The sequence below is a fragment of the Carettochelys insculpta genome, chromosome 1 (genome assembly GCF_033958435.1).
Source record: "Carettochelys insculpta isolate YL-2023 chromosome 1, ASM3395843v1, whole genome shotgun sequence".
Taxonomy (NCBI): domain Eukaryota; kingdom Metazoa; phylum Chordata; order Testudines; family Carettochelyidae; genus Carettochelys; species Carettochelys insculpta.
The window spans coordinates 170,411,131-170,482,763 of NC_134137.1; the positions used below are offsets into that span (position 1 = coordinate 170,411,131).

General features: G+C 47.0%; 1 protein-coding gene across 4 annotated transcripts; it reads right to left on the reverse strand.

Annotated features, from left to right (window-relative positions):
• Positions 1–2,524: 2,524 nt before the first annotated feature.
• DIPK2B (divergent protein kinase domain 2B) lies at positions 2,525–51,358 on the reverse strand. Of its 4 annotated transcripts, none has more exons than XM_074995238.1 (5): positions 50,989–51,358; positions 24,089–24,353; positions 11,207–11,380; positions 6,960–7,248; positions 2,525–4,777 (listed from the first exon to the last, which is right to left on the reverse strand). In XM_074995238.1, exons 1-5 carry the CDS (start codon positions 51,090–51,092, stop codon positions 4,437–4,439), a joined length of 1,173 nt encoding a protein of 390 aa, XP_074851339.1. In that variant the 5' UTR covers positions 51,093–51,358; the 3' UTR covers positions 2,525–4,436. The 4 variants fall into 4 exon arrangements, with proteins under 4 accessions (XP_074851339.1, XP_074851331.1, XP_074851321.1 ...); XM_074995230.1 differs by lacking the exon at positions 50,989–51,358 and adding an exon at positions 35,852–36,659 and having other exon boundaries at positions 24,089–24,299; XM_074995220.1 differs by lacking the exon at positions 50,989–51,358 and adding an exon at positions 35,852–36,659.
• Positions 51,359–71,633: the final 20,275 nt, after the last annotated feature.

Sequence of the window (71,633 nt, forward strand, 5' to 3'; positions counted from 1 at the left end):
TAAGATGCCACAAGACTTCTAGTTGTTCTCGAAGCTACAGACTAACACGGCTACCTCTCTGGCACCTGCCTTGGCAGGTGCCCCTTTGCTAGAGAAATTATTGCTGGTTATGTGAGGAGGGCAAAAGTATTGTGTTGTCTAGTTATCAAGTAAAATCACAGGCTGAAAAATTTTTAGATACAAATGGGTTAAAGACAAAGGGTGGGAAACCGATTGCTAATCACCTTGTGATCTAGGTGAACAGCACATTCTCCTTACTGGAACATGGCCCTGATGAAGAAATACACGGAAGTCATAGAAGAAGGCTGCAGCAACTGCTTTTACTGTATATTAAAACGTTTGTGCTGTGTGAACATCTGGGCCTACAGGTAAAATTGCCTTCAGTTTATTTTAAAATGTTTCCATCCCCCAAGAGTGAAAGGTACACTTGCTATTTAGTATCAGGCATGATCATGGGAAATAGAATTCAATGTCATGGGTCTGATTTTTTTTTTTACAAGGTCAGGCATGTAACTGAATATGTCAAAATAGGGGTCTATTTGCATGTTTAATTTATGCCTCATCTGTAATCATGGTATCTGCCCACACAATGGGAGGTTTGCAAACATTCTGGGAAGTTTGCAAACAAATTTCTGAATTGTGCAGATACTCGCGGTAACTTTTCATGCAAATTAGATGTGCAATGCACTCCCAGCTTTTGGTATATGTGTAGATGACTGGTCTTTTTCACACCTTGGCCGGAAGAGGAATGCTCTTGTGGTTAAGACGTTGAACTGGAAGTAGGAAGATATGTGGGCTCTGTTCCTGGTTCTGCCACACATGTCTTGCCACGGGCAACATGAAATTTTTCTCTCAAAATTGTTTCCCTGAAACATGCAGGTTTGGGTTGACTGAGGCCATGTTGTTTTGATCGAAACAAAATTATCTTTGTCTTCGGCAATGCCAGAACTGTTAGTTAGATTTTTTCAGGCTACATTCGGAAGGTGATTTTGTTCCCATTCACACGAGGTGAGGATGTGCTGATGCCAAGTGTTTAAGGCACTTAGCCAGGATGTGGGAAATGCAGGTTCAAATCCCTGTGGTGAAGCCAGAGGCTTGAACCGAGTCTCCCTCTTGAGGTTATGATCTGTTTTGGGATGAGTGTCTCATGCGCTCCCACCTTAATGCCCTGGCCAAAGAGAGCCGCCCATCCAGACCTCTCCTTCCCCCTCTTTGTTGCCCCCTGAAAGATTCCCAGCAAGTTCTACTGCTCATATTCGTGGCTTGTGCAGGTGCTCCGCTGCCCTTCCACTTACCAGTGGCCTGCATCTACCCCGCCTGCTGTGGGACCCGACGTGGGTCAAGGTTTCGGGTGATCCAACTGTGCTTACAGAATCGGGCCCCTTTACAGCCTAGGCAGCCTCTGCCTTGTTTGAGAATCCTGCCTTGGGGAAAGCCGGGCTGCAGGGAGGGCTCTGAGCAGCTCCCTGGCTGTGTGTGGGGTTACGCTGGGGGTAGGGGCAGCAGTGCTTACACGACTTTGCAACTGGTAAACACTTGGGCACCCACCGCCGCAGCACGTTTGAGATCATCAGTGGCGCCTAACTGAGGCGGATGCAGGTGCTCACCTGCTTTTGTGCATCTGGTCTTGACTCTCTAGAGCCGCGTCTACACGTGCACGCTACTTCGAAGTAGCGGCACTAACTTCGAAATAGCGCCCGTCACGGCTACACGCGTCGGGCGCTATTTCGAAGTTAACTTCGACGTTAGGCGGCGAGACGTTGAAGTCGCTAACCTCATGAGGGGATCGGAATAGCGCCCTACTTCGACGTTCAACGTCGAAGTAGGGACCGTGTAGCCATTGCGCGTCCCGCAACTTCGAAATAGCGGGGTCTGCCATGGTGGCCATCAGCTGAGGGGTTGAGAGACGCTCTCTCTCCAGCCCCTGCGGGGCTCTATGGTCACCGTGGGCAGCAGCCCTTAGCCCAGGGCTTCTGGCTGCTGCTGCTGCAGCTGGGGATCCATACTGCATGCACAGGGTCTCCAACCAGTTGTCGGCTCTGTGGATCTTGTGTTGTTTAGTGCAACTGTGTCTGGGAGGGGCCCTTTAAGGGAGCAGCTTGCTGTTGAGTCCGCCCTGTGATCCTGTCTGCAGCTGTGCCTGGCACCCTTATTTCGACGTGTGCTACTTTGGCGTGTAGACGTTCCCTCGCAGCGCCTATTTCGATGTGGTGCTGCGCAACGTCGAAGTTGAACATCGACGTTGCCAGCCCTGGAGGACGTGTAGACGTTATTCATCGAAATAGCCTATTTCGATGTTGCTACATCGAAATAAGCTACTTCGATGTAGGCTTCACGTGTAGACGTAGCCTAGATGCCTTGTTTCCCCTTTGGCAGTTTTGTGATCGTAACACTTCCTCACCACACAGGGGTGTTCTGAGGGTAAATTAATCATCTGTCAGTGCAACTGCCAAGGTACGTACGCCTTGGGTTAAGCCATAAATCCCAAAGGAAGAGAGACTCAAACAGGAGGGTTTAACCGAAATAAGGATTTACTTGAAGCCAGATGGTGTCTGCCTTCAGCAGAGTTGCAAATGAAATATAAGTATTTTGACTGTTCTGAAAATTGTCCTGGGATTGTACTGGGGGGAAAACAAGTGTTTGTTACAGGAACTATGTTAATGCAAACCCAGAGCCTTTTAATTTGCTCCAACAGGTAGAGGGCAAGTTTTTGGTGTCCCCTGCTATTCGCACCCTGGTAGTCTGCTCGACGGTGCAGTGTGGACTAGGCTTGCCAGGTGTCCTGTCTTCAACCAGAATGTCAGGTCACAGAGGGACCCTGGCAGCTTTGGTCGGCCCCACCAACCAGCTATTCAAAGTTCACTTGGTGGTATGGGAGGGCTGGAGCTAAGCCAGGCTGCCTACCTGCCCTGGCTCAGTGCAACCAGCTGCCAGATTCCTGAGGCCCTCAAATGCAGGGAGGCTCTTTGTGCTTCCCCCATCCCAAGCAGCTCCAGTTGGCCAGAACCTGCAACCAGTGGGAGCTGCAGAGGTGGCCCCTGTGGGTGTGGGTACAGCACACAGAGGCTCTTGGGCCACAGGGACCCAGCAGCTGCTTTCTGGGAGCTGCTCTAAGTACCACCAGAACCATGTTCTTCCTACACCCCAACCCCTGCTGCAGCCCAGAGCCCCTTCCCTCCCCGCCCCGCTGCACCCAGACTCTCTCTTAGGCCCACACACACCACAGCCTGCTGCCTCCTACACCCCAAACTCCTCATCCCCAGCTACATGCCTGAGTCCTTACCCCCATGAGAGCCCTCACACCCCTCCTACATACTAATCTCCTGCCCCAACCCAGTGTAGGTGAACGACTGTGGGGAAGAGCGAGCAATGGAGGGAGGGAGATGGAGTGAGTCGCAAGGGGGCATTTGCGATGGGGAGGGACAGGGACGGGGCCTCAGGGAAGGAAAGGAGCTGTGGTGTTTGGTTTTGTGCATTTAGAAAATTAGCAACTGTGGTACACAGCCCTACGCTCCCCTTGCCAACCAGCAACCCGTCAAAGCTCAGAAGGGGTGGTATGCAATTAGAAGCTAAGGTGTAAGGCTGGATATTAGGAAAAACTATTTCACCAAGAGGGTGGTGAAGCATTGGAATGCGTTGCCTAGCAAGGTGGTGGATTCTCCATCCCCCGAGGTTTTTGAATCCCAGATTGACAAGGTCCTGGCTGGCATGACTTAGTGGGGTTGATCCTGCTTGAAGCAGTGGGCTGGACGAGATGACCTCCTGAGGTCCTTTCCAGCCCTGTGAATCTGTGATTCTATGGAATAAAGGCATAAAACAAAAAGAAGCTTTCAGCTTTTTGATGCCACCTATTGCTTCGTCCATTCCATATAACATCACATTAACTGGCAATCATAAGAGTAATGTTTTCTAAAAAAGGTCACCTGTGACGGTTAATTATAGCAAACTGATCAGATAATTCAATTCAGGTAAGATAATTATATGGCATTAATATAGCCCCACAAGGGCAGTCTTAAATGTGTCCGTCCATCTCACATTCTTGGATAGTCTTTATCAGCAGGTTCTGGAGTATCTGCAATTTTGCTGTGCCACCTCCTACTGACCAAGATGGCAGTATTTAATTTTTTTTTTTACAGTTGCCATGGAAAAATCTTCTAACACCAAAAGGCATTAGTGAGTTTTACTAATACCTTAATGCAGATCATTCAAAAATGTTATAATGCTTAGTTAAAATTTCCCATCATACTGAACAAATGTGGTAAGTGTGTCTGTGTCAGACAGAACCTGGGGGCAGGGTGGGTGGGGGGCTCTCCCTTCATCATTCTCGGAAGCCGGACTTCTATGAATCCTCCTTTTCAGTTCCATCTTTGCCTTCTGTGCGACCTGAGCTGTCTGCACACCATCCCAGGTTTGCTGGAAGAGCTTTCTCTCAACTGTTAATATTTGTCACTATATTTGCAGTCAGGGTAGCGGTAAGCAAAATGGGAACTGCAAGACCGCAAAGGTTTCAGGAGTTCCACCAACTTTTCAGCAGCATCACTGATTTCCCAATCCACTCTGACGTTGTCTGCACAGAGCTGTAGGAGTGTGTCTATTTTCTCCTGAGCAGGTTGGGGGAATTTCTCCTTCAGGAGCTTAGGCAGAAGCTCTTGACACACCATGATGAGACTCTGCTTCTCTCTGACTGAATTACAGGAGGGGAATGCAGACTGGCAGTCCGAAACCAAACAGCTAAATATATCTTTATGCTCCTGTTGGCCATCAGTCATCTGGAGATCTAATAAAGTCAATAAAAACAATTTGTTGAGAAAATTGCAAATCTTTTATAATCATACATGTTTGTAGATTTGGTAAGAAAATGTCATTTAAAATCGTGTACACCTATGGTAATGAGAACTTGGGTTAATTTTGCAGCTTGTATCCCAAATCACTTTGCAAGTTGTATGCATGCCCTTCTGAAATGCATAAGTGTATCTGAAAGGTTGAGATGAAAAGCATTCAGTGCTACCCTGCAATGTTTTATAGACAGGAGGAGAAGAATAATGCATTTGATTAACATAGCAGAGAAACTCGAGTACAACGTTAATACAGAGCTGAAATGTGAACTTCCTATAGAAACCGCCACAAGTAAAGGCCTTGGTTTTCCATCTCCTCCAAAACCAGTAAGATTTAACAGGAGGTTACCTGGTTGGAGCTGAACCAATAATGCTAAAATAAATGGAACTGACTGTGTCACAGGGCTGGCAACAGACTTGCCTGGTCCCTGAGCAAGCTGGATGAGGTGGAGCTAGGGTCCAGTCTTACCCAGCCAGCCCTCAGTGCTGCCTGGGGCTCTGGGTGCTGCTGCTTCTGGGGGCTCCAGGCTCTTGATAATCACTGGACTGCAGGACACCTGCCCCCTTTGCACACATGCCCAACTCTGTCGTCAGCCCTGATATTTCACTAAGGGTGGGTCTACACAGCAAAATTATTTTTGAAATAGCATCTGTTCTTTAAAAAATAACTTTGACAGTGTCTGCACAATGCAACCACTATTTTGAAATAATTTTGAAATAGCGGCTGGCTTCTTTCGAAATAGATAATCCTCACTGCATGAGGAATAGTGCCTATTTTGAAATAGGGGCTGTTAAGACAGGGCCTACATCTACATGGGTTGCTGCTGCCATCAGGGTCATGCAAACTGAGGGCCCTCGACAATGCAAATGGCCATTTATTTGCATAGTCATAAGAGATCACTATCCTGGCAGAGGCTTCTGTCACAAAACAAGCCATGTAGACAGGGTTCTGTGGACCAACCCCTCCCTTGTTGACAGCCCCTTATTCCTTGTTTTTTTTAGGGGTAAGGGGTTGTCAAGAAGGCAGATGTTGGTCGACAGAATCCCATCTACGTGGCTTCTTTTGTGACAACAGAAGCCTCTGCCTGGACAGTGATCTCGCGTGACTATGCAAATGAGGCATGTAACTTTGCAAATGAGCGGCCATTTGCATTGTCACACGCCCTCATTTGCATGACCCTGCTGGCAGCGGCACTCCCCATGTAGAGGTTGCCAGTGAATAGAGCCCATTTTGATATAAGCCTTAGTGCATTCAAGGGCTCTATTTTGAAATAGGCTCTATTGTGTCTGGGTGCTCTATTTTGAAATAGCTATTTCGAATCCATTTTGCATGTAACAACATTATTTCAAAGTTAGCTATTCCAGAATAACTCTTCCAGAATAGCTTATTTCAAAATAGTGCAGCTGTGTAGACGTCCCCTGGAAGATTTTCACAAAATCTGTAGACACTTGTGAATACTTGAGAATTATTCAGATGCCTGCACAAGATAAAAGAATTTGTTAGGAAAAAAAGAAAAACGTGAAATATTCTGGCTCAGGTTTCGAGGGTGTATTACTGAGCAGTTTGGAGTAAAGCAGAGCTTGAACTCAGGCCACATTGAGAAAAGGGGGGTTTCCTTTGTTAATAATTCTAAAGCAAATGCGATAAGATAGCCTGAGAGGATCTAAAGGATTTGGCCATATATTTAACACTGAAGTAGGCCTGTAAAGTTTCTGTCTGCAAATTAATTTTGTGACCCCCGGTTTTAAAGAAAAGTGATTTAGGAAACTGTTAAATCTTCGCACTCAAATATTGCCATGGTGGCTACCATTACTAGTCACAGATATTACCAGTGTAGTTCTACAAAGACTATTCCAATGCTGTTTAACCATAGTGTTAGTCACAGTCCCCTTTACAGTACCAGTGAAAGTTATGTAACGTTCTGAATACAGCCCTAAGCACTGCAGGAGCTGGTTATGTTTTTACTGGCAGTAAATGTCTCCTCTTGAACTTTTAATTATCCAATTTACTGAGCAATGTTTGATGTTTTAAATAAAATTAGCATAGCAGGAGAAGGATTTTTTTTCCCTTGCCTTGCTAAATCCTCTCTTGACAGATGCTTATTCAAAGACCATACTGAGTACCTTCCTGTTTGTCAATGATGCCCAGGGTGCTGGCATCCCGGATGAACAGATGCCCATTGTTAAAAACGCCAAATGTGCCAGCATCAACATGGACAAAATAAAAGAAATAGTTCAAGTCATTGTTCCTCATGGAATTGACGACAGAGAGGAGCTGCAGAGCCAGATCGGCCGCCACCTCAGGAGGAGAGCTGTAGAACTCCTTTAAAGGCCTCGTGCTGGCAGTGACGATCAGCCGGCCACATGACCCCAAATACTTTGGAAACGGCCATCCTTCTGCTTCTGGGAAAATCTGTGAGACAAGAAGGCAAATAATGGATGTAGTCACCAAAAATACTGAGAGGCGTATATGCAGACTTGCACATACAGCGCCTGCATGAATAGATTTTCAGTAAAGTAAGCGTGCGTGTGTGCGTCTGTGTGAGAGACAGAGAGATTTTGTACGGTTTCAGGTGGGTGGTGTGGTGTGACAGAAACCAGCTCACGGAAAGCGAAAGTAGTTTTGGGTGTTGCATGGTCTGTTGCCAGTATAGGTTGAATTTTTCTAGGTCAGCACACTCTGGTCTGGCAACATCCTTAGTCCGGTGTGATTTCAGTTAGCCATTCATCATGGGTGGGGCCAAGTTTTCCACAGCCCATAAAGTTTGTTTACAGCCACCAGCCTGGGCTCTCAGCATTCTGTACTGTTATTTAGCTGTAATTTACCCCTAAATGTCTTCTAAGAGCTCAGTAAGCAGTGGAAGTGTTGGTAATGCTGCTGACAATGCTGGCCTCCTGTGGTCCGGCAAACACTCTTGTTGGGCACTGGTCAGGTCCCAAGGGTGCTGGATTAACAGGGTTCCAACCTGTACTACGTTAGCTGACTGTGCTGTGGGGAATTAAGGAATTCTTGGATGTTTTAAAAAACAATGCTCTAAATGCATGATTTTTTATCAGGAATCTAGTGATTGTGGGGCTTTTCTTAGCCTCCAACTGGTAGAATTGTGTTGCTCCTAAAAGTTGACTGAATTACAGAAGACAAATAAGAATAACCCTACATTTATTATTTTTTGAAATATCATAATTTGAAGACAATGTAGTGATTTTGGGGGGATTCTAATTCCTAATTTTTTGAACATTTGGTTTCATCTTTTTCATTTTGTCATCTTTTGTTACAATTGGTATTACTTCTTAAACCTCAGCTCCTGGCGTCATGACAATAGGTGAGTGCTTTGGCTGTCACTTTTTACAAATAGTTGCTAGCATTCAAAGTTTAATATAAGAGAATGAAAATATTACTCCAGTGCAATTTAAAGGACTAAGCACTGAGAATCAAATAATCAGAACCAAAAATATATTCTTTTTTTATTTGTGACTTTTGGGTCCTGACTCATGATGTTTGAATATGTGGAGTTCATGTGGCAAGACCAGATATGTTTGATGCTGCAAAATATACTCTGCGCTTAGCAATTGCAGCGCTACTTGATAAACAGTGGAAGCATGCAGTATAATTGTCATTCACCTGAGCCCATCTTACTTGACCTCTGCCTGCTAATCCATCTTCTACTCCCCAGATGACTTCCACCATTCCAAATCCCTGAGCTGCTTCAAACAGCTGTTCTTCTCTTAAATCAATCTGCTGCAATCTGTTTTTCTTCCGCTAGGCCACATCTACACTAGCCAGTTCTTTTGGAGAATCAGGCTCTTTTTCAAAAGAGCACACGGTGTGTCCACACACAAAATGTGCTCTTTCGGTACGAAATCCCACTCCCGGATTAGGAAGAACGCCTCCTTTTGAAAGCTTCTTCCAGAAAAAAGCATGTGTAGATGCTCCTTGCCCCCCACTCCCCTTTTTTGTTTTCAAAAGAGCAGTTCTCATGAGGCTGGATTTTTTGATCCCTGGCCCATTCTTTCAAAAAAAGTGGGGGCTGTGTGGCCACTTTCTATCAAAAGAGAGGCTCAACCTCCTTTCTCGTGTGGACACACTCTTTCTAAAGAAGATATTCCGGAAGATCATCTTTTGAAAGATTGCTGTAGCGTACACGTGGCCCTGGTGTGGAGTTACTCTCCTAAAATGACTTGGAACTGAGGGCCTGGGATGGGTTGGGACCAGCTGTGGTTTTCTGTCATGCATGTAAAGCCTGAAATCTCATAACCCAGATGTTTTATATTATTAGGAAAGGGGAACTTGGGGTTCTGTGGAAAGACTGAAACACTGATATGCTTTAAAGTCATGAAATTGTGAGGTATAGGATAGCTATTTTAGGTTATTTTTGTTGGCTCCTGCTGTGCCCAATGCAGTTTAAGCCATAGCCATTCAGGTGAGGTGGGAGCAGAAGGGCAGAAATAATTTATTCTTTTCAAAAAATACCGTAAATGCTTTATAAAGTATATCCCAGTGACATTACATGGCTGCATGATACAGCATAAAGATGCTTTCTGCATTCAAGAGGTCAGACTCATGGCTTGCAAGCAATGCAGTTATCCTACCAGATCACATCTAGAGGGAATCTTTCTTAACCTCCCAAATTTTAGTTGGTTTCTTTGGAAAAGTAATAATCCTGCTTTTGGGCTCCCCAGTGGTTCAGAAACAGGCACGGCGGAGATAGAACTTTTACTTTCGATTAAATGTATGTTCTGGTACGTCCAGTTCTGTTGTGGTCCTGAGCGTTATTGGCAGCTGTCATTCCCCTTTTCTAGGAAGATATTTACGCAATTAACTCTTTCCAGAAAGAATTATTTTTTCTTTTGTAAAATGATTTTTAGCCCCTTAGTTTTGGAGTGGACTAACAAATGTTGTCAAGGTAAAATTTCCCTTAAACACTTACATACATGAACATAATGACCTGGCAGGCTGAAGTACCCAGATCACTATGCTGACATAAGCAAAGGTTGCTGAGAACGGCAAGAAGATGATCTGAACATATGCCACCGGCAGAGTGAGGGATAAGGCAAGTGACTTTGCTAGTGACCAGGAGCCAGATTTTCCAAAGAACTTGGCACCCACACAACAGCTCCCAGGTAGTGAAAGAGTTTCAGAAGTGTCCGGTATCCAGCACAGCTCACTGAGAGCAATAGGAGCAGATGGCTACAGAGCATATTTGAAAATCTGGTCCTGGAGATAAGCCTCAAACCTGCAGTCTACCCAGATTCTAGAGGTCACTTCTGTGCATGAGTAAGGGGATGGGACAAAGCTGAAAAGGTGTATGGATCTGAGACAGCTGGCAGAGGAAGGGGAGTCAAACAATAGCCCATCCCTGAGGGTGCAATATAGGGATTATTATGAGCTGGCCAAGAGGAGGAGGAGAGAAATGGACAGTGGTGTGGAGAGGAATCAGAGGTTCCCACAGAAATGGCTCTTAGGAAGAGGAAATCGTAGACTCCGAGGGAGATTGAGTCCAGTCCCCTGCCTAAAGCAGGATCAACCCCAACTGAATCATCCCAGCCAGGATTTTGTCAAGCAGGGGCTTAAAAACCTCTAGGCATGGAGACTCCAACAGCTGTCTCAGTAACGTATTCCAGTGCTTCACCACCCTCCTGGTGAAATAGTTTTCCCTACTATCCAACTTACACCTTCTCCCCTGTAACCTGAGACCATTGCTCCTTGTTCTGCCATCTGTCCCCACTGAGAAGAGCCTCTCTCCATCCTCTCTAGAGCTCCCCTTCAGCAAGTTGAAGTTGCTATCAAATTGCCCCCACTCTTCCCTACTGCAAACTAAATATGTCCAAATCCCTGAGCCTCTCCTCGTAGGTCATGTGTTAATCCAATCATCCCAGCACTGAATTTTGGTTTAGTCCTAGTTTGTCTGATGCACATAAAAATGAATGGCAGTGCAGCATTAAGCCTGAGGAACTACATGGCCCAAACCCTCAGTCACAACTTTGACCCCTTCTGCTGATTGGTCAGTCCTGCTCTCTCTATGTAGACACCACACTTTTGGCAATTTAGTGCAATATAGTAACACCACAAGTGGAACATGGCCCACTGGAACGTTGTTCTTGCCCTGCATTCCAATCCACGTGGGTTCTGAGGTGCTGAGCCCCTGCAGCTCTCTCTGCCTTTCACAGAAGCTGCAAGTTGCCCCCCGCACTGATACAAGTAACATTGAAGCCTCAGTGAGGTCAAGGAAGAGGAACTCTCCATACAGCTTAGCATGATGGTGAAAAAACCTGCTGGGTGTCCTGAGCATCTAGAGACCACCATACTCACTCTCCACAGAAGGGCTTGAACTAGGTTTTGAGCTATGCTCCCCTCGGGAGAGGTGCTGTACCTGTAACAGGATGGGATGTGTGTTCACTGAAAGGGTGTAGAGGAGGCGTAGTTTGTCCCGGTCTGTGAGGTGATCCATGTAGACACTGCCAGCATCTGGCACCTCTGCGTAGCGGCGTACTATTCTGTCTAATAGCCGCTGTGAGGGACAGCGCAGCATTGGCGTACGTAGCCCCTGGCAGGAAAGAACAAAGACACTTGGTAGCTGGAAGAGCTGGTCTACACACTATATGAGAACCCTGCCAGCAGGTCTGTACATGTCCCCCTCACAGCTACCTTTAGAAAACATTCCTCTGAATTACTTTGCAGCTTAAAGCCCTTTAGAGAGATGCTGCAGTTGTATCTTCTTTAAACATGGAACTACCTTGGCTCCAGTCTCCTGTTTCAGACTTCACGTAAAATATACATTCAGGCAGGTATCTCCACATGGCACACTGTTTCTGAAACATCCACTCTGGAGGGCTCATGCCTATCTGCCTCTGTATCTGTATACCGAACCAATTCTTTTTTTCTATAGCTTGTGCCCCCCTCCGCAGCTCTCTAGCTGCGGCTCATCCACTTGTGTTCTCCATCTTTTTGGAGCCCTCTCTCCCCAGTGAGTCACTTCTTTTTTTCAAAGAGCATCTTCCAAGCACAGCCTAGTCACCTTAGCCTATGAATGATCTTTTTCTGTGACGCTGTTCACTAGGGAGGCTAACTAAAATTTTAAAACTCCTATATACATATTATATGTCGGTGCCTGTATAGGATGAATTCTGTCTTTGGTAAGTTTTATGGTAAATAATTTACATACAGATTTAATGTTTTGCCTATACCTTTCCTGCAGATACCGGCAAGCAAATGATTCTCAGGTTTATGGATTCATCAGATGGTATGTTGTATTGTCTGTATTTGAATATCTTAATTTTAAAAGCACATAAAACATCTGCAGCTGGTACAAATGGCTGCTTATTACATTGATGTACTTTGTAGCAGCTTATTTTTTAATTTAAGTGCATTTTACTTTATCAGTTATAGAAAAATGACGTGGAGAATTAACTCTATGAGAGCGTTTAAATGGTACATCCTCTTACATTTCTCTCTTCTAAAGCAGCATTAGCAAGAAGATATTTTTGTCCAACATAAAACCCTGCAGAAAAAGGCAATTCTGTCTTACAGTTCACTTAAACATGTTATTGCTGATTTTGTGTCACTTTTCTTTTGGAAGGGGAGTGAGAAAAAAAAAATAAGTCAAGCAGAATTGTGTTAAATGGTTGATAAATGGTGCCAAAATTCTCTTGCAGCTGTGAGTGTATGCAAATATTTGCAGCCAAAGTCAGAAAGCCCTGCTGCCTATAGGAGTTTGGAATGCAAATGTTGAGATGTAATTGCATAAGAACTGCCATACTGGGTCAGACCAAAGGTCCATCTAGCCCAGTATCTTGTCTTCCAACAGTGGCCAATGCCAGGTGCCCCAGAGGGAGTGAACACAACAGGCAGTCACCAAGTGATCCCTCCCCGTCTCTGGCTTCTGACAGAGACTAGAGACACCATACCTACCCATGCTGGATAAAAGCCATTGATGGACCTATCCTCCATGAATTTATCTAGCTCTTTTTTAAACCCTGCTATAGTCTTGGCCTTCACAACATCCTCTAGCAAGGAGTTCCACAGGTTGACTGTGCATTGTGTGAGCAAATATTTCCCTTTGTTTGTTTTAAGCTTTCTGCCTATCATTAATTTCATTTGGTGACCCTTAGTTCTTGTGTTATGAGAGGGAGTAAATAACTTCCTTATTCACTTTCACCATTATCAGTTATGATTTTATAGCCCTTGATCATATTCCTCCTTAGTGGACTCTCTTCCAAGTTGAAAAGTCCCAATCTTATTAATCTCTCCTCATACGGCAGCTGTTCCATATCCCTAAGCATTTGCGTCTCTTTTTTCAACCTTTGCCAATCCCGATATATCTTTTTGAGAGGAAGCGACCATATCAGCACACAGTATTCAAGATGTGCTGTGCCATGATGATATTTAGTTCTATGTGTCCCTTTTATAATGACCCCCAACATTCTGTTTGCCATAACTGCATGTGGTAGGAGCAGAAATGCTGATACTTTAATGCAATCAAAAAGTTAAATTTCCCACTTCATAGCTGATCTGATTATATGAGCCTAGTGAAGTGATCAAGTGGTTTGCTTTCCATGGAATTATTTTTGGGATTTCCTAATTAAAACAGTGACTGATGTTTTTTCCAGTACAAAGATCAGAATGCTACAGCTTTCTCATACACGCTGTTCAGCCTGGAGCACGTAAGTGAAGTCAGTGTGAACATGCAGGAGGTATCCAATGCATGTTTGTCATCAGTTTGGGAGCCAGAACATTCCCAGTTGAGTTAAATGACCTTCAGACTGGGCTCATTCATACTTTGACTTGAGGCCAGTGCTATTTGTGTCATGGAAACAGAATGAACAAGAATAAAGCTGGAAGCTGAACAGATCATAGAATCATAGAATGCTGGGACTGGAAGGGACCTTGAGAGGTCATCGAGTCCAGCCCCCTGCCCCCATGGCAGGACCAAGTACTGTCTAGACCACCCCGATAGACACTTATCTAACCTGTTCTTAAATATCTCCAGAGATGGAGATTCCACAACCTCTCTAGGCAACTTATTCCAAGGTTTGACCACCCTGACAGTGAGGAACTTTTTCCTAATGTTCAGCCTAAACCTCCCTTGCTGCAGTTTAAGCCCATTGCTTCTTGTTCTATCCTCAGAGGCCAAGAGGAACAAGTTTTCTCCCTCCTCCTTATGACACCCTTTCAGATACTTGAAAACCGCTATCATGTCCCCCACTTACTCTTCTTTTTTCCAAACTAAACAAGCCCAATTCTTTCAGCCTTTCTTCATAGGTCATGTTCTCTAGACCTTTATCATTCTTTTTGCTCTTTTCTGGACCTTTTCCAATTTCTCCACATCTTTCTTGAATACTCCAACTGAGGCCTAACCAGTGCAGAGTAAAACAGAAGAATGACTTCTCATGTCTTATTCACAACACACCTGTTAATACATCCCAGAATCATGTCTGCTTTTTTTTTTTTTTTTGCAACAGCATCACACTGTTGACTCATATTTAACTTGTGGTCCACTATAACCCCTAGATCCCTTTCTGACATACTCCTTCCTAGACAGTCACTTCCCATTGTGTATGTGTGAAACTGATTGTTCCTTCCTAAGTGGAGCACTTTGCATTTGTCTTTATTAAAGTTCATCCTGTTTACCTCAGACCATTTCTCCAATTTTGACCCTGTCCTCCAAAGCAGTTGCAACCCCTCCTAGCTTGGTATCGTCTGCAAACTTAATAAAGCTTACTGTCTATGCCAATATCTAAATCGTTGATGAAGATATTGAACAGAACCAGTCCCAATACAGACCCCTGCGGAGTCCCACTTGTTATACCTTTCCAGCAGGATTGAGAACCATGAATAACTACTCTCTGAGTACAGTTATCCAGCCAGTTTTGCACCCACCTTATAGTAGCCCCATCTAAGTTGTATTTGCCTAGTTTATTGATAAGAGTATCATGCAAGACCATATCAAATGCCTTACTAAAATCTAGGTATACCACATTCACCACTCTCCCATATCCACAAGGCCTGTTATCCCATCAAAGAAAGCTATCAGATTGGTTTGACATGATTTGTTCTTTGCAAATCCATGCTGGCTGTTCCCTATCAGCTTACCACCTTCCAAGATGGAAGATGATTTCCTTAATTACTTGTTCTATTATCTTTCATGGCACAGAAGTTAAACTGACTGGTCTGTAGTTTCCTGTGTTGTTCTTATTCCCCTTTTTATAGATAGGTGCTATGTTTGCCTTTTTCCAGTCTTCTGGAATCTCTCCCGTTTCCCATGATTTTCCAAAGATGATAGCTAAAGGCTCAGATACCTCTTCCATCAGCTCCTTGAGTATTCTAGGATGCATTTCATCAGGCCCCGGTGATTTGCAGACATCTAACTTTCCTCAGTGATTTTTAACTTGTTCTTTTTTTATTTCATCTTCTAAACCTACCCCTTTCCCACCAGCATTTACTATGTTAGGTGTTCCTTCTTCAGACTTCTCAGTGAAGACTGAAACAAAGACGTCATTAAGCATCTCTGCCATTTCCAAGTTTCCCATTTCTCCCTTCTCACTGAGCAATGGGCCTACCCTATCCTTGGTCTTCCTCTTGTGTTCAATGTATTTATAAAAAGACTTCTTGTTTCCCTTTATTCCTGTAGCTAATCTGAGCTGATTTTGTGCCTTTGCCTTTCTAATATTGCTCCTGCATTCTTATGTTGTTTGCCTATATTCATCCTTTGTCATTTGTCCTAGTTTCCATTTTTTATATGATTCCTTTTTAATTTTGAGATCACGCAGATCACCATGATCTGCTGGTTAAGTCAAGGAGGTCTTTTGCCATGTTTTCTATCTTTCCTACGCAGCGGGATAGCTTGCTTTTGGGCCCTAAATAATGTCCCTTTGAGAAACTGCCAACTCTCCTCTGTTGTTTTTCCCCTCCGTCTTGATTCCCATGGGACCCTACCTACCAGCTCTCTGAGTTTACCAAAATCTGCCTTCCTGAAGTCCATTGTCTCTATTTTGCTGTTCTCCCTTCTACCCTTCCTTAAAATTGTGAACTCTATGATTTCACGATCACTTTCACCCAAGCTGCCTTCCACTTTCAGATTCTCAATCAATTCTTCCCTCTTTGTTAAAATCATATGTAGGACAGCTTCCCACTTGGTAGGTTTTACAATCTTCTGAAATAAAAAGTTGTCTCCAATGCAGTCCAAGAACTTATTGGATAATCTGTGTGTCACTGTGTTAGTTTCCCAAAATATATCTGGATAGTTGAAGTCCCCCATTACTACCAAATCTTGGGCCCTGTATGATTTTGTTAGTTGTTTAAAAAAAAGCCTCATCCACCTCTTCCAGCTGGGTAGGTGGCCTGTAGTAGACTCCTAGCAGGACATCACCCTTGTTTGTTACCCCTTTTAGCTTAATCCAGAGGCTCTCAACACATCCGTTTCCTATGTCCATCTCCACCTTAGTCCATGTGTGTACATTTTTAATATATAAGGCAACACCTTCTCCCTTCTTCCCCTGTCTGTTCTTCCTGAGCAAGCTGTACCTTTCCATAGCGACATTCCAATCATGTGTATTATCCCACCAAGTTTCTGCGATGCCAACAATGTCATAGTTGTATTTATTTATTAGCACTTCCAGTTCTTCCTGCTTATTACTCATACTTGTGGCATTTGTATATAGGCATTTAAGATATTGATTTGATCTTGCCTCCCAGTTTTGCCCTGACCCTCCTTTTTCTCTGCCGTTATAGCCCATGCTCCCTCCCATTTCCAACCCATCTCCCAGGTCTCCATCTTCTCTACTTGCCTGTGGGCTTTGCTCCCCATCCCTGTCGAACCTAGTTTAAAGCCCTCCTCACTGATGAAATCCCTGTTTCCCACATTTATATCAATAATTAATACTATTTTTCTTAATATTTTAATTACTTGACAAAGGCTTGGGTCCAGCAAAGCTCTAGTCATGCAAATAAGCTCCATTGGCTTCACAAGCTTATAATTTAGCACATCTTAAGTGCTTCACTGGGGCGGGAGGGGGGTGGCAGCATTTTTAGGGAGAAAGAGCCATACTAGCTCTGCTGCTGAAAAGAGAGCCAATTGACAGTTTTAATTTTAAAGTTGTAAAATTGCTGGGCAAAATTCATTGATTGGACGCAAAGCTGAAGATCTTGTCATTCAAAGCACTAGAGATAATTGGCTTAATGACAGAATGTCTTACGTCCCTTGCATTGTCGTCTCACTCTGGATGTTAAGGCCATGCCTACACTACAGCCTACATCAGCAGAACTTGCGTTGATCGGGGTGTGACTGAACTACCCACACAAACACTAATGTCCACAGCACTGTGTTGGCAGGAGAGCTTCTCCCACTGACGTAGCTTCTGCTGCTCAGGGAGGTGGTTTTAGTATGCTGAAGTCAGAGCTCTCCTGTCAGCGTAGAGCACTGACATGAGATGCGCTAGAGTGCTGCAGTTGTATCAGTACAGCTGTGCTGCTACAGCTCTGTACATCTATAGTTCACAGTAAGGACTGACTGTGCCATATGTTATGTGACTTAATACAATTAGAAATTGGTCCAGGCTGCAAAAAAATTGAATCTGGGTTTCAAACCACCCAGAGGTTTTGGGTATTTGAATCTGTGATTTGGTTCAGCCTCCTACAGATATAAAGGTCTACTGCAAAAATCAGGTTCTTGTTCCAACTTCAGATTCCGGCATTATCTTTCACCACGTAAAATTCAGGTATGTTCAGACCTGGGAGCTTGGTTCAGGCTTATCTCTAGCACAAGGCAATAAATAAATAAAAAAATATTAGCCTGGAGATGTCCATGGAACAAAGATACTTCTGGTCCTTTCCCACAAAGGACCAGCCATCAGGTGAATGAACCTCTTGCTGATCTTTAACAAGCAAAGTGAAGCTGGCTGTAAAGGTTGCTCCTGAGGGGCCAGAAAACCAATGGAGAATTTATGTGGGGGGAGTTGGACAATGCAGCTGATTAGCAGCTTCAAATTGTGACTTGTGTGTCCAAAATGGGCAAGTTTAAAATTGTGAGGTTACTTTTTTTGCCTGGGCATTATTAACATTTTTTTGTGCCTTAAGTCTTTTAGTCAATCTTCCTCGTTAGGGTAAGAGATTTGCCCTGCAGGAGATGTAGGGCTGAAACCAGCCTACTTTTTTATTGTCCATTTCAAACAGAAAAAACAAGCTGTCAACTCTGACCCTTCAAACGATGAACTCTGGCTGTTGAAGCACTGACAAATAGCATGCCTACATGGCTACTGTACTGTCCTACTGTCCTGCTAAAACGGGCCATCCAGTGCTACACACGAACACAGAGTTAAATCAAGGTGGTCTCTGGAGCACACATGATTTCAGTACTGCAGCCTTTGGAGCTTGCAATGATGATTTTCACTGTGGCAGATGAAATAATCATTGTGGCAGGCAGCCCCGCTGATCGTGGGGTCAGGCAGGACAGGCAGTGAAAAGTGAAAAACATTATTTCATGCTCTGTCATTTTGATTCAAGTATGTTAAAGTTTGTCATAATTTTCTGTTCTATAGCAGAAGATTACTTGAGCCCAGTAGTTTCTGTCAGATCTCTTCTATATCCAGGAGAGGGAAGAGGTGCAGCCACCACTGGAGTGCCCACAGTTTTATGGGGAACGCTCCTCCCGTGACGGCACCGATGGAACCCCGAGTGTCACAAAGAATGCCAGTCACTGAACAGTTCTTGTGTTAATTGCAGTTATTTATCATATCACAAAATGAAGCATTTGATGCCCTCAGGCCTGCCGATGGGGGGCAGGGGCAGGTATATGGGGCAGCTGCTGCCAGACTCCTTTAAAACACCACAGAATGCTGTGTTGCTGCTCCATGCACAGTGGGGAGGGACCAGGACTCACTGCCTTAAATCCCACCTCTTCTGCCCTTGGCTCCACCCCCACTCAGGGCTAGGAGCTAGGACCCCCTCCCTCCTTGCCCCAGGCCCACAGAGGCTGTCAGCTGTGGGTGCCACTGTTTTCACTGACATATATTTGCACTGTCAATACGATACTACCGAAATTACAGCAGGCGGGGTGGGGGATATCTGTGGAGTTCTTGCTGTTGAAATTTCAGGAGGGGTATCGGAGGAATCTCCAGCCTCCCGAGGCTGAACAGGTCACAGCAATGCACTTCAAATTCCTGCGATTTATCTTACAATCAGACTAAACCAGAAAACCTGGCTCTGAATATCAAGAATCTCACATTTCAGGGATATATGTTTCCACGTTTTTGGTGCGGTTGTTATAAAGAGTAGCCATTTGAAATGTTTGGATCCGCATTTGGATTTTAGGGGTGATATTTGCAATCTGGGGCATTTGTTTGGGCCCAGCTTTACTGAACATTAAAAGTGAGGGGGAAACCAACTGCACTTGTAAATGGGACTGAGTTTATATTTCATTACAGCTAGTGGATATTGGATTATGCTACTCTGCTTGATTTTACAGAGCCAAAGAACATGAACCTGTGAAAGCTGCAATCCTAGATCAGTGCGCAAGGGGTGTTTTGTTGAGTGCAGACCACCAGGGCCTGCTTCGAGTGACAGGACTAGAAAGGTCTGAGAACTTGCTGTAAATCATAGAATCATAGAATTCTAGGGCTAGAAGGGACCTCAGGAGGTCATCAAGGCCAGCCCCTGCCTAAAACAGGATCAACCCTGACTAAATCATCAAATGCAACCAACCTCAGAATGGCCGTGTCTACACTAGCCCCAAACTTCGAAATGTCCACGCAAATGGCCATTTCAAAGTTTACTAATGAAGCGCTGAAATGCATATTCAGCGCTTCATTAGCATGCGGGCGGCCGCAGCACTTCGAAATTGATGCGCCTCGCCGCCGCGCGTCTCGTCCTGACGGGGCTCCTTTTCAAAAGGACCCCGCCTACTTCGAAGTCCCCTTATTACCATGAGCTGATGGGAATAAGGGGACTTCGAAGTAGGCGGGGTCTTTTCAAAAAGAAGCCCTGTTGGGAAGAGCCGCGTGGCGGCGAGGCGCGTCAATTTCGAAGTGCCGCGGCTGCCCGCATGCTAATGAAGTGCTGAATATGTATTTCAGCGCTTCATTAGTAAACTTTGAAATGGCCATTTGCATGACCATTTCGAAGTTTGGGGCTAGTGTAGATGTAGCCAATGTCTCTTTGAAGTATTGCCCTATAAGTATAATGCACTAACCCATTGCACCACTGGATTGTTCAGTGGATTTGTTCTTAAGTTTGAATGCTGCCCTGCTTTGGCAATTTGCCTTTGGGGCATGAGAGCACCTACATAAGTTTAGCATCCCCAAATGTGCACAGAGGAGATTCTGGCCTGTAGGAGAAATTAGGCTGCACTGGCTGGGGACACTCAAACAGAATCCATCATATGCTATGATGCTATGTGTGTGTGTGTGTGAGAGAGAGAGAGAGAGAGAGAGAGAGAGAGAGAGAGAGAGAGAGCAAGCAACCAGGCCAACTGAAACTGGGTTTCAGAGAAACTAAGGAGGTGTAGGAGGAGCCAAGAGACCTTATTGCCAAGAGCCTTTGATAAGACAGGATCCCATGCAGGGTGTAAGGTTTGGATAATTAAATTTCTAGTAGCCAGGTCTCTGCAAGAATGTCTCCATTTTGACACACACTGGATTCCTGCATTCAGTTGATAAATAGATATTTCAGGTGCTTCAGTTTTTTGGGCCCCTGATTTAAAGTCATTTGGTTGCAGTCTGAAGACACTGCCCAATTTATATGCAACCTCCCATGAAACGTGCTCACTGGATGGGTTTCACCAGCTTGCCCTGCTGTACTGTTGGCTTTCCCACCTCCCCACCAGTAAAACGCTCCACACTGCCATCTTGTGGGGCGAGAGTGTCCTCGTGCCCCTGGGAGACAATTCACTGCAGCATTTAAAGAGAGATTTGCATAATGTAGCTGATCAGAGATTTGCATAATGCAGCTGATCAGAACATGTGCATTTAGGTAAGTGATGTTTTTTGAACTCTTGTTGTAACCCCCAGTGCACTTTCCTTCTCTTTTATATAATTATTAGAGAAAGTAGAGCACATGGCCTTTCCCCAGAGAGATGCTCTGGTCTGTCCTGTCCCAGGTCCATTTCACCTTTCAGCTCAAATGTGCTCATTTTTCTAGCTGCTGGCTCTGAGACTCACACCAGACTCCTTCCACTATGCTGCTAGTAATAAAGATTCTGCCGGCCCAAGTAGCCCCTCAGTGACACCTGATAACTCTTGTGCTGTCTCTAGTTTGTAAGTACATGATTCGCAGGTTAGTCAACAGCCCTGTTACCGGCGATTCCTCTGGGTCTGCAGCTGACTCAGGGCAGGTGTACCTTACACCTAGTCAATCCTAGATGCATTGCATAGCTGGAATTGATGTATCTACAATCAGTTTATCTGGCTGTGCTCACTGAGGGACCTCAATGGGAGAAATTCTCCATCCGTCTCCCTTACTAGAATGAGGAGTACGGGTTCGACTGTTGACCCCGATCAATTTTGTTTGTCCACATTGGGCATACAAAATTGATCCCTGGGACATTGACCCTGACCAAGTTGCTTTCCTGGTAAGCGTGGATGTATCCTCAGCCACAAGTGCTCTTCAGGCTAGCAGGAGTATCAAGCAGAAGAAAACTCCTTATTTCTAGGAGCCAAGAGAGCTAAGTGAATGTGCCCAGAGGGCAGATCTGGGGGTTACAGGGTACTGTTTTTACAAGGTTCCTTCCCCGGTAGGTCTTCACTTTAGAGAGTGACTCTTTGTAGCACAAAAAACTTAGCTGAAAGATCCCCCTGCAGTCCCACCTACCAGCCCACTTCTTTCCCTCCTTTGCTAGCAGTCACACGCTACAACTCTTCTTAGCGGTGGTGTCGGTCCTTGACAGAAAGTCATCCTCAATAAAAGGCAGCAGCCTGCCCTGGGTCCAGAGTGGGAACCGATCCTTCCTGTGTCACTGTGCAGCAGATGCTCAGTGCTTCTCCAGCGGTGCTTTGTTTAACACCTGTTCCTGCATTTGTTTTTTCCCCCTTGAGCTGCCTGCTTATCAGCTTGCACCGCATACCTTTTATCTCTGTGGTCTTCAGCCTCGCGCTAGTGGCAGTAACCCCAGCGGCTTCCCTTAGGCTGGGGCTGTGACTGACATGCCTGTCTCGCCTTGCTTACCCTGTGACATGCAAGGATTCTATTAAAAAGGCCAGCAAACTTCCTCTGGCATGACGCATGTTGCTATAGACAGCTTAGAGATTAAGAAATAGAAATCCTAGTCTGGGGGCTCTGGCTCCTTCCAAGCCTCTGGAGCGAGCTGGCCAGTGCCCTGGGGATAGGACATGTGTTCTGCCTCTGAGGGATGCCTCTGAGGGAAGTGGTGCTTCCATTTCTTGCACCCAGAGCACCACGCAGTGGGCTCAGCTGAGGAAGGAAGTGTTCTCTCGTCCTTTGGGTGGGAGTTAGTCAGTGGGGGTGATGGAGAAAAGGGATCAAAGTAAAAAATAACGAGGCTGTCCTTGCCGGGGCGGCTGTGTGCGCTACATCCCCTCTCCAGGGGCAGGGGGAAGGCTGATCTGTCACAGGAAGCAACTGAAACATGCGCAGGTTTTTTAAAACACAGTGACAAAAGGGGAGCTAATGAGTAACGGGGTCCAGTGTTGGCAACTTTCTTAACACCCCAGCTCCGTGAGCCACAGTGTTCAATACATTGTCCACTTGCCACGTGTGGCTCACAGGATGCCGTGGTGTGGCAAATAAGGCTCTGGAGCTGCATGTGGCTCTTGCAGCCTTTAAATGCGGCTCCTCAGGGCCACACATGTGGCGTGTCCTCTGCACATGTACCCAACCACCTGTGGTTTCTGCGGCACCAGCTTCTGAGGCGGTTCCAGGGGTGGCAGCTCTGGTGGGTCGCCGGTATATTCAATTAGCGTGTGGTGGGGTGCCTGGCTCTGGAGGTGCCTGGCCCTGGGGGAGGGCATTCAGGCAGAGTGAGGGGAGGAACGGGGGCTTCCTGGCTCTTGGGGAGTGGGGCAGGGGCCTGTGGTAGATATGCAAGGACGACAACTACAAGTGTGGTGATCCTTTAATTGCTTGAGACTCCACTGCCCTAGAGTCAGAGGATTATATGAGCATCACCACTGTCATTATCGAAAATGTTTCTAGCCCCCATGGTCGCACAGGGAAGTTTACAAATGTGCCCCTCGAGGGGAGTGTATGTGCGTGGGGGGGATTAAAACCTATTTTTAAATAATTTGACTTATTTTTTAATCTCAGGATTTCGGGGGGGGCTTGACTCATGATTTTGAATGGAGGAGGTTTGCCACATTGTGATGTTCAACAAGCAGATGGTTCTGACAGGAACTCAGATCATGCATTAAGCTTATTTCAGGAAGGAGTAAAAGCCCCCTGGCCAGTGCGAAGAGTCAGCTTCTGAGCACTTGCAGTTAGGCAGGCAGGAGGGAAGCATGAGCCTCTACCAATCAGCTTAAATCTAACCGGCCCTTAGCTAAAATTGTAGGGCAAACCCACCCGTCTCTCACAGGGGTTTCAGTGCCTCTTGGTTGCATATATTTGGACCCGGACTTTCAATTCCGGTCCTCTGTGGGCCAAGGCCCAGCCTGGAGAATCGAGACACGTTTCTTAAAAGTGTATTGCACAGCTCTGTTTCCTGCTGGCTTTTTATAGGCCCGGTGGTGTCCCTGCCCTGCTTTGCTTTAAAAACTGTGCTCCTTTTAAAGTCTTGCTTGGCTTCTTTTGCTGCTTGTCCCTGATGCTCATCCTTGTTCTCTCCAGCTCTTCTCAACCCGCACTGCCTGGCCGTGGTTTCCCACAGGATGCTGCCTCAGGGGCTGACAGATCAGCAGTGATCAGCCAGGAAGGCTGACTGGAACAGAACGAGCTTTGTAAAGAGCAGCCAGTTCTAATCTTGGTAATTATGGAAGAAAGTTAATGTAGACTGGTTTGGGTGTTAACCTCTGACTCCCCTTTACGTGGGAATCGGTCATGTGACATTGAAAAGCTTGAAGGTGCTTCCCTCCACCCAACTTGGGTCCCCAACACAGCACTCTGAAGGCTTCAAAACCCTATTTTTCGTGGATCCCTGCAAATGTAGAGCTTAGGGAGCTCCATTGAGTCACAGTCCTTGGTTCTTTATGAAGCTTGCAAAATAAACAAAGCCAAGATTCCCGCCCTCACCCCTACCCTTGACTGTGCTATAGGAAATAACTCCAGTAGCTACCAAATGGGTGTGGTCATTAACAGGTCCCCACCAACTCACCTGCACGAGGTCTGGTGTGAGGCGTTTTGCTTTCAGCCACTTTTGGAATCTCTCCGTCTTGCGCAAGACGTGCTCGATGCTGCAGCTTTTTGTCTTGGAAAGGGAAGCACAGATTCTCTTGTCAGCTTGGTCATGCTGGTATTTGGTGGTTAACCTGGAGATCTCCACCACTCGCCAGCTTTTGGCATCATCTGTGTAGTTCCCGGAGTAACTGGGAAGGTAGTCAGGAGGCAGTTTTAAATGCGAAGAGAGCCAGTTGTCAAACCTGCCAAAGCAAACCAAGTTCCTGGTGGAGACTTTAAGCTGCATGACGCTGGACAATGCAAGTGCAATTTCCAGTTTTCTTACTGAAGTTTCCCATGGCTAGAAAAAGGACTGGGTCATTCTAAAAAGGTTTTAAATTGCCGAGGGGGTTAGTGAAAATGACATGAACACATTTAGTTTTATGAGTTTTCCTCTCTCCCCATTCCCCAACCCTGCTGGAAAAACTTACATTAAGAATATGTGTGTGTGATGTGTTACAACAAAAACTCAGCACTGTAGCCTTGTAATTATGAGCAGCCCCACGCTAACAAAAATGGACATGTTCAATAGAGGAAAGACACTTGACAACTAAACAGAATTTCATTTCATGCTTATAGCTGGTTGCTACAAAAAGAGAGGAAAATGAGAGTTGTGATTGTGCTAGGATTTGGGTAGTCACTCTTTAGATAGTTTTGGAGCACCCGTGTAGTCAGCCTGTCCTCTGTTTCAGAAGCCACCAGATCCACGCCAGAGTAGCAGTGGAGATATGTAGGTAGGCCTGGTATGGTTATGTATAGTTAGTAAACACTGTTGTTCAGAACCATGCTGGGTCCCTATGGTTTCCTCATCTCATAATTCTGTGCAGAGAATGTAGATGCTACAGTTATAAATGATTAAAAGGATTAAAGCCCATATTACCACAGTGTATGGTGCTGCTGTTAGAAACAAAAGCAAAATTCAAAGATATCTGTGGAAGAACACACAGTTCTGCAAGTCTGTGTCACTGTGCAGTAGCATTGGTCCCAAGATATGAGAGAGACACAAGCTGGGTGAGGTAACATCTGTTGCATGACACACAGCTTTTCTGCAGGTCTGGCCCACCTCTGCAGAAGAGCTGTGTTAGCTCCAAAGCTTTTGTCTCTCACCAACAGAAGTTGGCACAGTAACAGAGAGAACCTCATCCACTTTGTGTCTGTCCTATCCTTGTAGCTATTCTGATTGAAAATCACTTTTTCTTCACTTAGCCAGTGTCTACACTTAGAGAAATCTTTGAAATAGCCATGCTAATGGCCATTTCGAAGAATACTAATGAGACACTGAAATGCATATTCAGCGTCTCATTAGCATGCCACTAGCCACGGCACTTTGAAATTGACACGTTTCACTCCCGCGTGGCTCATCCACATGGGGGTTCTTTTTCCAATCTGCTGGAATAAGGGGATTTCAAAGTTGGCGGGGTCCTTTGAAAAAGGGCCCCATCTGGATGAGCTGCGCGTCAGCGAAAAGTGGTAATTTCGAAGTGCTGCAGCCGGCGGCATGCTAATGAGGCGCTGAATATGCATTTCAGTGTCTCATTAGTATTCTTCAAAATGGCCATTAGCATGGCTATATTGAAGATTTCTCTAAGTGTAGACGTAGCCTTAGTGCAATATATCTTAGGGTTATAGTAATGCTGAGGAGTCGCTACTATACATACAGCCAGTAAGACAAAACTGAGCTCCAAAAGTAGGACTAGTTTAGAAGGAGCAGCTTAACATTTAAGTTTATAAAGCGTTTTCCATATTCATGCTATTGCCAAGCATTTTACAGGACAGAGTTAAATACTGGCAGTGGGGTGAGTACAAGGGGCTATGTGGCAACTCTGGGAAGCTGAATGATCATGGTCACAAGGCACCTCTGTTATCCCCTTTGTTAAAACTGTGCTACAGGAGCACTAATTTGCACTGAAAAGGTAGCATGGACTTTTCCTTAATATGTCATTTGAAGAATTCCATGTACCAGCTCCTGATTGTATTGCACTTTGAGCCCAAACTTTCACAGATGTGCACACCAGTGATATGGGTGAGTCATCTGTTGCACACAGCCATGTGGCCCCTAGATGAGTGGAAAGTGCATACGTATACACAAGTGTCTGGTTTACATGTCCCATTATGTGATGTTCACTCTTAAGCTCTGCATATCTTTGACAGAAGACTGGGGTATGAACCCAAATCTCAGTTTAGGTTGTGATCATGTGTCTGGGAATCGGAAGGGTTGCCAGTTAAGCTCTCTTTCGTGAATTTCCAGCGTGATCACTGCATCACCAGTGCCTCATTTTTCCTTTCATCGTTACAGTTCCTAGTGGAGTAGTGGTTGTCAGTGCTGGTGGCAGAATGGGCATGTACCCACTCCATTCCAGGTACTCCTACTGTTGGGATACCATGCTGCACTGGGTGGTGATTTTGTGAAGTGAACGCACTGAGGACTGAATTGTGGGGTTTTTTTCTACATGCATTCAAAACAAATGCATTGAACAGCACTAATTAGTCCCTATGTGAATTGCTAATCACCTTTGTTTCTGCCTCTGCTTTTTCTTTCCTTACAAACCAGTGTGGTGGTTCATGCAAAAATTGATAGCGCAGAGGATTCCCTGGCAACCTGGATCCATGCTGTGCAGAGTGGAGGGCACAGAACCTGCAGCAGATGCTACGGTGAAGACCTCTTGATGGGGAAGAGGACAATAGGGCAGAGCTGGTCAAAATTCAGATTTTATTCCATGGGAAATTCTGACACTTTGACCCTTCTATTCATCCTGCAGTGGAAAGAGAAGCCACATTTCCCACGGGAAAACATTCTGAAATTTTGGGTTGGAAATAAGAAATGTCATTATTAAAATCACACCACACATGCCTGATCACGTCGCATCACTTGTCACTTAGGCATGGTTGGAGGATTTCATTTTTATTATTCTTCTGTGGGTTTTTTTTTCCCCTCAATGTTGTCCAACAGAAACACTGTTCCACCGAAAAATTCCAACCAGCTCTACTTTACAGGATGTCTCCTGTTCTGGGGGCCTGTTTTGTAAATGGCCTGGCTTCCTCCCCACCCTTGAAGGAGGGAAACTTCCTGAAAAGTTGCTGTTGCTTGGGAGAAAATTAACACATACTGGGCTTATCTACACTCGCTCCCTTTGAGGAGTAAAGGCACTTCAAAGTACCGGCGGGTGAGCTGCAGCTGGACGTGAGCCAGCAATTTGAAGTTTAAAACTTCAACGTTGCCGCAGGGGGGAATTTGCTTAATGAAGTGCTGCATATGCACGGCAGCACTTCATTAGTAAACTCCCAGCACCCTACTTACCATGCTCCCTTCGAAGTAGGGAGCTAATGTAGACAAGCCCACTGCGTCCCAGGAGTCCTTTCCACTGCATTACGGGGCACAGCTGGAGTCTGGCAGCCAGTGACTGTATGGCTTCTGCGCCTGCTGTGCTCTTGTGGCTAGGATGAGGTACCTCACAGGAGCACAGAGATGGGCAGGAGCTGGGAGACTGGGTGCCTGAACTACCTGCTTCTTGGGGGGCAGGGAAGCTGGGCGTTCCGGGGGGGGGAATGTTCTGGGCATTCAGCAGCATCTGGGTAGCCATGGAGATTTTCCACTCTTGCGTTCCCATCCACACAATATTGCTCAGGAGGGGAGCATATGGGCCATGTAATTAGATTCTGAAGATTTTTCTTCAATCGGCCCCCTCAACCCGGCCCACACACACACATTTCGTATGTAGTAATTTAGGGGCACAGCTGAGTAGCTTGCAAGTAACGCGCTTGAATAATGTGGCGAGAACTCTAACCTTTTGCTACCCTAACGTCAAACTTGTGGTGCCCATAAAAAAACCAAAACACAAAACCCTAATTATAATCACCCCTGAGAGCACAGGAAAGCATTTCTTAATTGCATCTCACCACAAATTAATGTTAACAGACTGAAGCTAAAAGAGGGTCAGCAAGGGACGCCATTGGGTGAATAGATGAAATGACGTTAACAAAACAAAGTGGCTATGTCTACACTAGCACAGTACATTGAAGTAGTCTATTTCAAAGTAACAACATCGAAATAGGCTACTTGGACGCATATCATCCACACATTCTCCAGAGCTGCTGCCATCGATGTTCAACATCAAAGTAGCAACGGGGAACGTCAAAAGGAGCCACCCGGGAAGGAAACACGGAGCGTCCACACACACACAAGCGCTCCCCGTCAAAATAAAGGGCCAGGAAAGCCCACAGACGGGGTCACAGGCTGGAGGAGCCTGGGGTGCTTGTGTTCCCTCCCCACAGGTGGTCCGTGCACTCAATGCCATGCTGCTGCAGAGGGTCATCCGAGTTGGGGACCTGGACGCAGCCATCACCAGATTTGCCACCATGGGGTTCCCAAACTGCTTTGGGGCCCTGGACGGGACCCACATCCCATCTGTGCCCTGGACCACAGCGGGTGAAAATACATCAACCGGACAGGCTACCACTCCATGGTCCTGCTGGCCATGGTGGACAGCCGGGGCCGCTTCCAGGATGTCTACGTGGGCTGGCCCGGCTGTACACACGACACCCACATTTTTAGGATCTCGGGCCTGTGCCGCTGGCTGGAGGCAGGGATCTACATCCCCCAGAGGGATCTCCCTCTGGGGGACACCACCATGCCCCTCTGCCTCATGGCTGATGCAACCTACCCCCTCCAGCCCTGGCTCATGCACCCATACACCAGCCACCTCAGTGCCAGCCAGGAGAGGTTCAACATCCAACTGAACCACACCTGCCAGGTGGTGGAAAGGACCTTCAGCCACCTGAAGGGCCTCTGGTGGTGTCTTGTTGTCTGCCTGGACGTCGGCCTCCAGAACATCCCCCAGGTTGTGGGTGCATGCTGCATGCTCCACAACAATGTTAAGAGCAAGGGGGAGGCCTTCATCCAGGGGTGGGCAGTCGACGCTGGCATGGGCTTCCCCCAGATGGCCTCCGCACCCAGTCGCCAGGCCCACTGTGAGGGGGTATGGGTCTGCGAGGCCCTGTGGGCCCATTTTGAGTAGGGAGACCCCTGAGCACCTCCCTGGCCTTCCCCAGAGGGCCTCCCGCACACTGCCCTCATCCCCCCAACAAGCACACATAGAATCAGAATCATAGAACAACAGAGCTGGAAGAGACCTAAGAAGCCATCAAGTCCAGCCCCCTACCCAAGGGAGGACCAAACCCATCAGATCAGCCCAGCCAGGGCTTTGTCGAGCCGAGACTTAAACACCTCCAGGGATGGAGACTCCACTACTTCCCTGGGTAGACCGTTCCAATGCTTCACCACCCTCCTAGTGAAGAAGTTTTTCCTAATGTTCAATCTGGACCTCAGGTTCTTTAGAAAATAAAACTGTGGATTATTGAAAACTGGTAAACTGTCTTATGTGCACAACAAAAACTGGAACCCATATATGTAAAGGGGATAACTATATACAAATGGGGGGGGGCAGCGGATGGCTCGGCTGTTGGACCATCTGGGGTGGGTGTAGATGGACGTGACCCCTGCTGGGTTTGGGTTGTGGCCCCCCCTTGTCCTCAGTCCACAGAGAGGCTGGCTGGAGGCCAGGAGGACTGGCATGTACGGCTGGGATGCCTCCACCAGCCGGTCTTCAGCCCTAGTGGGCTGTGGCCCTATGGGGCTGGCAGGCAGGGCAGTAGGTGGCGTGGCAGGTGGGGTGGTGGGAGGGGCAGTGGGTGGAGCGGCGAGGAGGGTGGCAGGGGAGCCAGCACAGGGCAGGAGCTGGGCGACAGCCTCCTGGAGACACCCAGCTATGTCCCAGAAGACGCCCATGAATTCCTCTCATGCTGCCCAGCACCAGGTGGACTCCTTCCGGTCAAAGTGGAGCCTCTCCTCAGACACCTCTGCCTGCCGCTGGAGAGCCACCAGGAGCTGGGGGTCCATGGGGGCCAGCCCCTGGGTCTGGCGGTGGCATGCCCATCCTGGCCTTGGTGGTGTCCCAGGGCACTAGTAGTGCCTGACCTCCTGTGGGCTCTCGGGAACTCTGGAGGGTGCCTGGGGCCTCGGATGGTGCAGATGCAGGGAGGGAGGGAGGGAGGGAGGGGAAGGCTGTTAGTACTGTGCCCTGGCCTGCGGCCCATTCCCCGCCCCGTCCCTGTTGGGTGCTGGGTCTCCGTCCCCATCGGTGGGTGTGGTGTCCCCATTGGGTACTGCATGGTCCCCCTGCTCCTGAGGTTAGGGCACAGTGCTGTCCATGGGTGTGGGTGCTGATGGGCGCTGATGGCCATGCCGCCATCTTGGACTGTGTTGTGGCTGGGTCTACTGGGGGTGTGTGGGGCTCCCGGTATTGTCTGGTGCCCCCACCCTGTGGCCTGGGGTGTGTACCCTGTGGGGTACGTACCTGACTGTTCACTGCTGTGGTTGGGGGAACCCATGTGGGTGGATGCCTGGCTGGTGCTCTGGGAGGGGAGCTCTATGAGGATTCCCCCTCTCCTTGCTGCTAGGACCCCTCCTCTGCAGTCCCAAGGGGTGGCTCCTTGGGTGGGCCCTGGGGTGCAGGGCTGGCCTCTGGCCTGGACTCTGGTTTTGAGGCCTGCTGGGACTCCTCAGCTGTGGTGTCCAATGTGGCCTGGGGGGAGGAGGTGGCCTGGGGGCCCAGGATGGCCCTGAGCTCCCTGTAATAGGGGCAAGTGGTGGGGGCAGCTCCAGACCAGTTGGCCAAGTCCTGGACCCAGTCGTAACCCTGCTGCAACTCCTTCATCTTGCTACATGTGTGAACCGGAGTGCAGGCAGGGTGACCCCAGGTGGCCAGGTCCTTGGCCAGTTGGACAAATGCGTCCACGTTCTGCTGCTTGCTCGCCATTGTGTGGAGCACCTCCTCCTCACCCCAGAGCCCCAGGAGGCCTAAGAGCTCAGCCTCCAACCAGGAGGGGCCCTGTCCCTTTTTGGTCCCTTGTTTGGCTGCCGGGGGTGCGTGGGTCCCCTCGGGGGTGGGGAGCCCTGGGGGCTGGCTGGATGCCATGGCGCTGGTTGAAGGGGTCAGGGGTCTGTGGAGGGCATGCAGGGCTGTCACGTGCGTGTGCTGCTGCCTGCACGCTCTTAGCTTCCTGCCACAGGAAATCCGCATCCGTGGTGCTTTAAGTGCTGCTGCGCATGGGAACCATAGTGCCCTGCAGGAGGTGGACAGAGCGTCTCAACCCCTCAGCTGATTGCCGCCATGGAGGACTCCACTATTTCGAAGTAGCGTGATGCAGACCTTCTCCACATGCCTTACTTTGACGTTGAACGTTGAAGTAGGGCACTATTCCCATCTTCGGATAGGAATAGCGATTTTGACGTCTTGCTGCCTAATGTCAATTTCAATGTCGAAATAGCACATGGTCTGTGTAGACGCGACGTGTGCTATTTTGACGTTGTGCTGGCTACTTCGAATCAACTGGCTAGTGTAGATGCACCCAGTATGTTTGAAAGCTACAGCAGAAACCTCTGACTTTCAGTCAGGAAAACAGCACTGAGAGAGGATGAGGGAATTAATTAGATTGTCTCTATTCTAGGATCCTATTTCAGTGTTAGTATATTTAATCTGTTCCTGGCTGGTGATTTTTAGAGCTAAGAGAAGAATTTGTTGCACAAAGAACTACACCAGAACATTTATCTTTTTTTCTCCAGTTAAAATTCCCTTATTTTTACTTGTTTCAAGCAGTGTCATTCCTCCCTCCATGCACCCCCACCTCACAGAGTAAAGACTTGCGTCCAGTCTCCTGCTGCTACTGGCCTACAATCATGGCCATCAAGCTTTGCTTTTGAACTGCTTAATTTGGAGCTTCTGAATGCTCAGAAAGCAAAGCCCCACTCACCAGGGTTTGGGAATTGCTACTAAGGTTGGAAGCTTTTAGCCCTGACCCTTATACATGTTCACTTTGAGTGCATTGGCGCTGTATCGTAGAACCATAGGGTTAGATGGGGCCTCCAGGACCATCTAATCTAACCTCCTCTCAAGGTACAGAATCAGTTGTATCTAAGCCATCCAAGACCGAGGGCAATCCAGCCTCCTTTGGAAAACCTCCAGTGAAGGAGTTTCCACAGCCTTCCTAGGCAGGCTATTCTGTCCTACAGTTCTTACTGTTAAGAGATTTCTCCTGAGTTTCAATCTAAATCTGCTACGCTGGTGTTTGAACCCATTACCTCTTGTCCCCTCCTCTATGGCAAGAGATAACAACTTTTCCCTATCTTTTTGTGGCAACCTTTGAACTATTTAAAGATGGCTATTGTATCACCCTTCAATCTCCTCTTCTCCAAGCCAAACATCCCCGGTTCCTTCAGCCTTTGCTCACGTGGCTTGTGGGATGATGTCCCTCGTATCATCTTTGTGGCTCACCTCTGGATCCTCTCCAGCTTTGCTATGTCCCTTCTGTAAACTAGGGAACGAAACTGGACACAGTGCTCCCACTGAGGCCTAACCAGAGCCAAGTAGAGCAGTACTATTGCTTTCCACGACTTGTGTGCCCAAATGGCACTTGCTTTCTTTTGCAACAGTATCACATTGCTGACTCAAGATCCACCCCACCTCCCACATCCTTCCACAAGTCAGTTATCCCCCATTCAGTACTTGTACGTTTGGTTTTTTCTTCCCCAAGGGTAGCACTTTGCATTTGTCTGAGTTGACCTTTGTTTTGTTTTCTGTAACCCAGTTCTCCCCTTATCAGCACCCCCTCTAAAACGTAGCTTTATCCTCCAAAGGCTTGGCAACCCCCACTACAGGCCCCCACGGCTTCTTCAGATTTGTTCAGTGAGTTCTCTGTTCCGACATCCGAGTTGTTAATAAAGAAGCTAAATGACACTGGACCCAGCACACGTCCCTACAAGGCCTTGCTTGAGACCTCTCTCCAATATGACATCATTCCATTAATAATAACTCTTTGCATGTAGTTGTTTAACCAGTTGTCTAGCCTCTTAAGTGTAGTTCCTCTGAGCCTGCATTTCTCCAGCTTACCTATCAGAATGTCATGTGGGCTTGTGTCAAAAGTCCTGCTGAAGTTCAGGTAAATTATGTTTATTGCTTGCCCTCAATCCACAGAACCAATTACCCTGTTGAAGGAGGAAATCAAGCTGATTTGGCTTGATTTGTTCTAAGTGAATCCATGCTAGCTGCCAGGGATTACCTCTTTGTCTTCCAAGTACTTGCAAACACTGTATCTTATACATTGTTCTAGGAGCTTCCTGGGAGTTGAAATCTGACTGACTAATTTGTGTACTTCCTGGCTCTTCCTCCCTGCCCACTTTAAAGATGGCCATAACTTTAGCCCTTCTCTAGTCTTCTGAGACCCACTCTGTCATCCATCCCTAAGGGGGTGAGGGTTCTGGCTGGAGGTGTGGTCTCTGGGGTAGAGCTGGGATGAGAACCATGAGGAACAGGCTGCTCTGGGGAGAGAGGACTGCCCCAAGCCCTCTTTCACTACGGCACTTAGGGACCAGGGGAGAGGCATCTCTCTGTGGTGACGGCAGCTCCAGTGGGACTAGGCCGGGGAACAGGCACCACTCTATGGCAATGGCAAGTCTGGGCTAGACTGGGTGGAGACTGTGGGAGGGGCACCTGTCCCCTGTGACCAGCAGGGCCATACTGGGGCTGGATTGGATCTGAGACAGCTCTCCCCCATCTGGGACAAGTCTGGACTGTGGCCAGCAGAGAGAGGTGCTAGTCCCCACTGCAGCAGGTCCATGCTGGGGAAGAGGCATCTTTCCCTCTCATAGCCTTGAGCCCCTGTGTGGGGTTAAATACCAGCTGAGAAGGGACTTAGATCCTGATCCACAGGTTGAGAACCACTGAACTAGATGGTCTGGTGGTCCCTTCTGGCTTTAAACTCCCTGGGAGCTGTATGTGTGGAAGAGGCAGAGCAGTCTCCATGCCATAGGCTAACTTTTTTGGCTGTACTTCATTTGTCAACTGCCTACCACTATGGGGCTGATTCTTGTTGATGCACTCTGCCCGACCATAGTGCAAAGGGGGGAGGGATAGCTCAGTGGTTTGAGCAATGGCCTGCTAAGCCCAGGCTTGTGAGCTCAGTCCCTGAGGGGGCCATTTAGGCATCTGGGGCAGGCAGGCAGGCAGACAGACATCTTTCAAAAAAAAAAAAAAGGGAGAGGAAGGAGGGTGCTTAGTCTTGCCGAGAGGCCAGGGGACTGGACCCAAGGCCCTCTCCAGGTCCATGAGATGTGTATCTCCATACATCTTATTATTTTTTAAAATAATTGGACCGTGTCTGCTTTCTTAAACTGAGTAGGACTGTATTCTGCTCCTGGTCCCATTTAACATACTGAGATAGGTGGTAATCAATGTAGGAACACCAGATTGATTAGGATTGTAAACTCTCCAGGGCAGGGATCCTCTTTTTTGTTAGGTGTTCGAACAGCTCCTTTCAAAGAGGCACCTTTCACCATCACCACAGGACAAATAATAATGATTGACAATACTGTAATATTCTTAAACCTGTCTGAGAAAAAGCCTTATGATTTGACTATAGCATATTTTACATGATATCTTAAAGATAAAAATGGTAATTTTTCTAACATTACTACACTTATATTAGTGTTTTAAAACTACAACTTTACTACAGTAATTTCCTCCATGCCTGCGGCTCTTAGATCTGTAAGAGAGTGAGTGCTTACAAATCATCATGAAAACAATCAGCCTTTCCCCTGTAAATCTCTTTTGTCTGCTGCTGGACCATTGTAACATTTCCTCTAGTTTCATATGGTGTGTTCGGCTTTTGAGCCTGAAAATTCTCAGCTCAAGCTGATAACTACTCAAGTGCATGTTTAATTCATGTAAAATTATGTGGAGTAGCTGCACTTGTCCTCAACGTCTGAATGAAACCTCCACATGCAAATTGCCTTTTGGATCTGATGTGCAAAAGAACATATTGTTTTTGTGCTTGCAGATTTATATCTTGGTTGAACTTAAAAAACAAATGCGTGAAATTCTATATATTTTACGTGATACATAGGGTGATCACATTTCGAAAATGTAGCTCTTAATATTTAGGCTATATTTGCAGTCACTCAATACAATCTATTAGTAGCTAATAATCACAATGAGAAATTCTCTTTGGTCACTTGCTAAGGAGAAAATAATTCCACCAATATCTAAGCAAACCGTTTCTCCCCCCCACCCCCACTCTCTTGAATTGAGTCAACACTAACTTATCAGAAAGTTAACTGACTAGACTTTTTAAAATAATATTTAGAGCTCAGATCTGATGGTGATTGTCCCCTTAAAAATAGGGTAAACTCTTTCATATCCAGCAGCTGTGGCACTGGGAGGTTTCTGGATATTTAAATATTCTGGATAGTGGAGGGGTATACCTAGCAATGCATAACACAAAAGAAAAACAAGATTAGATATTAAGAAATTAAAAAAAAATGTAAGCAGAGTACTTTATTTACCAACAGTAGTACTGTACACTGTAACCTTACACTGTATTTGCTTAATTTCTTTGTATTTACTTTCACGGTATTGTACTTATGGAAAACATAACTAAAATCTACTTACGGTTAAAATGCCCAGTTATTTGAGGGTTCTGGATAATAAAATGCCACATGTGAAAGAGTTTACTGTACATTTACAATAAGCTGATACTGTAATTGAAACCTGGGACTAAGTTACGTTTTGAGTTGTTTTTTCAATAAACGTTAAGTCAGTTTTCATGTTACAAGAGAGAGTTTTCAAAATTATTGTGCTGAGTTTCTGACCTTATTTCTTCTTTAAAGAATTTCTTGCAAATCGATGTTCCGATGCAGGCATTACATTTATCGAGTCCCAGGAAAGTCCGGCCAAAATTGTAGCTGGGTTTGACATGGGGCATGGCAGAAGGAAAAATTGTTGCTTCTAAGAAAGGACTCCAGTTCAGGGTCAAAAACTGAATCAGTTGCAATAAACCTAGAACTTTAAAGCAAAAGAAATACATCCAGCACCCCATCTACGGTTTTTGTGATCCTACCCTGTGCTCTCTGAGCTTTAGGTGATCTCAGTTTGTAATTGTGAATCCCTAAACTAGAGAGAGGATTTTGGTTCACAAGAGCCAGAAACTGTTCCCATCCTGCCAGCTGGTTGGCGGCTCTATAGGTTTGCATTCTGGGCGTGTGTTATGTCGGAGGGGCAAGGGTATGAGGAAATGCATGGAGGATGCAGATAACTTGGGTTACCATAGTTACCTTTCCTCTGCTTCATGCAGCTGTTTCAGGCCCTGTTGACCCCACCCATCATCACACTTGGAAAACAACAAGAAGTCCTCATCTGTACTATCTGCAGACAAATGTTGCTGCTGTAGCCCAGGGCATACAGAGGACACTTACATCAGCACCACCTCCACTGGGACAACAGTGCAACAAAGGCATGAATTTTTAACTGGAGCTAAAAATTTCATATTTTTTTTGTTTGTTTGTATGCCTGGGGAAAGCACGCTTCAAAGGCCTTTGCTGAGCTCCAGCATGTGTAGTTTCTTATAACTCCAGTCTGCTCACCTTCTAACAGGGGAACTTGGCTGTGGTTTAACAGCAGAATTGCTCTTCTCTTGTTTTTCAGTCACTGTGTAGTTGAAAAGATTTGTTGCACTGTCCTAGGAGTGAATGTGTTGTGGTCAGTGGGACAGGTGGTTCGGAAAATGTTTCCCGTTTTTTAATGGCCCAGAATCTCAAAGGTATTTAGGTGCCTAACTCCTATTGATTTTGAAAATGGGCATTAGATAGGTCTACAGTGCCGTCCCGCATCAGCTGATTCAGGCTTGTGGACTCAGGGTGTGGAGCAATGAAATTGCAGTGTAGACATTTGGGATTTGGCTGGAGCCCAAGCACTGGGACCCTACGAGGGGGGAGGTTCCCAGAGCCCAGTCTGCAGCACAAGATCAAACCTCAACGTTACAATGTTATGCCCCTCCCCGCCGCCCAATTAGCTGACACAGGCTAGACACCACTGTTTAATTGCAGTGCAGGCATAACCCGTAACTATCAGTAAGACTTAGGCTCCTAAGTGCCAAATTCAGTTAGGTGACTTTGGAAATTTTACCTATAGTCCCACCCAAAATGGAGAAAGCAATGGGGAGATGTTGGAAGCTTGCAATGGCAGTTAAATGCAGTTATACTGAATACTCCCTTGTATCCAAAACCGTAATATCCAAACCTGTGCATCAGTGGAATCTCTGGTTTGTTCTCCAGCATGAGATACTGCCCTCTACAGCATGAACTTCCTGCTGGGCACCAGCCAGGGATTCAAATAAAGTGGAGGTTTGGAGCACAGAACAGAGGGTGCCCCCTGGCTGGCACAGCAAGGCGGAAGATGAGGTCCCAATGGAAGGGGAGGACATTCTACTATTGAACAGCTCCTGCACCTCCAGAGTAGCCAAAATCCTGACTATCCAAATAAAATCCATCTCCTGCCTGCTATTCTAATGATTGGGCAGACACTGTAGTTCATACTAACAACAGAACGCTAGGTTAAAACAATAGTGCCATTGAGGATGTAAAGTCAAACACTTGGAAGCTGGAGAAATGCCAGGATGCAGCCTTTTTTCAGCCCTCTTGTGCAACTGCATTATGATCCGTCCTTTAATTGTGTGATATCACACTTTCCCTCCCCCATGCCCCCCCCCCCGTTCCATTCACAGGACGGATCTGCTCTGAGGGGTGAATTAGGCTTGTGTACGAAGGAGGCTATTTGTGGGATCCTTCCCAGGTTGGGAAGATTGGCCTGGTCTAGTAAACAGGGCACTGGCCTGGAGTGCAAAAGACCTGCTTTAGTTCCCTGCTCAGCTTCAGGCGTGTGGCATGACCTTGGTCAAATAATTTTCTAGTACTTGGAAGAGCAAAAATGTCAAAGCAAATGATATGTGGAGCAGTGACACTTGCTTTTGTGCATTATGATTAGGGTTTGAAGCTTGAATTTGCAGCCCAGATGTCTACAGATTGAACCTCTTTAATGCGGCACCCTCAGGACCTGACTGGTGCTGGGTGAGAGAATTTGCCAGACCACAGGAGGTCAATATTGTTTAGCACGTTACCAACACTGCCACTGCTTATTGTGCTCTTAGAAGACATTCAGGGGCCGATTACGACTAAATAACAGCACAGAACGCTGAGAGCCAGGACTGGTGGATGGAAACAAACTTTATGGGACTGCAGGAAACTTGTCCACTCTTATAATAAGAGGCTGCCTGGCTAACTAAAATCATGACAGATTACAGATGTTGCTGGATGAGGGAATTACAGATTAGAGAAGTTCAACCAGTACCACTTCAGCTATGGGACTAACGCTGGTAGGTTGAAGGAGAAGGCCATTGGGTCCTGGCTGTGGATAGGAGACCCCCAGCCTGACACCTTTTTTTTTTCCCCTTTCCTCACACAGAGAGGTAGGGAGGGAACCTTCCCCATCTGATTCTGCTGGGCATGGGAATGGGCCACTGGGGCTGAGCGCTAGACATGGAGGGGAGAGTTATTGTGGAGGCCATGGCCCCATTCTCTCGCCTCACCTCTGAGAGGCTGCCTGAACCCATGGCACCTGTTGATGTTGGAGATGCTGTGGCTGCTTGGTTGGTGGCGTGAGCCCAACCCTTTGGGATGCTTGTCGCATACAGTGACTATATTGCTAGTTAGGAGACCAAAATTCTATTCCCAGCTTTGCCACTGCCCTGCCTGTGAGCTTGGCCAAGTCACTTCATCTCCCTGGACTTCCGGTTCTCCATTGGTCAAATGGAGATAATGACTTTTTACCCCCCTTTATAAAGATCTTTGAAATCAACTGATGAAAGGGGCCATCTGACTGAAGAGATGCATCTGTGCCAGGCCATTTACTAGTTTTCCACCTACAGAAAACAGTAGCTTTCACTCCTTCAGCCCCTGCCTCTGCAGTGAAAGAGTGACAGCACCTCCCCTTAACCAGCTTTTCCCCAGGCTATAGACATTAAATTCCCTCAGGCTGTTTGTCTCCCATCTTCTAGTTCCTTTTATCATTTTAGTGGCTTGTTTTTGAACCATATTTTAGACTCCTTTTGACAATTGAGATTCAAAATTCTTCACTCCCAGACCTGTGCTTTAACCTTGAAATCAGATAGTCTGTGGGAAGAGAGAGGCCTTCGTTCCTCCGAGCTGTCAGTTTGGTCTTTTCTGCAAGCACTGTGTTCATTTGTATTGATTGAGTTAAAAATATATATCTGTACACCAATGATGTTTCTCTTCTGTGGCAAACTACAGTAACAATCATTGGTTTTGCACTATTGTTTGAGTTAAGAATACAGAGCAAAGACTGTTTTTGCAAAGTACAGTACTATTCCATGTATGAATTCTTTCTTATTATGGTATAGTAGTTGCATCACTTTGTAGTGGAGTAAAAGCATGAAGTTTTGGATTGTGGGAATGGGAAGAATACACCTTCCAGCTTGCTGCTGCCATTTTGCATTTAATTCTTCAGTTTGAGCTTAGGTAGCTTTAAAATTTCCACAGGGCTTTTTGTTTAGACTCATGCCATAATTGAATGCAGACAAAGCAAATAGGCACCATTAAATTATGCTTACAAAAGTGCAAAGGAAGCTTTGTAAATTCAGGCTTACTCAGAGTGGCTGTAGAATGTCAGCTATGAATCTCTACAGCCCCAAATTTCCCAGAAGGGAAAATGTTTTTAAAGCAAACGTGCCCTTTTTAAAGCTGCCTGCACTGTAGGCAATGATGTCAAACATACTCTTTCCAGTAACTGATTACTTTAGGCATTGTAATACAGCTTCAACCTCTCTAGTCCAGCACCTGACAGGTGCCGAAAGAGAGAATTTGCTGGACCACAGGAGGTCAATATTGCCTAGCACTTTACCAACACTTCACAGCTTACTGGACTCTTAGAAGACATTTAGAGGTAAATTGCAGCTAAATAACAGCACAGAACACTGAGAGCCAGGACTGGTGGCTGGAAACAAACTTTATGGGACCGCGGGAATCTTGGCCACACCCACGATAAGTGGCCGTCCAGCTGACAAAAATCATGCCAGTCAATAGATGCTGCTGGACAAGAGAGTGCTGCATGACAGAAGTTTAACCTATATATCGATTTAAAATCAGTGTCCAGCGTGTGTTTTTAAATGGTACACGTTAGGCTGGATTGTCAAGAGGCCCTGTGCATGCTCATCTCCCACTGACTTCTGTTGCAGTTCCAGGTGCCCAATTCTTAGGAAGATCTGGCCTAGGAAATTTTACATCGCCTTCACGCAGCCTTGCAAGACATTTTACATCAGAAAATTAACTGAAGAAGTACAACACCTCCACTGAGTCAGTGACCCAAACAGAAAAGTATAACTAGATGAAACATAACCAGTCCAAATGCCTGTGTGATGGTATCAAAGTCGTGCTGAAATAAGGCGGGAGGACAGGCTTTCTTGGAAAGGTTTCTAATGCAGGGTTTCCTCCAACCGAGATGGGAGAATTGTCAGTCATGTGTTGCCAAGGAAGCAGAAACCTCTCCTAACTCCCTCACTGGGAACAACTGGTCTGGCATGGAGGAATCCTCCCAGAGTCAGCAGAACAGCTCCTGTGCTGCCCTGTGGTCAGGAGAGGGAGAAATGTTGTGGGTGATGAGGGGTGCCTCTGGAGCACAGCATAATCTAGCAGTCCCAGGGCTGCTCTAAGTTGTGCTGTGGCAGAGCATCATTGAACTCTAACTGGGTCCTGATCAACTGCTTGGTACAAACTGGGTGTAGCAGAGAAGTCGTCCCCCAGTGCTTTGTCTTCCCTTTAGCAGTGGGCAAGAAAGGGGTGAAACAGAGTGGTGGTGAATGCTTTTGTGTGCCTCTTAGCACTGACAAGTTCCATTTGCTTTTAGTGGGGTACCTGGTCCAGCAGTTCTCAGGTGTTTCAAGCAGCAGCGACTGCAGTGTGAGGCCAATTCTCTAGGGACCGTGAATGGTGACTGTGCTGCATTTTCCATGTGTTCCTTACTGAATGCTGAAGCAGGTACAGTTCACTAGCGTGATGCTTTCCTCAGCGGCTGTCAGCAGGCATGGCAGCAGTTGGTGGGCTAATCATTAAGGTACATTTTGTACAGGAGATTCCATCTTCCAAGTCCACAAACACTAATTTATCTCCGCACTAGTGGAATACAAGCAACTGTTCCTCCAGACCCTTACCCTTCCCAAATGCCAAGAAATTAAACAGCAGCAGCAACAAGAACAAGTCCCCCCCACCTTGCTCCTCCTGCCACACACACAGGTGTCCTACGGACCACCCTCAACAGATTCAGGCAGTTTTGAACTGAGATGTGGCCTGTAGTGAAGGGGAATTCATGGTGCCATGTACCCCGTGTCTGTCATGGCGAAGTGACACTGGTTTGAGTATCATTTGACCCATGGCTTTCGGTGGCTCAAGATTTGTGGCAGATTAATGTTCTAAACTTTACCTGTGAGTTGGAAGTGCATATATGCAGCAGGAAATAGAAACATCCCCACCCGTTCTCCATAAACAGCTTATGGGGAAGGATGGATGAAACAGGTGCAGAGAAATGAAGGAAGCTGCCTTACCAGACCACAATCTCTCTCCTCCAAACAGAAGCAAACACCTCATTCTTGGCTTGGCCAATAGACCATTTTTCCAGGGCGCCTGCTAGCCCAGTATCTCAGTGCCAGGTTACCTGGTTTTGAGGCAAGCTCCTAGAGTTCTCTTCCAAGACCAAAACTTTCTAAAATAACTCTGTGGTATCAGTAGAGGGCTGGGTTGCTGGGTGACGGAACGGTGATATGGTGGGCTTCAAGGTTGCTGCATCACCTGCAACATTCGTGTACCAATAAAATAAAATAAGCTGAAGTGTTTCTGTTGGTTAGTGAGGTGCTGCTCTTGGCCTGCGGTCCCGACTTGTGCCTGCTCTTGCCTTACTGCCACGGCCTTTCACCCTGAATGGCCAATGCGAGGCCTTGGGAGATGAAAGGGGAAACAGATTGCACAAGGTGTAGGTCAACTCCAGGTTTGCCAACGGCTCCTTATTACACGAGACGGGCCTTATTTTTTCATCTCTGTACAGCAAGATTGAGGGTTGGTCAGTGCTGCAAAAAAGCAGCAAGAAATACCTCTTGTGAATGTAGGTGAATACTACCTATTGATCCTGATGCTGATGATGATAAGAAGAGGAGGGGTGCAGTGGGGAGCTACGTCTACATGTGAAGCCTACATTGAAAGAGCTGATTTCGATGTAGCAACATCGAAATAGGCTATTTCGATGAATAACATCTACACGTCCTCCAGGGCTGGCAACGTCGATGTTCAACTTTGACATTGGGCAGCACCACATCGAAATAGGAGCAGCGAGGGAACATCTCCACACCAAAGTAGCACACATCGAAATAGGGATGCCAGGCACAGCTGCAGACAGGGTCACAGGGCGGACTAGCGCTTCCGGGGCAACAGCTAGCCTCTCCCTTAAAGGGCCCCTCCCAGACACACTCAGCCTGCACAGCACGCGATCTGCAGAGCCATAGGCACACAGACCCCGGGCGACGCAGTTATCGACCAGCAGCAGCAGCAGCAGCAGCCAGAGGTCCACCCAGCCCTCCCGGCAGGAGCAGGGCTTGCCCTGATCCATGCCATGCGGGAGGCAGCTGAGTACCTCCTTGCTACACCGGAGGAGGAGCTGCCCCGAGGGCAGCAGGGCTCAACCCCCAACCCTGCAGCACCCCGCCCCCCCCGCCTCACACGCCACCGCCTGTGGAGCCACCCCACCAGCACCGACTGGTGGGAGCAGCTGGTGCTTGAGGAGTGGGACGACGACCGCTGGCTCAGGAACTTCAGGATGAGCCGGCAGACATTTATGGAGCTGTGCCAGTGGCTCACCCCCGCACTCAGGCACCAGGACACCGCCATGCGGCGTGCCCTCACAGTGGAGAAACGGGTCGGCATCGCTGTCTGGAAGCTGGCCACTCCCGACAGCTACCGATCCATGGGACAGCAGTTTGGTGTTGGCAAGGCCACCGTCGGGGCTGTCCTCATGGAGGTAAGAGAACACACGTGGGGAGGGCAGGGCAGAGGAGGGCAGAGGAGAGCAGGGCAGGGCCACGCACACCCTGCTCACCCCTCATTGGTGCTGTCCCATGTGCTTTCTCTGCAGGTTGTGTGTGCCATCAACGCCATGCTCCTGCACAGGCTCGTGAGGCTGGGGGACCCAGATGCCACCATCGCGGCCTTTGCCACCCTGGGCTTCCCCAATTCCTTCGGGGCTCTGGATGGGACTCTCATCCCCATCCGCGTCCCGCACCACAGTGGAGGACGCTACATCAATCGCAAGGGCTACCATTCTGTGGTCCTCCAGGCCTTGGTGGACAGCCGGGGCCGTTTCCAGGACATTTATGTGGGCTGGCCTGGCAGCACCCACGACGCCCGGGTTTTCCGGAACTCGGGCCTGTGCCGCCGGCTGGAGGCGGGGACCTACATCCCCCAGTGGGAGATCCCTGTGGGGGACACCACCATGCCCCTCTGCGTCATCGCAGATGCGGCATACACCCTCCGGCCCTGGCTCATGCACCCGTACACGGGCCATCTCTCCGCTAGCCAGGAGCGCTTCAACCAGCGCCTGAACCACGCGCGCCAGGTGGTGGAGCGCTCATTTGGCCGCCTGAAAGGACGCTGGAGATGTCTCCTGACCCGCCTGGATGCGGGACCCAACAACATCCCCCTGATTGTGGGTGCCTGCTGCGCCCTGCACAATTTGGTGGAAAGCAAGGGGGAGGCCTTTTTCCAGGGCTGGGCTGTGGAGGCCGGCAGGGCTGATGTGCAGCCACCCGCTGCCCCCAGTCGGCAGGTGGACCCTGAAGGGACCCGGGTCCAGGAGGCCCTGCGGGCCCACTTCGATGATGAGGCCGCGGGGTGAACTCTGCCAGGCCCCCCACTGCCCACCCCTTCCTCCACCACACTCCCTGCCCCAACGCCCACACCATGGAGCACGCAACCGCACCCCCCTCCCACTTTTCCTGGACAAATGACAGCACGCACTTGTGGCTGACCTTAAACTGCTTTTTCTTTAAGAACTTTTTTTTTAACTATAAATAAAACAAGAACAAACTATATACAACATGTGTGGAACCAAAGTAATATGTACAAATAAAACAATAGTAATAAAAAAGTGTGTTCAGTAATAAAAAGAAAACCAGGGATGATAAAGGGGAGAACTATTTACATGGGGGGGACGGGGCAAACGGGGGGCACAAAATAATAAGTCCCAACTATATACAAGGTGGGGGCCACATCCCGGGCCCCTCGCCCCTAAAGTCCGGCACTGGGCGTGGGCGGCCGGGAGCCCCGCCGCGGCCGCAGCCCTGTCTGGGGCTGGCTGGGGGTGGGGCGGACCGGAAGATATGCCCGGCAAGTCTCAGGTGGCTCCAGGGGTCCCTCGGCGCTCCGGCCCTCGGCGGTGGGTGGTGGGGCAATGGCAGACGGGACGGCGACGTGCGGAGCAGCTGGTGGTGCGGCGGGTGGAGCAGGCAGGGCGGACGCTGTGGCGGCCGGCGCGGCATGAGGGGCCAGGTAGTCCACCAGACGGTTGAAAGTCTCCATGTAGGCCCCCCATGCCTCTTGGCGCCAGGCCAGCGCCCGCTTCTGCAGGTGCAGGTGCTGCTCCGCGACCTCCAGCTGCCGACGGTGGATGGCCAGCAGCTGGGGGTCCGTCGCTGTCTGCTGGTGGTGGCGCGGGGTCCGCTGTCTAGCCCGCCGTGGGGCCGGTCGGTCCTTGGCCGAGGGGCTTGCCTGGAGCGATGGCCCCGGAGGGGTCGCCGGGACCACTGATGCCTCGCCGGCGCTCTCTTCCGGTCCTTCCGATGGTGCAGGTGCGGGACACAGGAGAGGAGGGGGGGGAAGAAGAATGGAGACAGGCGTTAGTGTGGGCCCTGAGCCGTGGCCTTTGTCCCCCCAGCCCTGTGCTGCAGGTTCCCCATCCCCGTCCCCGGGAGATGCTGCTGTGATGGATGGGGTTCAGGGATCCCCCTGCCCTGCACCCCGTCCCCTGGTGGGAGCGACTCTCACTTCACTCCGCAGAGTCTGACAGGAGAGGTTTCTTAGGCCACAGATGCCCAGTTTCTCCCAGGAGTGACAGCACCAGCTGTCAGAAGAGACAGTCCTTCCAACCCGTCGTGGGGAGAAGACCCCAAGGGGTGCCCCTCTGGGATGCAGCTTTCCCCCTCCTCAGGCTGGCTGCCTTCCAGCTCTCCCTTCCCCTAGCCTCTACCTGTGGCCCCTGCCCTCCCCCCTCAATTCCAAGCCAGCTCGGCTCCTCCCTCCTCTTTGTTCAGGGTAGAGGTGTCACCTGCCAGCTGTAGCCCCACGATCATCCTTTGCCCCTGGGAGCTATTCAGCTCTTGTTGCTCATATGTAGCCTGAGTCTCCCTTTGGCACTCCCCCCACTCCATCACATGCTGCTGCTGCGGGGTGTCCCACCCGCTCCTCCCGGGGGCCCCTTGAGGTTCCGCTCCCCCCTGCCCCGGGGATGGGGCATGGCACTGTCGTGCTGGGTGGCGGGGGGAGCAGGGGCTGATGCACTGCTGTGAGGGACATGGCCCTGCTGTCCTTGGGGCCATGGCCATGTGAGCATGTGGGGGGCCCTGGACACATATCTATTACCCCCCGCCCCTCAAGCCCAGGGGTGTACACCAGAGGGGGGTACATACCTGTCGGTCCACTCCCACAGTCCGGAGATCCCCGGGGGGCGGAGGTCCGGCTGCTGCTCCGGGATGGCGGGAGGAGGATCTGCAGCCCGGATTCTGCGGAGGAGGAGCCCCCCTCCTCCTCCTCCTCCTGCCGCGATGGCCCAGGGGTGGGCTCCGGGGGGGGCCCCCGGGGTGCGGGGCTTACCTCCGGGGCGGACTCTGGCTGAAGGGCCTGCTGGGGCTCGTCGGCCGAAGTGTCAAGGGTGGCCGGAGGGGAGGAGGTGTGCCGGGGGCCCAGGATGTCCCTGAGCTCCCTGTAAAAGGGGCAAGTGACGGGGGTGGCCCCAGATTGGCTGGCCGCATCCCGGGCCCGGGAGTAACCCTGCCGCAGCTCCTTGACCTTACTCCTGACGTGATCAGGAGTGCGGGCAGGGTGACCCCGGGCAGCCAGGCCCTCGGCCAGCCGAGCGAACGCATCCGCGTTCTGCCTCTTGCTCCCCATTACCTGGAGCACCTCCTCCTCGCTCCAGAGCCCCAGCAGGTCCCGCAGCTCGGCCTCCATCCAGGAGGGGCCCCGCTGCCACTTGCCAGCCTGGCTGCCCGCCTGGCTGGGCTGGCTGCCCTGGCTCCCCTTGGGGGGGGGGTCCCCTGGGGGCGCTGGGGGGGCTGCCGGGCGGCCATTGAGGGTCCTGTGGCTGCTGAGGGACGTGCAGGCTGGCCACGTGTCTGGGCTGCTGCCTGAACGCGCTCTCAGCTTCCTGCACAGGAAGGGAGGGGGAGGGGACCTTTAAGGGGCCGCTCCATGCGGCCACCATTGAGCTGAGGGGCTGCAGAGAGCGTCTCTCAACCCCTCAGCTGATGGCTGCCATGGAGGACCCCGCAATTTCGACGTTGCGGGACGCGTAACGACTACACGGTCCCTACTTCGAACGTCGCTATTCCTATCCCCTCATGGGGATAACTTCGATAACGCGTGTAGCCGTAACGGGCGCTATTTCGAAGTTAGTGCCGCTACTTCGAAGTAGCGTGCACGTGTAGATACGGCTGGGGTGTGAAGAAAACAGACCCTTATGTTTGAAATATGAAGTTGGCAGTTGTAGGGTCTGGCATGACATGATGATGCTAAAAATGGGTTCAGTAATAATCAGCTTCCACATAGCAAAGTGCTACCAAGTGACCAGTACAGACTCGACAGCGCACTGCTTTGCACTTCAGTCCTGATGAAGGCATGGTGCATGGCTTCATAATTAGAGCTTCTTGGCAGTCATAGTGAGTTTGTCGGTGAAAATGGATTTCTGAATGCTCTGAAAATCAGAACATTTTGAATGATAGAAACATTTTAATGAAAATTTTCTTCGGAATTTTCTGTTTTTTTTTTTTTTTGGACTGAGTCTAAATGAAAGCATTTGAATCAATTTGAAGCACAATCCACTGGCTCTAATTTGCATTGAAATAAAAAGATCTGTTTTATACTTTGTCTCTTTCCCTTCCACCCCGATGGTCCTTTGAACCTTTTCCCCCATAAAGGGAGAGGGGAGATGAAAGGGGAAGTGAGGAGAGACAAACAAACCCAAAAGGAAATGAGAACGAGATGAAAGGAAGTGCAGGGAAAATTGAAAGCTGAACAATATGCAATTCTGTGAAATTCGGAACAATTTGATTTCATTTTGAATCCCTGAGTGGGAAAATCAGATGAATAAAGGACAAATTTCCAAAAGAACAAAAATTCTTCATTTTTGTTTGAAATTCTTTGCAGGAAACGTTTCCTGTTGTTTGGCCAGCCTTCTACACAATTCCTCAAGGATATTAATAACCTGAGGGAAACAAAATTACAATAGTTGCAGTTCTGTGTCTCTGGGGGGCTTGACATATCATAACCCGTCTTTCCTTTTTCAGCTTATCTTGACACCCAGCTGCTACTGCTGCTAAAGGAGATACCTGCTGTTCTGAGATCCCCTGACACTCTGCTAGAAAGCAGCTAAAGAGAAAAGTTGAATGGTGCTGGCATTGTGGCCACTGAAGGTCAATTTTAGTCTACAAGAGACAGAAAGACTGGTACAAAAGGCCACCAAAGACCCTCAGCTACTGTTTGAATGCAGCTTCCACAGGAGACCCTGCCAAGAAGCTTGAAATGTGGAACAGGATCCTGCACTTGCCTACGTCAGTACTCTTTGAGACGGAAGGAGGGTTATAGGGGATCTCGGGCCCAGGGGCCAGTGGAAAAGGAGAGCGAGACGAAAATTGGCAGAACATCCAACAGTTTGGGAGTCAGTGCAACCATTTCTCATGCAGTCAGGCTGACTGGTAACTAGCAGTCCTTGCACAAGCCATAGAAGGTAAGAGGAAGAGAGATGATATGTTGGAAGAAAAGCTCAGTTTAGGATCGAGGAAAATTCGTAAAACCAGTAGGCAACAGACTGTTTGCAAACAACCACTGAACATATTCTAGAGAACCAAACATTTAACAGACCAGTTATTCATTTGTAATCATATATAACTTGTGAGTATATGTGACCACAGTTGAGACAACTGCATGCAATTAATTCACTGAACAGTGTTCGGACAAGGCAGCTAAAAAAAGTCACTGGATCCCCTTCCAAGCAAAAATGTACTAAAAAACAAAACAAGACAAAAAAAACACTCCTTCAAAATAAAACAAGACATGTTCCCGGTGCAATATTCTAGGGGAAAAGATGGTCCCACAATATTTTTCTTGGAGATGTCGAATCATCTCTGTGTCCCAATAGTTCAAAAGATTAAAAAGGGAAATTGTAGGCTTAGGTTTTTGGCATCAGAACTTCAGATTTTGTTTCAAATTCGTCCTTAAGTCAGACACAGAGCAAAACAAACTGGCTCCTCTAATATGAAAATAGTGCAGTGGGGAGGCCCCGTGACAAGCAGGCCAGTTAATGGGATAGAACTCTTACAAAAGTTCATTTCTCGTTGGAAACCAAGCTACGTTTAGACTACTGCATACAGAACTAAAAATGAAGCCTTCTGAAGCAATGGCCTGTGAATGGAACAAACTATTTTTTTTTAAAAAACAACAAAAACATAAATCAAGACCCTTAACTGTGTGACAGGAACACAGAACTTTGTTGAGTCATTTTGGCACCAGATGTGAGTGATTTAATAATAATAATTTGGTGGGGCATGTCTGACAAATTGTAAATCTCTGTACAGTTTCTTTTTGTGCAGGAGGATAAACCCACAATTACCACGGATTTCATTGCCGTCTATCTGTGCACGCAAGCGGGATGCCTGGTGGTGTTGCCCTTGAGAGAAAAGAATTAGCGAGAAGACAGAGACTCTGATGTATCCCATCACACTGGCCCAGTGCTTAGCTGAGGGCTGGAGGAGTTCAAAAGTGAGCTTTGCACTGCAGATGTGCTCTCCCTGACTGTATCAAAGGTTCAGGCTCTGCGGCTGCTGGCTTTTAGTGTTGCCAGCTGTTGTTTACCAGTAAGTCTGAGGAGGGCCCTTTCCCAGATGCAATGACCAGTCTTGATGAGTTCCCTTTGGTGCTAAACCAGAGTCAATATACACCTTGCATCTAGTGCAAGCAAAAAGTACGATCTTTAAATATGGCTTATTTGAAAAGGGTAATAATTGGATGTGGAAATGTTCATAGCTATGAAATAAATCAATTTTCTTCTGTATCTTCTACCTCTCTCCCAAAACCTGAGGTTTTCTCTCTCAGAACGTAGTCCTTACACTCCCTGAGATTATTACATGAGTGCTGAGGCAAAGCATTTAAGCATGTGCTTAAAGTTAAGCAAGTACATAAGGGCTGTTGACTTCAGTCAGGGACTTATTTATATGCTTACACGCTTTGCTCAGCCAGGGTCTAAATATCTAGACCAAGATTTTAAAAAACAGGTGACTAAAGAGAGGCTCCTCTGTATGACTGAAATTAGACCAAAGTATTACAGCCTATGGGAGACCAATCTATCATGTGCCACAAGCAGAGGCTAGGAGGCACTGAAGTGTGCTACTGCCTGAGACCCCCACAAAGGCCAGCAACTCTTTAAATGAGAGATGCCCAGGTAATCCTGGCAATGATTCATGTGGTGGAGAGGAAGGTGGAATCACTCATCCCCCACCTCCACCCCCAACACATCTTGAAAGGTCACCGCCAATCTGACAATTCTTTTTGTGACCCTACATACAGGAAAACTATTGAGAAGGTTTTTTTTTTTTTTTTTTTGAGTGACTGGTGTTTCATCTAGGAGCTTCTTCATGGAGGAGTAAATCCTGGCCCCCACTGAAATCAGTGACAAAACACTCAAATCACTGGCACCAGGGTTATTTCACGCAGATGATTTTGCCCCTATAATGCCAGAGGGTAGACTTGAGGGTACACTGCACTGTTTCCTACAGCTTTCTTACTCAGTGGCCTGTCCTGATTGCCCTAAAGTGACAAGCAGCCATCACTTGACTTTCTCCAAGGAAGGAAAAATCAAGTTGTTTTGGAGGCAAGGCAACGGGTGTTTTACAGATTACTGTTACAGGCAGGCAGGCAGGCATTTGGTGAGTATGGTGGGTGAGGTTTTAGCCTCCTCAGCTCCAATTTCAGGAGAGTATTTAATTCTTTTGTGAATTAGAATTTTAAACATTTTTATTGCAATTTACTTTTCTTCCATGTGCCTTACTGATTCGCACGCCTATTGTGACAAGAGTAGTCGTTCATGAATCAAGCCTGATTTTTGCCACCAAGAGACATGACAAACAGTGTATATATAAAATAATAAAACTGCCAATTTTTTTTCTTAAATAGCCTTCCTGTAAAACATGCCATAAGAAAAATATGTGGTGGTGTATTGTGGTAAAATGTTTCCATTGGCTGCTCTCTAGCATGATCTGCATAACTCACCCCTGACTCCATCATCCCATGATGAGTAATGTTGTCTTCTGCCAGTAAAACCTTTACAGCACGACTTTACGTGTCCTATACATACTAAACAGTGTGCGTTGTGAAGCAGTGACAACCCTGACAGAGGCTCTGTAGGTCAAGAAATAAATGAGAGAAACTACGCAAGTCCCCGTGTTGCGTTTGAATAGGTTTTTCAGCCACAACCTCTCCAGTATTCGAACCAGGAAGAATAATTTTTCAAGTACCCATTAAAAGGAGGAGGTGCCACTTCCTCCACTTGAGCTACTCTGCGGCATGACCAGCTTCCTTACTATTTCTGTCTGAATCCACATAGTTAATTTATCCCAAGGAAACAAACAAACCTTTCCCTTCCTTTGTGCCACACTCCGTCTCTTGCTTCCTTCCCTCTCTGCTGTCTGTGGCTGCTCTCTCCGGTCTCCTTCTTCCTGCTGGGAAATCCAATCATAGCACAACAGCCTTAACCTTGGGCTGTATCTAGAAGACAAATCGTAGAAGTAGGGGCCACACTGTTGCAGGATGGGGTCCTTTGGGAGGCATACGACTGGCCAGCTCCAGAAGACAATGGCCTCTCATGTCCGGAACCCCAGTGGTGATCATGTGCTGGAACCCAAGGGTGGGTCTTCGTTTTCCTTCTCGGCGGCTGGGCTTCAGCTGCTGCTGCCAGCGACGACATCCTGAAAGTGAAACTAAAGCAAGGGTTAAATTTTTTTTTTGAAAAATCATATTCTAAAATCTTTGTCTTGTTTTCATGGCTCTGACCTCTGTTTCCATGGAAATGGGAACAGAGCAAGCCAAACAGAAGTGTAGCCAATTTCAGTTGCTGGCTTCCAGTTTTCACTTCTGTTTCCAGGGATGCCAAATCAGCAAAAGCAAGGCCCCTGTTTTAAAATGCTGCTGTTGCTTAACTTCCACCAGACAGTCTGCCAGTAGGACCGGCCAGCCAGCGAGCGCCAGTGACAACTCTCACTGCCTGTTTTCTACGACTGGACTCTCAGGCCAGCTGTAGATTTTAGGAGCCTTTTGTGTATTCCCCAGTGGGTGCCAAAATCATGAGTTTGTGCCTCTCTGCCTAAATCATGAGATCTTTTTCAAAGAACGTTTATATCCTGGGTCTTTTTTCAGGCTGTCTTGCGCTTTTTGAGCTCCCCTGCTTGTCACCTGTGTGCATGTGTGACGGTTCGTGTCTCACACACGCCCGAATGTATCTGGTAAAGGCATTTCAGCCTCTGCTGCAGGAGCTCCCACCCCCACATCTGCCCACCTCCATTAATCCCTTTGTCCCCTCCCAGTGCTCACCATCAGTTCAGCTCCCCCTGCTCCTTGGTGCACATAACAACAATTATTCCACCCACAGATGGAAAATAATACAGGGAACACGGACCAGAAGCACAAGATGTTTTTAGAAATAGAACAAAACTACTGGAATACGTGGTCAAAATAAACGTTGTAATAAGTGAGCCTTAAAGCTTCACCTGCATTATTCTAGCTCTCTTTGGAATACCACGCGCCCTGATTGCACAATGTTTTACACGCGTGTGCTTAACTTGATGCACTGGGAGTAGGTGCCTTGACTTTAAAGGCTCCACTCACAGTGCGCCTTGTAGAGCACGTTCCACAAATTCCACAAAACTTTGCGAGATCAGTGCTGCAGTGTTCAACTGTTCAAGCGTATGAAACAAACCCATTTTCTGATGGCTGCCTGGCAACACTCCTCACTGACAGAGGGCCCATAACCACGACCTTGATGAAAATGCCCAGAAGTCTCCTTTAAAAATACATTTTTGGCAGCAAGTGACTGTTTTAAAATTCAAGGGTTTCAATCTTTTTGTATGATCAGACTTTGGCTGCTGTTGAACGATTAGTTTTTAGGTATACAGTAGAATTCAGAGTTACGAACACCAGAGTGATGACCAGACCAAACAAGCCAACACCTTATTGGTAAGCAGAAGTAGACAATCAGGAAAGAGCAGACCCTCCCCCGCCCCCCCCCAAAAAAAAAATCAAACTTGGTACAATGTTAAACTGCTAAAAAGAGGGCAGGGGAGCAGAATTTTGCTTCTGCACAGTAATGCTGTGCTGTATGAAGAGCTGCATGAAGACGATATTCAGCTGTGCCTTTTTGACAGAATGACCATGACATTTTGTTTGGCATTACAGGACATTTCATAGTTATGCACAACCTCCAGTCCCAAGGTGTTTGTCCTGGTTTGGAAGGGTTCCATTCATGCTTCATGTGGCAATTCCAAGGCAGCCTTAACTGTGGTACCTCCATAATGTTTTACTGTTGAGGGACTTAATCTCCACTAGAACTACTAACATTTCAAGAACGCAACAGCCTGAATTTAACAGAGGGTTAGGGATCTGCTCCACCCCTTCCCCGCACTAGTAAGCTTGTAATTACAAACCCTGCATAGTCCTTATCCCTCCCTTATAGACCGTCGAATAATTTAGGCCTGTAACTGTGTCTCAGATCATTTCCGTTCCTAACTCATGGAAAAACAAAAACATTCTGACAAGTTTTATATACTGTTTTGCCAGTCAATAGTTAAATTACAGAGGGTGGTAAAGAGCTAGCCGTCAAACTGTTCTGTAAACAGCTCTGAGCACCACCTCATGACTCAAGAAATCATGAAAACAAACTACATGATGTAACTATACATGTTTGTGGCAAGGTTTGACTTGTGGGCCTCTCAGCAAAATCACAAGCCTCCACTTGCTGAGAGTTTCAGAACATTTGCAAAGCTTTTGCTTCATCAGTGCATTCATTGGCATGCTGACAGTATGGACCTTTGCTTTTGTTACCTTATGGTGCCTCACTCTGCTGTATACCCAGGCCCATTGCCAACAATGGAATGTATGCACTGGGGTTTAGGGCCTGTAGCAGTGCCTGGCAGTTTTTTGTTCTAAGGCCAGGACTTTACACTTAGCCTTGTTGAACCATATTGGATGTCTGGCCCAATCACCAACTTTTCTAGCTCAGTCTGGCCCCTAGCCCCAGCCTCCAGCGTATATCTGTTCCCTCTCAGTTTAGCATCATTCACATACCTGCCGAAGGTGCACTGTCCCATAATCCAGCTTCTTAATGAAGATGTTGAACAAAAGTGACCCCCCCCCACGCTTGATACCTGCTGGCAATTGGAGATGGAGCTTTTTTGACCACTGTCAATCTAGCCAGTTTTCAATCCACTTTAGAGTCCATTCATCCAAGCCATACGTTTGTAATTTGCTGGCAAGTAGGCTGTGGGAGACTGTATCAAGAGCTTTGCTGAAGTCAAGGCATGTCATGTCTGCTGCTTTCCCCATATCTACAGAGCCAGTTATCACATCATAGAAAAGCATGGCTGGTCAGGCATGACTTGCCCTTGGCGAATCCATGGTGACAGTTACTGCTCACCTTTCTCACCACCGAGGCTTATCTTTTCCATCCAAGTGCAGATTTTTTTTTCTATCCATGTGCAGAATAAAGATTTTAAGTGCACTCAGGTATGTGTGGATGTGCACCACCGATAGAAAGACAAAACCTAGCTATGGGCATGCTGCTAATCAGCTGGGCAGCATTTGAATTTCTCTTGAGCAGACATACTAGAGCACAGTTTATGGGTAACGCTGCTTGTAACCTATGTTTGCAAACGTGGGCCATCCCTACTCATCTTAACCTAATTGTCACAAATGCTGAGGGACAACAGTCATGCTCAAAGATAAACAGAATAAAACCCTATACCATCTCAATGGTGAGGCACCCTTCAACCTGGTGCCTTGCCCCAGTGAAGAGTGCCTTACTGCAAAAGCTGGACTTAGTGACATAAAAGAGTTTGCTAGCCTCCCATCTTGGAAGATGCCTCAGTAGAACTATAATTAGGGCCATTTTCACTGTATATTTAAATATATACCATTTTGAAACGTGGGCTACATCAATGCTGCCCATCCCTTTCGAAAGGGGCATGCAACCCAGCTGATTGAAAATGCACATGAAGTGCTGATTTGCATACTCAGTGCCTCATTTGTATAATAGTGGCCACTTGCCATTCTGGAAGTGCTGTTTTTCAACAGCCAAAACAGCCATTGTAGACAGGTTTCCTTTGAAAGGACCCCCCCACCCCCATCAAAAGCACACTTCCTGAAAAAAAAAAGAAGGGTGCTGTTGAATGGCCGGGGGTGGGGGGGGGGGTCTTCCTTTTGAAGCAACCCTGTCTACACAGCTATTTTGGCTTTCAAAAAGAGCTGCTTTAATAGGTTACTTGATGATTTGCATTCTTTTTACAAAGGGGGAAAACATCTCAGAATCATCTTCAAAGGGTGTGTCAGGCTCAGCCAGGAAGATCAGAGGGGAACATACACGGACAAGCTCCACCAGTATCTTTCTTACACCACTCCTTTCAAAGCGAATCTGTTTTATCTTAACTGGGCGTAAGGCCTATTCTCAGCTTTCATAGAAACCTTTTATATTTGATTTTATAAAAAGGCTATCTATGATAACTGCAAATGCACAACGGTCTTTTACTGGGGGCACGCGTACCTTTTGGGTGTGTTTCTTAATACATTAATTTATTTTTTTCCATGTGGGAGCATCTTGTTTCACTTTCTATTTGCTGCCATCTGGATCACAGCTTCTTTGTACAGTATGTGCTTTTCTAATATGCTTTTCTGGCAACAGGTGCTGCACTAAGCCTTATGGGAACAGCTCTGAGTGATGAAGAAATTACAAGAAAACAACTTGATGGCATGCCTTGAAGATGCATCTTGTGCAAATGCTCAAGCCATTCTTTGTCCTCCCTTGTAAATGTTCGTAATAGGCTGCTTTTAAGCATCATTTTCCAAGTTCTGGTTTGCATTTTTGCTGACTTTTTCAGGTTTCTCTGTGGTTGTTATTACAAGATGTAATTCATACAAATAAAAAGAATGCACAAGGTGTCCCTTTTTGGTTATTGAAATTTTAAATTTTCAACAAATGTTGTTAAAACTTTGTGTTTTGAAGTTTTTTTTTGATCAGCTGGACAGAAACTGAGATGACGCTTTTGCACACATTTTCACTGAAAATTTAAATGAGCTTTTCCACAAAAATTGAAAACTGCCAACAAATTTCCTCAACATTTCAAATTTTGAATTTCTTTTGACCATCTCTAGCATTAAAATATAATCTGTGAAATGAGTGGTTCTCCGATTTTTGGTACTGGCAACCTCTTTCATGCAGCAAGCCACTGAGCACAACACCCTCCATTTATAATCTAAAATGCCATTTTTTATATTTACCACTATTTAAAAATAGTGATATTTGTATGGTTATGAATGTCACTTTTCACAGCAGACTTGGTAGCTAGCTGTGGGGGGAGGGTAATCCCCCACTTAATTACCTTGTGGGACTGCCAGTTTGGAAACCCCCTGTGCTAAATCCTATTCCAAGACTGCACTGTGCCTGCTCTCTCTTCCTGGGGAAGACAGGGTAATTCCTGGCATATCCAGAGAAAGAGGTCTTCTTTCTTCTGTGCATCACCCATCTATGTAGTGTTCAGACCTCCCAAGAGAAGGGGGTGATTTACAAGGCCCTGGAGCTCATAGCCGCCACTGTCACTACTACAGCAGCAACAGCAGCCGCCAGAGCCCCAGGCAGCACGCACCAAGCAGAACCAAAGGGCTGGCTGTGGAAGGCTAGGTCCCAGCCCTGCCGCTTCCCCCTGAAGCCCGAAGCCAGACCCTCCCGCCCTTGCCAAAGACCTGGCAAAGTCTGTTGTCCACCCTGGCAGTGTTCCAAAATAGAAGTCTGGTTGGCACCAAAGCAGTAGTTTTTCCAAGTGCACCAACCCACTGCTCGATTTGTAGTGAAATCTCTTACTCATTAAGTGCCTGAGTCCCCCAACCTTAGTCACGTAAAGGGCACCTTACCCCACGGGCAGGCGCGTACTGACTGCTTCCAGAAAAAAGTGTGGTTCCTTGTGAGCAAGGGTATGAGAATCTGGTTCCAAGTTACTTTTCCTTTGTTGTCTGGTTGCCTTCTGTATTGAGAGAAACATACAACGCACTGACCCGCAGGTACCCTCCCACCTACAGTGTAAGAAAAAGAATTCCTCATGGACTCCCCCAGTGGTCGAAATGACAAACTGGACCTATACAGAGAAGGCTCCCGCCGGCATGCACAGACAGAAATTGTGGAAAAGCAGCATCGCTTATCTCATAACCTCAGCAGTGCAGAACGCAACGCCATCAACAGCCTCAGAAACAACTCCAACATAGTCATCCAAGAAGCCGAAAAAGGAGGTGCTGTTGTCATCATGAATAGGACAGACTACCAAAAGGAGGCTGCCAGGCATCTCTCCAATGCCACATTGCACAAGCCTCTGGCCGAGGATCCCACTGAGGAATACACAGAGAAACTACAGCATCTGCTCAAGACCCTCTCTATAAAAACACAGGAACTGATCTACACAGACACACCCCTTGAACCCAAACCAAGTTTACTCTACCTTCTACCCAAGATCCATAAACCTGGGAATCCTGGACGCCCCATCATCTCAGGGATTGACACTCTCACCACAGGACTGTCTGGGTATATGGACTCTCTACTTAGACCCTATGCTACCAGCACCCCCAGTTTTCTTTGAGATACTTCGACTTCCTCAGGAAACTACAGTTCACTGGTGACCTTCCTGAAAACACCATCCTGGCCATCATGGATGCAGAGGTCCTTTACACCTATATCCCGCATGAAGATGGACTCCAAGCTGTTAGGAACATTATCCCTGATGAGACCAAGGCATAAATGGTGGTGGAGCTTTTTGACTTTGTCCTCACCCACAACTATTTCAGATATGAGGACAATTTATAGCTTCAAATCACTTGACACTGCTGTGGGCACCTGTATGGCCCCACAGTACGCCAACATTTTTATGGCTTCCCTGGAACAACGCTTCCTCAGTTCTCATCCTCTAGCTTCCCTCCTCTACGTGTGCTACACTGATGACATCTTCATTATCTGGACCCATGGGAAGGAAACTCTTGAAGAGTTCCACCATGATTTCAACAGTTTCCACCCCACCGTCAACCTTAGCCTGGACCCGTCCACACAAGAGAGCCACTTCCTGGACATTACTGTGCAGATAGGCAATGGTCATATAAAATACCACCTTATACTGAAAACCCCCAGACCACTATGCTTATCTACACGCCTCCAGCTTCCACCCAGGCCTCACTACATGATCCATTATTTACAGTCTGGCACTAAGGTACAACCGTATTTGCTCAGATCCATCAGACAGAGACAAACATCTACAAGACCTTTACCAAGCTTTCCTCAAACTACAATACCCACCTAAGGAAGTGAAGAAAGAGATTGACAGAGACAGACGGGTACCCAGAAGCCACCTGCTACAAGACAGGCCTCGCAAGGAAAACAAGAGAACATCACTGGTCGTGACATACAGTCTCCAGCTAAAGCCTCTCTAATGCATCATCGGAGATCTGCAACCCATCCTGAACAATGATCTTTCACTCTCTCAAACCTTGGGAGGCAGGTCTGTCCTTGCCTACAGCCAGCCTGCCAACCTTCAACAAATCCTCACCAGCCGCTATAGACCACAACACAGTAACTCTAAACCTGGAACCAATCCCTGCAACAAACCTCACTGCCAACTCTGCTCACATATCGACACCAGCCATATCTTCACAAGTCCTAACCACATAAACCACACCAGCAGGAGCTCATTCACCTGCACATCTACTAACATAACATATGCCATCATGTGCCAGCAATGCCCCACTGCGATTTACACTGGCCAAAGTGGACAGTCTCTATGTAAAAGAATAAATGGACATAAATCAGACATCAGGAACGGCAACATACACAAACCTCTAGGAGAACATTTCAATCTCCCTGGACACTCAGTAACAGATTTAAAAGTAGCAGTCCTGTAACAAAACAATTTAAAAAATCAAACAGAGAGAAATCTCTGAGCTGCAATTCATTTGCAAATTTGACTCCATCAACCAAAGAGTAAATAGAGACTGGGAGTGGCTGGACCCTTACAAAAACAGTTTCTCTGTGGTGGAAGTTCACACCTCCACATTAGAATCTGCCAGTGGGCCACATACCCCCTGAGTGATCTGACTTATTTTTTCTCCTCTCTTGATCTATACTACTGATAATGGGCCATTTCCACCCTGACTGAATAGACCTTGTCAGCTCTGGCCCTTCTTTTTACTGGGACCCCACTCTTCAAATATTTCTCTAACCTCCCCTCCGCCACTCATGCATCTGACCAAGCGGGTCTTTGCCCACAAAAGCTTATGCTCCAAAATATGTGTTAGCCTATAAGGTGTCACAGGACTTCTTGTTCTCAAAGATACAGACTAACACGTCTACCTCTGTGATACTTACCTTACTTGACTATGGTTAGCACTCAGCATTAAACCTATTACTTAAATCTTTGTAAATAGTGTTCCATTAGTATTAACTAATTATGACCTTACTGTGCTGTTTTGTATTAAGGAACATAGAGCTGTTCAGAAAGATGAAAAGCACCTCCCCCACAATTCTGTATCAGGATCTATGTACCCTAGCCCCAGATAGAGCTGTTAACTACAACACAGATTCAACTCTGGCCCTCCTCTTGACTGGAATGCCTTCCTTTTCATGAGCACATATATTTAAATCCTCCTCAGGAACCCTCCACTCATGCAAGCATCTGACAAAGTGGGTCTTTTCCCATGAAAGCTTATGCTCCAAAATACCTGAGTGACAGAGAGAGAGCCATGTTAGTCTGTATTCTATCAAAACAAAAAAGCAGTTAAGTAGCACTTTAAAGACTAACAAAATAATTTATGAGGTGATGAGCTTTCGGGGGACAGACCCACTTCTTCAGGTCATAGTCTTACCAGAACAGACTCAATATATAAAGTGCAGAGGCCCAAAGAATTGTAGTCAAGGTTGGCAAATTTTTCTGATTTGTCAACCTTGATAACAATTTTTGGACCTCTGTACTTTACATATTGAGTCTGTTCTGGTATGGCTATGATCTGAAGAAGTGGGTCTGTCCCCCGAAAGCGCATCACCTAATAAATTATTTTGTTAGTCTTTAAAGTGCTACGTGACTGCTTTTTTGTTCCAAAATATCTATTAGGTTGTGGCCACACTTGGCCAAAATTTCGAAAGGGCCATGCTAATGGCCAAATCGGAGAGTACTAATGAGGCACTGAAATGAATATTCAGCGCCTCATTAGCATGCTGCCGGCCACGGCACTTCAAAAGTGCCACGTTTCAATTGTGCGAGGCTTGTCTACATGGGGCCCTTTTCGGAAGGACCCTGCAGACTTTGAAATCCCCTTATACCTATCAGCTGATGAATCACTCAATGATTGCCTGTTGCAGTTATTCCCTCTGAAGCACCAGGGATTGGCCACTGTCAGAAGACTGGATGCTGGGCTAGATTGACCTTTGGTGTGACCCAGTGTGGCCTTTCTCATGTTTTTGCATTGTACCCAGAAGTAGCTGCTCCTGTTGTAACACACTAGACCTTACTCCCCTCCCAGAGCTGAGCTGGAGCCCAGGAGTTCAGCTGTTAGGAATAAGGGGATTTTGAAGTCTGCGGGGTCCTTTCGAAAAGGGCCCCATGTAGATCAGCCACGCGTGATCGAAACGCAGCACTCTTGAAGTGCTGCAGCCAGCAACATGCCAATGAGGCACTGAATATTCATTTCAGTGCCTCATTAGCATTCTCCAATTTGGCCATTAGCATGGCCTTTTCGACATTTTGGCCAAGTGTGGCCACAACCTTAGTCTACAAAGTGCCACAGGATTTCTTGTTGTTTTTGAAGACAGACTAACTTGGCTACCCCTTGGCTACTCAACACAAATTGGTGAGTGTGATAAGTGTTGAATTCGGAAGCTGGGAGCAGCTGTCTTTGCACTAGGGAGTTTGTTTATAAACAAAGGCAGGGCGATTAATATAACAAAAGCGTGTCATGAAAGTGAACAAAGGATCTTTAGATGATCCTGAAAGCATTGTCAGGTACTCCAGTCAAAACAAGGAAACAAAGGCTTAGACAACAGGGTTATCTTATTTATTGCACCCTATGTAGCGTGTTAGCAAGTAGCAGGTGTTTTAGAAAAGGAAGCATTTCTTCACACAACACACAGTCAGCTGTGGATCTCTTTGCCAAAGGACGCAGTGAAGGCCAAGACTATAACTGGTTTAAAAAAAGAACTAGATAAATTCATGGAGAGTAGGTCCCTCGTTGGCTATTAGCCAAAGTTTGCAGAGATCCCACACCATTAAGGTGACCATCCGTCTTGTATTTGGGATGCCAAAATATAGCGAAGTGGGAAAGTGCAGCCAGAACCTCAACAAGAGGTTCTGGGGGAGCCAAAAGAAAGGTCGCAGCCTGGAACACTCAAGGTAGATGTGCACCAGAGCCTGAGTAGCATCGCAGAAGGGGCACGTGTCAGTGACAAGGGTGAATCGTGCCATATACACACATGCCTGTGCTTGCAGCACCATAGATGATCCTCCAACTGATGTCTCAAAAAAGATATCCCTACTTGTTTTTTAAAAGTGCCTGATTGTCCTGTACTTGGGCCCCTGCCCGCCACCCACTGACCTTTTCTGCCAGCAGCTGCGGGCTGGACAGCACTCAGCTGCTGTGTCGGTGCCACTTCCCTGGGGTTCTCTGGGGCAGGGCATGTGGCTGCTGCTTCCCTGGGACTCAGGGGAGTGGAGTGCCAGCTGCTGCCGCTTCCTCAGGGCTGGGGGAGGGCCGGCGGCTGCCGCTTCCCTGGGACTTGGGGGAGGGGAACACCGGCAGCTGCTGCTCCCCCAGGGCTGGGTTGGGGGAGCACTGGCAGCTGCCACCTCCTTCTCAGCTCCTTGGGGCTTGGTGGAGTTGGGAGGAGCCACCCCAATCTCCCTGTCCTGTATTTGGGCCTGGGAGATATGGTCGCCCTACACACCATGTTCTGTATGTCCCTCACCTGCGTTTGCTACAAGTTGGGAAGGGATGAATCACTCAGTGATTGCCTGTCCTGTTCACGATCCCTCTGAAGCACCTGGGATTGACCACTGTCAGAAGACAGGATACTGGGCTAGATGGACCTTTAGTCTGACCCACTGTGGCCTTTCTCATGTTCTTGCATAGTACCCAGAAGTAGCTACACCTGTTGTAACACACTAGACCTTACTCCCATCCCAGAGCTGAGCTGGAACCCAGGAGTTCTGAGATGGTCTTTCTCTCACTGTAGCATTAGTAACAAAGTAATAATATATATTAAAATTTTAAATCTAACAGTGTCCCTTAAGATGCCCCACACTATATTAGAATGTATTGTTATTAGATCTGAGTGGATTTAATGTTTGTCTTTCTTTTTATATAGGAATTAGATACAGGGTGCCTGTCAGCTAACTGCTGAATTATCTGGTAGAAAATTAGAGTTTTCAAATGATTAAAGAGCCCCTAGAATCATGGTTAAAGTTGCTCCCACCAACCAAAATCTTCTACGGTGCTCCTGCATTGGAGGTTTTGAAAAATTATGCAGTGCAAAAACGCTTTATTACTTTCAAGTGACTTCAGTCAGTGACAGACAAGCGTTCAAGCTTTAAGAAGAGTTGTGTGGCTTGAAAGCTTGTTCCTCGCACCCACAGAAGTTGGTCCAATAACAGATACTACCTCACCTAGCAGGTGTCTCTAGTATCCTGGAACTGATACAGTTATAACTACATTCCGGTCTGTGATGTCCACACAGGCCTGGTCAAAGTATAGATCAGGGCTTCCCAACCTAGGGGTAGGGACCCAAACATGGGTCTCCATTAGATTTGTTAAGGGTCATCAGCTGGGCAGTTCCAAGCTGCATGTGGCTGTTAAAGAAGCCATTTGCAGTTTCTTAACTGCTGCCTCAGGCAGATGTCTGTCACTAGAGAGAGAAAAACTACTTTACGCCTAGGGGCTGAAAGCTTAACACTTGAATTAATTGGTCTTAACAACTCTTACCTGCTGGGAGCAGGAGGGCTGGGGGAGCCGCCCAGCCTAGCAGCCCTGGTGAAGAGGCTGGGCGGGAGGGAATGTCTAAGGCTGGGGTGGTCTAGCGCTGCTGGGGGGAGGGGGGGCGTGAGGAGGGAATCTAAAGCTGGGTCCAGTTTAGGGCTATGGGAGGGGTCTAAGGCTGGGGGTTTTTGGGGGCTGCTGTGGGGAGTTTAAGGCGGGTGGCAGGGGTGGGGTGGTGGTGGTGGTGGTGGTGGTGGCTTGGGGCTATTTTGCGTTCAGCCCCTGGAACATTTAAAAAATTGCCATGTGGCCCTCAGTGGAAAAACAAAAGTTGGCGCCCCCTGCCTTACGCATTCCACAGCCTGTTTCTGTGTCTTTCATGTTCATAGTGATCCCAGACAAGCCACTTAATAGTCTCTGCAGTAATTTCACCTCCCTCCTCCCTGCCCCCTTTTTGCCCCCACCTTCTCTTCTATGTAGCTGATTTCTCAGTTTTAATTTTTTTCTGTTCATGACTGGCCCCAGCCCCTCCAGCCTCTGAGTGTGAGGTTTAAGCCAGGAGTAGTGGGGGGGAGAGGTTTGAGGATGAGTCTTTCACCTACTGCAACTCAGCTTAAGTATAACAAACTGTAATACATTAATAAAATAATATCATTGTTTATTTATTTTCCCTTTTTATGGAATAACTATGAATATATAAACATGAGGGGGCACAGTTTTATATTCTTGCCTCAGGTGCAAAATTAGCTGATTCCTGCACTGACGCCCCCCGCATTTTTGAGTTGCCTTGGGTCACCAAGTCTTCCTGAATTGTCAGAATGGGTCCCCGTCTGGAAAAGGTGGGGAACTGTTGGTAAAGAGTCTTTTTGAGAGAAGTGTAACGTAACTCATCATTGCTCCCTGAACTAGAAATGGCCAAGAAAATGCCTCCTCTTGCATCCAGCTCCTGTACTGAAAAAAATACATTTTTTCCTTTTAGAATACTTCCCCCCACTCCCCAAGGCTTAATTTAACTGTAGTGTTTCTGGGATTTATCAGAGTAAAAGTCTTTCTGAAAGTGTATGTCTTCCTTATACTTTGGCAAGGGCATGGATGGAATGGAGAATACTTCAGGTATAATGATTTCAGAATCTTGCTTGTGTGTCTGTTGCTCTGCAGAGTAGGAAACAGTCTAATTAAATATTGGTTCTCTTGTTTGTGATGCTGCCAGTATTCATTCAATGAGGGCCCCTGGTTTCCTGTGCTCCCTGACCACTATCCTTTTATGCATTTTGTTGCTGCCAAAATTTGGTATACACCCTACCCCAAGCAACAGCCAGCTGACAGTTGTAACAGGAAAAACAAAGAGTGGTCCAACTGAAGTGTATTATACAGCATAAGTATTATTTATACCACCAAATTATTCATCCTTTGCCTTGAAGTAGTCAATCAGTAATGTTGGAACAATGCTGCAGAAGGAAAATTCTTTCTATTTACTTGTATCGGTTTGTACTCTGAAAGCTCCTCCTTCATCAAATACAGATCATGTAATGCAACATATTTCACTTTAATATTTTCCATACTTATTTTTCTCAAGGTGCTGTTTGACTTTGATGTGGTATTGTTTGTTTTTACTACTGTTATCTTTGAAACCAAATCCAGGAAAAAGACAGGTCTATTTCTTAAAGGCAAGAGCTAAGATTTTAAACAGTGAGTATTGATCTTGGTTGTCTAACTCTAAACATCTTGAAGAATCAGATTTGATTTTCAGAGGACTAACGCTTGTTGAAAATCAGGCTTCGTTAAGGCATTTCAAGGAGAGTACCTAAAAACTAAACACTAGGTATTGCTCCTTGCTCTTGAAAATTTTGGCAAATAATACAGCAGAAATGTAGCACTTTAAAGACTAACAAAATGATGTATTTGGTGATGAGCTTTCATGGGACCGATGTCTTCTGCACTTGATCTGAAGAAGCGGGTCTGTCCCATGAAAGTTCATCACCAAATACATCATTTTGTTATTCTTTAAAATGCTACATTTCTGCTGTTTTGTTTTGTTATAGTACAAACTAACACGGCTACCTCTCTGTTACTATTCAACTTGGCAAATAATGATATTTTTGCGAAGTATATAATTTCTCATTGTATGGTACAGAGCACAGCCAGACAGGCAATCTGTAGTTTAGTTCTAGTTCATTTTTTTCTTTTAAATTCCAGCATATGTAAAGGTTGAGAATTCTTGTCTTTATCACGTTAACAAATTCCCAAAGCATTACAGTGGTTCAGTCAGTCAGTGGAATTGCTTTTAAACAGTGCAGACCTCAAGATGGCACTCTTGAGCTACAAAGCTTTTAAGGGAAGCCGAATATCCACATTCAAAGACTGAATTCACTGGAGAGGTGGGACTTCTGTAGGAATGCTGAAGCAATGGTCAAATAGAGCAACCACTCCAGACATGAACAATGACAGGGCTGGACTAGATAAACACCTAAGGTCCCTTCCAGCCATAGGAGTCTATGATAATGAGACCCACTATAAAGTACATGGTTTTACTACTTCCAAAATTCCCTTGAAAAAAAATTTGCAACACATACGGGATTACTGATAAAAGCTACATTCAGGTAACATGTCACTCTGCAAATGAGCTCTTTCGTCTTATTTCTGTGCTTCATTTTCCCATGTATGTCATCACTTAATTCCTGATGGGACACGAAGTAAGCCTTGAAGCTTCCTCATTGTTCCAAGTCTGTTTAAGCCATTTCAGGACAGGTTTAGGATTGGAAGAAAACCTGAATGACTGTAAAGAGGAATTTTTGAGTTATCAGTGAGATTTTAATCCATATCTATAAGAGCTGGAGCAGATTCTCCACCCATTTTTTTTCCACGGGTGGCTCTCTATCTGTCTAAGGTTCTGGGAGTACTGCGGGACTCTTGACTCTGTGGGAGCCCCTCTGGTGGGGTTGCCTAGGATGGGGGGCTGCACAGGTGACCAGCTGATCTTGGTTGGCTGCACCTTACTTTGCTGCTGCATTTGAGCTGAGCTCTGTCAGGAGTTATCTGACCCTCTGTCTAGGTCCCTGCCTCAGCTGCTATGGAACAGCTACAGGTTGAACCTCTCTAATCTGGCACCCTTGGGATCTGGCTGATGTCGGATGAGAGAATTTGCTGGACCACGGGAGGTCAATATTGTCTAGCAGCTTTACCAACACTTCCGTGGCTTACTGTGCGCTTAGAAGACATTTGGGGTAAAGTAGAGCTAAATAACGTCACAGAACACTGAGATCCTGGACTGGGGGCTGTGAACAAACTTTATGGGGCTGCAGGAAACTTGGCCACACCTGTGAGAAGCGGTCATCCCGCTAATTAAAATCATGCTGAATTAAGGATGTTGAGGGGCCAGAAAGTTCCAGATTAGAGAGATTCAACCTGTACATAGCTATCAGTCAACAGCAGCTGGGAGTTACCAGCAGGAAGTGGGGGTTGGTTCTGCTGTGATGGGTCTAGGGAAATGGAGCTGGGGGGGTCCTTATACTCTGGAAATTCATGACTGTCAAATTCTTTGGAAGGTGACCTTCCTGCCTCTCTGCCACCTTTCAAAGGGCATCTCAAGGTCAAAGTGTGACTTAGCCCTTAATTTGTGGATCCCCAGTATCCCACCTTCCTAGGTGCTGTCTGACCAAAAACTGATCCAGATACAGTCGTTTCCTTTTAACACTCGGACCGTGGGATACTCCTTTGCAGTCGCTGCTAAATGTGCCTGTGAATCCAGGAAGAGAAAAGGTAGTAAACTAGAACGGTCATCTGGCATACAAGTGGCTGCTTGCCATTGATGGGCGTGTTTCATGATGGCTTTTGTGAGTTGTGCTTTCAGCTCCTCCTCTTTGTGGATAAGATGGACATTTGCCCTGAGTTCCTACAGAGGGGAGTAAAAGCTGGAAAACATTCCTCTTTTTTCCCCATGTGCAAGCTCGCCTCCTTATGGGTCACACACCTCCCTTGGGGTGTGGGGGAGGACATTGCCCATAGGACTTTTACTGCTTTTTCCATGCAGTTGGGTTGTGACCACAGTGAGCAGATAGCAAGTGTGAAAACTTGTTGTGTTTGGTGTATGGGGGGGGAGGCGGGGGTAGATAGGGTCCAATGTAAGACAACGTTCCTACTCTGGGGATGTCTAGTCACCCTAGTTATGACTCTGCTCCCCATAATTGCATGCTGGCCAGAGTGTCTGAGCCAGCCTTGCCAAGGGACTAAATTGCTACTGGTATCTACTCATGGTAAATTGTTTCCTTTGGAATAAGTGGGGGAGCCATGATGTTCAGAACCACAGTTAACTCCCTAGTAGGCTCCTGGGTCAGTGCAGCGTTGTGTTACCCATGCTCTGGGATGAGAGCCCTTTAGCAATCTAATCCTGTATTTGTAAATATAGGGCTCTGGCTCTGTGCAGCACCAGTGTGTCATTGCCACCGTCAGTACTTTCCCTGCAGATGTTTATGCTCTAAGTCACAGTGGCACTTTGGGCTGCATGAGGTTGCGGTCTAGTGCAGGCCGAGTTCTGTTGGGGTTTAGCAAAGGCACAGTTGAAGGGGAAGCAGCAGAGGCCAGAGGTATAGCTGTGCTCTTTTTCTGGTGGGTACAGTTCCTCAGAGTAGATGAAACATTGTTTCCCACTCGCTTACTGCACCCTTCTAGGGAAGTTCCTAATTCAAATTCTATCATGTTGGGAGGTTATAATTTATTCAAAGTCTTCAGCACTTGTGGTCAAATGTGTGAGAGAGATTTTAATCTCCCTGAACTCCAAATGTGTTGGCCTGTCCCTTACTCCCTTGCAAACGCTGGGAAAACAATATGGATTGTTCAGTTCGGGAGAGCTCCTAGCAATGAGACAAAATGAACAGATGCTGTTCACGCAACAGCACATCACCTGATCTGAAATGTTGCTATTTCTTACGTTGTAATAACTATCCAATATACTAGTGACTCCACACTTAGAAAAGTGAAAAAAATCACATCTCATAAATCATATCACGTCTCATCTCTATGGAGAAGAACCATGGCAAAAAGCCAATAATTTAAAATATCAAGAGATGATCATCTAAGAGCAGCAAGACATTCTTACAAACGCAACAGCAGACAGGACATCTTGAAGTTCCTGTGGCTTGCACTCAGTTCCTGTAGAATTTCTGGGTAACTTAGAGCTACCCAGAATTGAGAAGTTACAGGCCAACTCCAAGCACGAGTTTGGGTCTGCTACTTTGCTATCTAATTTCTATATCATTTGAATTGTTTCTCGTACTCACGCTGTTGCCACAGTAGCATCTCTCAAATGCTTTGCATATATTTAGTACCATGATAGAAATGTTAGAAAGCAGCCCGTTATGAGTGAGATGAGAAAATTAATCATTTGCACAAAATGTTTTGTGAAAATCACAGCAGAATCTGGTCTCTTGAAGCTTTCTGTTGTATGTCTCAAAACTTACAACCAAAAGGACTCCTAATCATTTGACTGTGGCAGGCAAAGCAATGTTTTCCCCATGCCTGTCATCCCAGTTATGAAGGTACCTTACAATCTCACGTATATGCAAAATATCCCCATAAATTTTCATGGAATTTACTAATGGCACTAGTAACAGGCTCATCTTCAATGAAGAACGGGGAAATGCTGCTGCTTTGCTGTGGCATGTGAAGAATTGCTTATTTGCTATGTCTTATCTTGAAAGCATGCTTTTCTTTTTAAGTTGGAAACAAGAAGAGTCTTGGCTGAATAAGGCCTGGAAGGTCAGGCACTCAATCATGATTTAGTCAAACCATGGGTCTACTTGTTCTTTTAATGCATCAGTCTTCCAGTCTCCTTAGTCATGTTTGTTACTCATCTCTGAATTCCTTCCAGTTTACATTATCATTAGGGATAGTGAAAATGATATTTGTGCCCAATTTTTTCCATGCAATCTGACAGTCTTCACAACATTGCTTATCACAAAGGTTTGTGGTCTTCAGAAACTGTATGACACGGGCCAGGGTGCAAATTCTCAGTCCTAGAGTATCCCATGTAGAGCCCCTGGTAGGGAGTGGCCTGTGTCTCCTCTGTCTCCCCAGTTTGAGTTCTCCCTTCAGTCAAGAGGTCTCTCTGACATCAGACAATGGCTCAAGCGCAGGTGTTAAAGCTGCCTGAGCTGCTAGATAACTATCCATCAATTAAATGGCATTGGTAAGTGACTCAGGGGAAAATCTGAGACCCACAGTCCTTACCTCCATTTGGGAGGATTTGTGTGAATTGCTCCACCAGGCTGAGCTGGCCACCTCTACTTTGGGTCTGCACTTATGGGTTGAGCCGCCTCCAACATAGGTCTCACTGTTTCTGAGTGACAGCATGGGGTTTGGTTCCTGGAGAGTGCAGCTCCCCTTGGAACCTCTGGTGGAAGGTGTCCTTCATGATGTTGAGGTAATCCAAGATGGCAGCTCCGACCTGGGGGAGGGGTGGTAGTCCTGGGTAGACTCCTCTTCCTATCCCCAAAATACAGCTTGTGCCAACTTTTCCAGGTACAATGTCAGTAGGAGGGCCCACTGATTAGGGGAACATTGGGTAGCTGTTGCCACCCACTCATGTTTCATCTACAAAGAACATCTCTGTGAACCTCACATGTGTGGGCAAGGCTCCTGGGCTTGGCCTCTGGCCTTATGATGGACGGAGTGATGGTGGGGAGGTGAGAGGCCACTGGGGCTGCATTGACAAGACAATTTATTGAGTTAATCTTTGCTACTGTTCCCCTTGCTGAGTGCCTAAGGCCTAAACCAGGTGTTCTTGCTGGGTGTCCATTTTGTGCAGGAGCTTTTGCTATTACCCATCTTTAAAAAAGGAAAGAAGGACAATCCAGGGAACTCTAGATTGGTCAGCCTTACCTCAATCCCTGGGTTAATAATGGAGGGGATCCTCAAGGAATCCATTTTGGAGCACTTGGAAGAGGGGAAAGTGATTAAAAGTGGCCAACATGGATTCACCAAGGTCAAGTCCTGCCTGACCAATCTGATTAGCTTCTATGAAGATGTAAGAGGCTCTGTGGGCATGGGGAAGTCAGTGGATGCGATATACCTTGACTTCAGCAAAGCTTTTGATAGAGCCTCCCACAACATTCTTGTTCATAAGTTCAGGAAATATGGATTGGATCCATGGCCAATAAGATGGATAGAAAGTTGGCTTGACGGTCGGGCCCAATGGGTAGTGGTCAATGGCTCAGTGTCTGGATGGCAGTTGGTTTCAAACGGAGTGCCACAAAGCTCGGTTCTGGGGCGGGTGTTATTCAACATCTTTGTTAATGACCTGGATGAGGGACTGGGTTGCACCCTCATCAAGTTTGCGGATGACACAAAACTAGGGGGAGAGGTAGATACATTGGAGGGTAGAGAGAGAATCCAGAGTGACCTGGATAAATTGGAGGAATGGGCCAAAAGAAGTCTGATGCGGTTCAACAAGGAGAAGTGTAGAGTCCTGCACCTAGGGTGGAAGAATCCCAAGCATTTTTATAGGCTGGGAACCAACTGGCTATGCAGCAGTAAAGCAGAAAGAGACATAGGGGTTACAGGAGATGAAAAGCTAGATATGAGTGAACAATGTGCCCTAGTAGCCGAGAAGGCTAATGACATATTAGGGTGCATTAGGAGGAGCATTTTGAGCAGATCTAGAGAAGTAGTTGTTCCCCTCTATTCAGAACTGGTGAGGCCACATCTGGAATATTGTGACCAGTTTTGGGCTCCCCAGTATAAAAAGGATGTGGATGTGCTGGAACAGGTTCAGTGGAGAGTAACAAAGATGATTAAGGGGCTGGAGCACAAGACCTATGAGGAGAGGCTGAGGGATTTGGGCTTGTTTAGTTTACAGAAGAGAAGACTGAGGGGTGATTTGATAGCACTTTCCAACTTCTTGAAGGGGAGCTCTAAAGAGGATGGTGAGAAATTGTTCTCAGTGGTGACAGATGGCAGAGCAAGGAGCAATGGTCTGAAGTTACAGAAGGAGAGAAGTAGGTTGGATATTAGGAAAAATTATTTCACCAGGCAGGTGGTGAAGCATTGGAACCCGTTGCCTAGAGAGGTGGTGGATTCTCCATCACTCGAGGTATTTAAATTCTGGCTTGACAAGGTCCTGGCTGGGATGACTTAGTGGGGGGTTGATCCTGCTCGAAGCAGGGGGCTGGACTAGATGACCTTGTGAGGTCCCTTCCAGCCCTAGGATTCTGTGACTCTGTAATTACTGCTGCTGGGTGGTGGTGCTCAAGTCATCCATTCCAGCAATCATTCAACACCCTGAATGCTGTCCTTCCAGCCCATGTTGTTTTCAGTCAGGCTTTTTGGTCACATAGATCAGTCAATCTTCCCTTCTCTTAGGGGTGTGGTGATCCCTGGGTTCTCCCCCAGTTTGTAATAGCCTGCCTGTGGGGTTTGGTAGGGAAGCATGGCCTAGAGGTCAAAGCTAAAACCTTTGACCAGGAGGGCAGAACAAGTCTTCCCACGCCACCAGGCTGTGACCCAGAGCTCGTTGGCATACCAGTGGCTACCAAGGCTGCTTAAAGGTACCCTCCCTCTCATCATCTCCCTCCCCCCATGTCAGTTTAGTCCAGGGCTTTCCCTTGTTGGGGAAGTCCAAATCAAATATGCAGGGATTGCCTTTTGAAGTGGAGGAGACTTGTAGATGACCTATGCTCTACTTGCAGTACAAGGATTTAAGTCAAGTGAGTCAAGTCAAAGGTGGCGGTCGTGGTGGGGTAGTCCCCTTCTCTGGTTTCTCACCTGGGTCACCCCTTCCTCAGGAAGGCCTTTTCAGCCAGCTGTCTAGATATGCTAAGCTTTCCTCTGCTCTGTGCTACTGGAGCTGTGGGCTACAGGTCTGCCTGCTTTCAGCGCTGCCACCCAAATGAGCTGTTTCTGGCCTGTTAGATCCTCCACCAGATGGAGCATTTAGCGCAGGTGTGACAGACTGGGCCCAAAATAATCCTTTAAATCATTGGTGTCCAGCATGGGGTTTATACACTGCATCACGGTCTCCTGTTAGTAT

Coding starts and splice junctions, on each gene's coding strand:
- DIPK2B (XM_074995220.1), bottom strand. CDS start 36,078: ATGGGGTGCTGGATGTATTTCTTTTGCTTTAAAGTTCTAGGTTTATTG. Junction 7,249..11,206: donor CACATCCCATCCTGTTACAG/GTACAGCACCTC, acceptor CTTGTCTCACAG/ATTTTCCCAGAAGCAGAAGG. Junction 4,778..6,959: donor CATCATTGACAAACAGGAAG/GTACTCAGTATG, acceptor TGACTTTATTAG/ATCTCCAGATGACTGATGGC.